This window comes from Platalea leucorodia, assembly GCF_965183815.1.
Source record: "Platalea leucorodia genome assembly, chromosome: 2".
Classification (NCBI taxonomy): Eukaryota; Metazoa; Chordata; class Aves; order Pelecaniformes; family Threskiornithidae; genus Platalea; species Platalea leucorodia.
This window is the reverse complement of record NC_138824.1, coordinates 96,105,245-96,166,192: the sequence shown is the minus strand read 5'-3', so window position 1 is coordinate 96,166,192 and position 60,948 is coordinate 96,105,245. Positions and strand designations below refer to the sequence as shown.

At 42.5% G+C, this 60,948-nt stretch overlaps 1 protein-coding gene across 1 annotated transcript; it reads left to right on the top strand.

Annotated features, from left to right (window-relative positions):
• Positions 1–929: 929 nt before the first annotated feature.
• Positions 930–52,443, top strand: PDXK (pyridoxal kinase). The gene is made up of 11 exons (XM_082337799.1): positions 930–1,037; positions 23,931–23,985; positions 31,926–32,030; positions 34,970–35,053; positions 38,236–38,282; positions 40,533–40,618; positions 41,476–41,521; positions 44,202–44,313; positions 45,675–45,811; positions 46,351–46,417; positions 47,161–52,443. The coding sequence occupies exons 1-11, from the start codon at positions 945–947 to the stop codon at positions 47,271–47,273; spliced, it is 945 nt and encodes a 314-aa protein (XP_082193925.1). The 5' UTR covers positions 930–944; the 3' UTR covers positions 47,274–52,443.
• The last annotated feature ends 8,505 nt before the right edge of the window (positions 52,444–60,948 follow it).

Below are 60,948 nucleotides of genomic sequence, written 5' to 3'. Positions count from 1 at the left end.
CTGTTGGCTTTCCAGTACACGGAGGGGCAGGTGTGGCTAGCACCTGGGGAGCGTGGACAGTAAATGGCCGTGAGCACACAGGATGGGTGGTGCGGGAGGGTTGGGTGGCCAACGCGGTGCGTACTGGCCAGTGCTTGGACGTACCTATGGGCCCTGAAGTGTGCTTGAGGTATTGGGTGCCGTGGGGTTGTGCAGTGAGGGCAGGAGAGAAGTGATGGTGGCAGCCAACGTGACGTGTCAGACCGGGCGAAGGGGGTCCATGTATGTGGGCCGTGGGTACGCAGTGTTTGGAACAGGCGTGGGGCCTGGCGTGTGGGAGCAGCGGTACCGGGCGGCCTGTGCCGGGGAGGGGTGGGCGACCTTGGGGCAGCGCCTCTGTGGGTGTCAGCGGCCGCACCAGCGCCGGGGTGAGGGGCACAGCCTCCCCGCGGCACCGTGCCCGCCGAGGCCCAGGCGGCGGCCCGGCCGGTCGGGGGCAGGAGGGCTCAGCGCCGGGGCCGCTCTCCCCGCGGGACGGCGCCGGGGGCAGCAGCGGCGCCCGCCGCGCCGCCGGGTAAGGGAGGGGCGGCCGTTGAGGCGCGTGACGGCGCGTGCCGCGTGACGGCGGGGGGGGGCGGAAGCCGCGGCGGGAGCTGCAGCGAGAGCGCCGGAGGGGACGGGGACGGCGTTAGGTGCCGCCGGTGGGCGCCCCGCCGCGGCACCCGCCTCCCCGCGGCGGCGAGGCCGGAGGCGGCCTTTAGGCGTCCGCAGCGATCGCCTGACGGCCTGGGCGCGGCGGCGGCGGCGGCGGCGGGCCCGCGCGCTCCCCGCCTCCCGCGCGCCGCGGGGGCGGGTGTGACGCCCTCCGCGCTCCGCCCCCCGCTCGCGCTGCCGGCGCCGCCAGCGCGGCTGGGCTCGGCTCGGCTCGGCACGGCTCGGCACGGCTCGGCTCGGCCGGCGCAGCCATGGAGCCGGAGCGCGAGTGCCGGGTGCTCTCCATCCAGAGCCACGTCGTCCGCGGCTACGTGGGCAACAAGGCGGCCACCTTCCCCCTGCAGGTGAGCGGGCGCGGACGGGCCCGCCGCCGCCGCCGCGGTTCCCCTGCGGGGCGGCGAGGGCAGCCGGGCAGGTGGTGCGACGGCGGGGCTGTCCGGCGGGCTCCGGCGCCCGGGCGGGTGGGCGCCTCCTGCCAGGCGGGGGTAAGGTCAGGAGGCGGCCGAGAGCAGCCCGCCCGGGCGCTCTCCTCGCCCTCTCGGGTGCCGGAGCGCGGGGCTGGGCCGGGGGGAGCCGGCGGCAGTGACCGTCCCGGGTCTCCGCGCACCCCGGCGAGCCGCGGCCGGTGCGGCTGCGCCTCCCGCCGGCTCCGCGCCGCACGGCCCGGCCCGCGGCTCCCGCTAACATAACGCCTTCTCCCCGCGGGCTTGCGGCTGTGGTGGACGGCGGGCGGGCTTGAAAAGGTGGGGGGCGAGGGCAGTGCTTCTGGTGGCCGTGCTCTGCGGGCGCCTGTCGCCGAGGCTTGTGCCCCGGCATGGGCCGGGCGCCGCTGCCTGAGGGTGTCCGCGCCGCGCTGGCAGGCGTACGCAGCGCCGGGGACGGGGAGCTGGGCTCGGTGGGCCGGTGGCCTTGTGCTGGGGCAAAGCGGAGCCCCTCTAGTCCTCCTGGGTGGTGGGGCTGGGTAAGCCCCCACCCCTCGGTCTCTGAGGATCCAGGGAAGCTGTAGTAGCGTGTAAGGACCACAGGACACGTAAGGACTGTGTAAGGCTGGGCCAGAGAAACTAGCTTACATGGCCCGGGGCTTGAGGGTGTAATTGGATCTTGGCCTTCATGGCTGTCATGTGCTGACTTCAGAGTTGCTTGCTAAGGTCTAGCTGACAGCGGGAAAACATCGGTGTGCTTTGGGGCCAGCCTTTGTACGTCTCACTGTTCTCTCTTGCGGAGTGTCTGTGTGGTAAGGGGGCTAATTTGGGGCCTTACCATCAAGAAGTCTTTGTTCCTTGACGCGCGCGTGGCTGCGTGAAGCTTGCTGTCGAAGAATCTCGTTGCCGGAACGCAGTGTGTCGTGACGTTGGCTATCTTGGTACATGCTTAACAAACGGTGGTGTAATCTCACTTGACTAGACACGAGAGATGGTATACTCTGATAACTGATGCACTTGCAACCAGGCCTGCAGCAAGCTAACATCACACCACCTTATCACCATCCAGTTATAATGTAACCAGCTCTCTTGAAATTTAGTATATGGTGAAGGGTGATGTGCATATGAAATCTGTGTATTGTGGAAAAATCTGTGTATGTGGAGACCCATGCCTGAAAGGCTGTCACGATCTGCAGATCAGCCGTCCCTCCTTTCCTAACAGAATGATCTCTAAATTGTGCTCCCCCCCTCACCTCTCCTAGCTATTTTTGTGGTCGCAGAAGGGCACACAGTAGTACTTATTCCAGAAATCTCCAGTCTCGTAAACTGTTATCTTCGTTTTTGTTCTGTGTCAAAGGTTCTCTTTACTCTTACGTCGCTCAACCTTTCTGTGGCATGTGGGCCTCTGTATGGGTGTCTCATATGACTTGGCAAATCGGTTCCTGTAAAGTGTCTTTAGTTCCTTGACTCTGACACTATAAAATACTACTGTAGTTAAGAAGCCGTATTGATGTTGTAGCTGGGTTCTGTTCAGGAGGCTATCACGCTCACACCGTGTCATGTTCCTCGGTGTATGCCATAAGAGGAAGTTGCTGGGGTGAGGTGAAAAAAGGTAGCTGGGGAACAACTGAACTCCTATCACTACAGGCTGTGCTTGAGAATCCTATGTAGGTAACCCTGGGTGAAGCGGTGCTTGCTAGAAAGTTATTTAAACCCTGGTTTTGCTAGAATGTCAAATGTAGCAAGTTGCCACCAAGTGAAACTTTCCTTTTTTGTGTTTTCTTGAAACAAAGAAAGGAATTACAAACCCGAGTCTCTTTTTTTTTTTTTTTTTCTATATATATATATAAATGAAACCTGATGCTAGTCTTGAGGATGGGTGCAAATCTAGCACGCTTATGTTATTTCCCATTCTCTTTTTTACTTCGGTCTTCTGAACCAATAATGGTTAAATGAGCCCTCCTTCTGAGCTCATCAATATTAAGTTTGCAAGGCAAGATGTATGTAGATATGTATGTGTGTGTACATGTGACGTCTGATGGGCTGAAATCCTGACAGAACACTTCAGGAATCTGCATTTGAGCAGCAGCATCCAAATAGAAAACCAGTTGTGGTTTCACCTGCTGCTTGCGGACTTTTTCAATGACTTGATCTTTGGTGGAAGTCTGTTATATTATTATTTATTAGCCATAGCCAGCATAGCACTATGCACAGCAGAGAACTCTTTAGTGTCTCTTTTTAACCAGTTGGTTTTGCTTTGTCAGGCTTCCAGTACACTAAAAGCTAAAGTATTTAAAAAGTATTTTAGAAGTAGGTGTGTGGATGTACTTTCTCTGTGAAGTATGTGGTAAACGCTTTGTATATAGCAAACACAGCAAAAGAGAGACCATATATTAGAGCAGTTGTAAGTAATATAGCTGAGTGAGAAATGCTGGAACCCTTTATACCATTTCAGGATAAAATACGTTTAAGTAGTTTGAGATTATAGATTAACTAATAGGTCTTAGAGGAAACGCGCACCGGCATTTTCCAGGTAATAAAATGCCAGGAAGTAGTGAACTGTCCTCAGCTGTGCTTTGAAATCTGCCTTGTCAAGAGTTTAAATAGTTTTTACTTGCATGGTTTTACTCTCTCTTTACAAGTTCTGAAGGTTCTGAAGGTTATATTTAAAATAGTCATAAGTTATTTCAAAATTGTGTAACCTGAGCAGCTTTTAATATCAGGAAGTGGTAAAAAACTGGCTGGATGACTCAGACAGTTGCGGTGCATGGAGTTCAATCCAGTTGGTGGCCCGTCACAAGTGGTGTTCCCCAGGGCTCAGTATTGGGGCCAGTTCTGTTCAATATCTTTATCAATGATCTGGACGAGGGGATGGAGTGCACCCTCAGTAAGTCTGCAGCCGACACCAAGCTGGCTGGGAGTGTCGATCTGCTGGAGGGTGGGAAGGCCCTACAGAGGGATCTGGCCAACTGTATGAGGTTCAGCAAGGCCAAGTGCCGGGTCCTGGCCTTGGGTCACAACAACCCCATGCAACGCTCCAGGCTTGGGGAGGAGTGGCTGGAGAGCTGCCTGGCAGAAAAGGACCTGGGGGTGTTGGTCGACAGCCAGCTGAGTATGAGCCAGCAGTGTGCCCAGGTGGCCAAGAAGGCCAATGGCATCGTGGCGTGCATCAGGAATAGTGTGGCCAGCAGGACTAGGGAGGTGATTGTCCCTATGTACTTGGCACTGGTGAGGCCACACTGCGAATACTGTGTTCAGTTTTGGGCCCCTCACTACAAGAAGGACATTTAGGTGCTGGAGTGTGTCCAAAGAAGGGCAACGAAGTTGGTGAAGGGTCTGGAGCACAAGTCTTATGAGGAGCGGCTGAGGGGGCTGGGGTTGTTTAGCCTGGAGAAGAGGAGGCTGAGGGGAGACCTTACTGCTCTCTACAACTACCTGAAAGGAGGTGGTAGTGAGGTGGGGGTCAGTCTCTTCTCCCAAGTAACGAGTGATAGGACGAGAGGAAACGGCCTCAAGCTGTGCCAGGGGAACTTTAGGTTGGATATTAGGAAAAACTTCTTCACCAAAAGAGTGGTCAGGCACTGGAACAGGCTGCCCAGGGAAGTGGTTGAGTCTCCATCCCTGAAGCTATTTAAAAGATGGGTAGATGTAGTGCTTAGGGACATGGTTTAGTGGTGGACTTGGCAGTGCTAGGATAACGGTTGGACTTGGTGATCTTAAAGGTCTTTTCCAACCTAAATGATTCTATGATTCTTACACTAGTCCTCAGTGATTCTCTCCTGCAGAAGAAACAGTAAGTATACATTTTTAGCTCCTTCTGAATTGTAAAAAAGATGGGAAAAAATTTTGGTCAGCACAGACAGTAATTTCTTTGATATTTAAGGATAGTCTTGAACTGCATTGTTCAAGGCCAAGGGTATAATTTGCTTTCATATGCTGAGACCAAAAGCATTATCAGCCTATCTTTAATGATTATCTGCTGCCCTAGCAAAAAAGTTTAAGGCTTTGTTTTTTTTTTTTCCTTTCTTTTGTTGAACAGTGTAGTCAAATGGATTAAGTATTGTACAGAAAGAGAGATAGTTAAAGAGCATCTCTTATTTAAGATGACTACTCGTTCTGTTTTTCAAAACCTACTTCTAGTGTGTTAATTATGGGAGTCAGAAGAAGGATGAATCAATCAAAAGTCTTCATAGAGTAACAGTAAGAAACGTTCCTACTGGCTAGCCCTTATTTTTGTTACAGATCAAAGGCTGACAAAGCCTAACCCTTAAACAAAAAATAAATACAAAGATAAAAGAATGCATTTTCTCTTTGTAATACCGAAAGATTGTCCTAAATTACATATCTGAAACAAGAATCGTGCCTCTAGATTTGTACTTCAAATGAAGCTTGTGGAAGCATGGTTTTCTTCTTTGCCCCTGTTTTTGTTCTTGTAAGAAAGGTAAACAAGGGACAGATGAGTTGGAAAAAAACCAACAGCCAAAGAAAACAAACTCTGGACCCCTCTGGGAAGTCTTATTCATGGCTATGTAAATAGCATTTTCTTGTTGTGTGGATGTCAGTATATGTAGTTGCAGAAGTCCGGTGAATACCGTGTGCAAGGTGTGACCACGGAAAAGACTTGTAATCCAAAAGGTCCTAACAAGGTGGTTCCTGGCAGTCTGGATTTCTCGGGAGAGGCTTTGCCAGAGTTTACCAGAAGTGCTTGTCCAGATTAACCCACCTATGAAGAAAGGATGGTTCTGGCCCTCTGGAAGCTCTGATGTACTGCGAGAACTTTGAACTTCTGAGAAGATTGTAGGAGATGGACATTCAACCTGTATGGTAAGCTAGAAGAGGAGTAGGACAGGTCTGAGAGAGGACAAGAAAGCAGAAAACTTCTTGAAACTAAATAAAATAAAATAGGGGTCGTGGTCAGTCTTTCAGCTCTTAACATTGCTTGAAGACAGACTAGACTGAGGCAAAGAACTGGAAAAAGTATCGGAATCTCACTTAACAGTAGTCATTCACATTTGTGTAGCACTGTAAACTAAGAGATCCCATGTTTCTTTACAAACTTTTTACAGGAGTCTTTTCAACTACTAATGCAAAATAATTAATTTGAAAAATTAGAGTAATTTCAGCCTGCCTAAAAGAAGTGCAGCTAGGACTGCTATTGTGCTATGGACTCTAAATTGCAAGACTGAGCAGAGTCTCTAATAAACAGGAGCGAGGCTGACTGAATGGTCATCATCTGAGGTCAAGTCTAAGTGTGTGATAGTAGTATCCATAACCATTCCTACAAATCACTTAATTGGGACAACTTGTTAAATAAGCTTTTGCCCTGAAAATACAGAAATGCTGAGGGATGTTCCCACAGGTTGACTGTATATTACAGCTGGAAAGCTGAAAAAAGCATTTTAAGATGCATTAAAGTTTATTTTGCAGTGTGTGTATGGGGCCAGTTGACCAGTTGCCATTTTATACTTTTTAAAAATGAGATGATAAATATTTGCAGTGATTATTATAATTTGCTAACTTTTTCATGGTACATTGTGGAAATTGGAACTATGCAGATGCATAGACTGATATTGACATAATATTTACACTGGAGTGCCTGCTGTAGTGAAGAAATAGTAGCTTTTTTTGGACATAAATGTAATCTTTTCATCTAACACAACACAGCAAAGTAGGAAGATTAAGGAGGATCCCATTTGGTGTCTAAAAGTACATGCAAATATTTGGCTTCAGAGCAAGCAAAACTGCCTTACCCTGATTCACTCATTTTCTTTGGAAAAAAAAATGGAGTCATCAAGAAATTGCAAATCTTATTAAAGGACTGGAAAACCTTGCCTAAAGGTGGACTTGCACTGTTTGTATGGAGAATATAATGTACTCGGAGACTCAGTAGTAAGTGTTCACTTGCTTAAGGCATTTTTTTAATTAGGAAATGGCCTTATGTTCTATCTTTAAGCCTTAGATTTTTTTTGATTGTTTGAATTCTTAAAGTAGTTATGTCTTATTTCTGCTCCAAATGAAACAGTAGAGAGAATATTTTTTTCCTGTATAAACAAAAAAGGACAGACAACAGAGTCAATATTGATCAGAATTCTGAAAAAAGTAAGCTTCAAGTTAAAGTTAATTTATATATTAAAATGTACTGAAATAAATTTAAAAATAAAAGTATGATTTGAAATAATAAAATGAATCTTTAATTGTATGTATGACAATGGTACAAAGATATGCCTGAGAGAAATAAGTGACACACAAAGCTACTGATACTTCTGTAAAATCTCCCTTTTAGTAAAGTGTTGTCTCTTAATTTTAATTTTTTCTATTTATATCCAAACTGATGGTCACCTTTCCTTGAAGAGCATATTTAGTCATTTTAAATAAGCGATACAGCATTATCCATGGCTGACTGAACACACGCGAGGCAGGTATTTTTAGCCTTTTTAAGCCGAAAAGATGCAAGTGGAAGTTCCACTTCAGTTGCTTGTGTTGTGTGGAAAACAGGCTTGAGTTGGTGAAGCAAGGTTAATGTGAGGAGTCAGGCATTAGTCCTGGTACATAAAATGTCCATTCTTCTGAAATCACTATGTGTCATAGAGCGTGCAGCTGTATAGTAATCTACAGAGGGGAAAAAAAAAGTGAGGAAGATAAAATTTGAAACGTGCCAAGCAGATCCATGTTGATAGATAATATGTGCCCCAACAGAAGCCAGACTAGTTCATCATCTGGTGGCTTGGCAGCAGTGGGGTAACTTGTCATAGCAAAAAAGTATTACTGAACTGAAATTTGGCTATGCTGAGCTACCCCAATTTTTTCAAGCCTTTGGTCAGGACTTGTATCTGTTGATGCTAATTCATCTGTGACACCTCTGAGCTCCAGTTCCCTTAGCATCTGGAACAATTATCCATAGAGCAGGAGAGAGAACTGTGATACCAAAACCTCTTAGGTGGTTCATTTGAAAACAAACAAACAAACCACCAAACCTCACTTCACCTTCTGTCATCCTATTTGAATCTTAAGCACATGGCCTAGTTTGGGCTGAGTAGAAATCCTTCCATGGTGATTCACCTTCGCTCCCTTGGGAATGCAAAGCACCTCCTGCCAGAAGGATGTATGGGATTGAGGAGGTGCTAGAGCACATACTGAAAAATGGTAAGAGTCTCCTCCCTGGCAAAGCAAAAGCTGGAGAGCCACTTTCTAATCTGTAGATGCAGTTGTTTCTGCAGAAACAGAAGTAAATGGTTTTCCTGACCAGCAAAACCTTTCCAGTCTGATTACAACTGCTCCCCTTCTCCCCACTGGACCAGCGCGGTCCAGTTGTGGTTTACCTCTCAGAAGAGGATCTGTGTGGAAATCTCAAGCAAGGATGACACATCTATCAATGACATTAATAAGTTGAAGGGAGGAATCCATGGCAATCTTCAAGAATAGCATTCGTTAGGTCATCATACTTGAAAGTGCCAAAGAAGTGAAGTGCTGGTCTGTCCCACAATATCAGAATAAGGTAACATTTTTTCTCTTACTTAACTAGGCAGATTGCTACTTAATAAAGCCAAGTATCTTTTCTTCCATACTCCCTGTAACAGTTCTCTACTTTATTTATTGTTAACACTAAATTATTTGTTTTCTTCCTGAATTTTACTGTGATTATTCATAGCTCCTGTACACGGTAAGTCTGTCCCCATCTTCTGGAAGAGGAAAGAAAAAGAAAATAACTTATAACAGAAACAAATGTTGGCTAAATTCTCAAAATCTGCTACTGTTTTTGCAGAATTATATGCCAGAGTTTATGGTGATGTATTTAGTAAAGTTTGGCCTAAATCTAATAAATTTAAATATATATATGTATTTTTTATAAATATGCATATCTTCATGTATTTTACAGCATTTGTTTTGGGTGATGAGTACTACTGAACAGGTTTAGGCCAAAAGACGACTCTTTTTCTATCCACCCAGCTCTTCACTGTGGTTACTCTCACTTTTCTGGCAGAATACAGCCCCTGTGTCATAGGGGTGGGCACCACGTTACCTATGGAAACCATCAGACACTCTGAGCAGCTAACAGAAATGGAAAAAAATGTTTAAAAAATGGTTAAAACTGAGACCAGCAGGGATGATATTTCCTGCAGCACATTAATTATTTGTTGTTGCTGTTTGTGGACCGGCACAAGCTACAACCTGTGTCACAGCTCATTCCTTTTGTAGCCAAATATTGCTAGTAGCTCTATATTGGGGATGGTTGTTTTGTTCTCACTGTAGTTAGTGGAAGTAACATTGTGCCTCTGCTCATTCATACAACAACCAACCAAATATATGGCAACTTAGTGTTTAAATTTCAGAGATTTTTATATTGTCACCTATCCTCTAGGGTATAGTTTCATGATCTGCTGGCTTCAGTAGCAAAGCCAGCTTGAGAAACTCTTGCTCTACCTTACCACCACCAGCTGGTTCTTCCACCTGCGCTATTTTGCTGTCCGTTTCAACTCTTCAAGGAAAGTCATTTTGTGAGGCCATGTGGTAAACTGCTCTGAGAAGCCATCCAGGTTAGAAATAACTTGTCAAAGAGGGAAAAGAAGAAAGTGTTCATGTATCTTGTGAGTCAATTTCCTGATCCAGTTCCCTACACAGCCCCACAGACAGCTCTTTTGGCATAACAGAGGTGCCAAAGCAGGAGCAAGCCCCAGGCTCCTGCACCTGGCATCCACTGAAGGGAACGTTCCTCAAAGTATGCTCTTGTCTAAGACATCTGCTTGCTCTGAATGAATGGGTGAGACATTTAACTGTTCTCTAGAAGCTTCGTTCTTTCCCTGCAGTGGCCTTGGTGTGATCTTTACATAACGTGGTGCCTCTTTCAGGGAGTTGGTCCCTGTTCTGTTTTTACAGGCATCTGTTATCTTGCAGTTTAACTCCTAAAGGAGAGTGGTATCCTTTCATAGTCTACATAAGAAAGCCAAATAAAGCATATGTGCTGGATAAAACAAATTTCTTGTTGGATAACTCCACCGTAAATGTACATAATGTTCTTGTCACACCTTGCTTGACTGGCGGTTAGAGAGCTAGCTATCAAAAATACGAACAGCAGGATTAAAAATAAAATAAAAATCAGAGGAAAAGAATGTTGTGGGATTCCCTCCCTCCCATTTCATTCACTAAAATAGACAAGAGATTAAGTCCATGCCTATTGGACCTATTGCCGCTGTGTATGTCTGCCTCTCCTGATCAGTGTTTGTAAACTTCCTTGTGTAGCACTGTGTGTGATTCCAGATGGTGGGAGTTTGCAGTGACAAGTATGGTGTTTTTGTCAAGCTACATCCAAGTGTAGAAGGAAGCAGCATGAAGATGATGAATCTGAAATTTGCAGTGAACCCGCAGATATTATAACTCTTCAAAAGAATATGTGAACTGCAACTTCTCCATCTGAAATTAGTATCTGAAGTCACTCTCACCTAACAGTAAACAGAGTCTCAGGATGGGGAGGAGAAGTGTATTTCTTGAGTGGAAGGCAGTCAGACACCCACGGCATTGTCTCATTCTCCTTTTAATGTTTGCCCTATAGTGGGAAGAATGAAAGGGGAAACAGGAGCTGTTATTTCCTTGTTTTTCATTACCTTAGTCCATAGAAATCAGTGTCTTGCAGATCCATCACTTGATCCCGCCCCAGATGGAAGGAATGACCTCCTGCCCATAGGAAGGTTAATAGAGCAGCTATACCACAAATCTTTTGACTCTGCAGTCGGGTCGATCCTGAACTGAACTGGCATAATGCATGGAGTAATGGTGACGGGCATGGGCGTCTTGCAGGCACAAGAGGCTGTTTGTTTGAGCAGCCTACGAAAAAATGCTGATGATGTAGAAAAGGAATTTCTTAGTGCTGAACAAAACGGCTTAGAGGGAATTTTGATAAAGGCATGTATTTTATGTTGTCTCAGTATCTTGCATTGAATAGTTAGCAATGCGTACCAGTCAGTCTGTCAGGGTGGCAAGTAGAACTGAGTGACCTGGTGGTATTTGCTCTGAAGCATTCCTATGTCTCCAAGGCTTATTTGGAGGAGCATCTTTACGGCACTATTATCCTTATCTTGAATTTGGCCTGATTATGTTTCAGATATGTATTTATGTTGCGAGCCTTTTCAGAAAAAACAAGAACAAATTCACTGCAGTCTCAGGCTGTTGTAGTCTTTTCTGGTCAGATGGTCATGATGTTACAGCTAGATCAGCCCATCTGCGAATTCTCAGTAAGTACCAATTTTGCCAGAGCACTTTGACAAAAATTGCAGTCTGCTGTGGCAGAATCATAGAATCATAGAATCATTAAGGTTGGAAAAGACCCTTAAGATCATCGAGTCCAACCGTTAATGTAGCACTGCCAAGTCCACCACTAAACCAGGTCCTCGAGCACCACCTCGACCCATCTTTTAAATACCTTCAGGGATGGAGACTCAACTACTTCCCTGGGCAGCCTGTTCCAGTGCCTCACTACCCTTTCAGTGAAGAAGGTTTTCCCAATATCTAACCTAAACTTCCCCTGGCGCAACTCGAGGCTGTTTCCTCTTGTCCTATTGCTTGTTACTTGGGAGAAGAGACCGACCCCCACCTCGCTACAGCCTCCTTTCAGGTAGTTGTAGAGAGCGATAAGGTCTCCCCTCAGCCTCCTCTTCTCCAGACTAAACAACCCCAGCTCCCTCAGCTGCTCCTCATAAGACTTGTGCTCTAGACCCCTAGAAGAGAGAGGCATTTGTTTTCTGCTCCAGTCTTTAGTATGTCCTCCGTGGTGTCCAGTGCTGAAGTCAGCTCGTAAATCCTGAAAATTGGTATGCAGTTGATCAGAGGTGAAAAGGGCGTGTCACTCAAGAAACAGGCATTAGGCTACCTGAGGTGATCATCTTGCCTTGTTTTTGCTGATGTGGGGCTAGTTGTTGTTGGACCTGAGAACTTGTGGCCATAGAGCAGCAATGAAGCATCAAATAAACGTGGCTGCAGCGTATATAAAATATCCCAGACTCTTCCACACCTAGCTTCCTCTCTTGTATGTTCTTTTGTAACTGGAAAGCTGAGTTGGGAAGGAAAGAAAACAGTTCAAGACATGCATGGAGTTTGACTTGAGAGTACAAGAAGTTGAGGTGAAAGGTAGGTTCAGGTAGGGAAAGGCACGGTGGTTTGTTGTTTTTTAGTTGTTTCTTTGTTTTTTTTTTAATGTGAGGGTGAACAGTTCTAACCAGGTAGGTTGTTCATATATTCTTGATTTTTTTTTTTGATGTATATTGTTTGTATAGTCTTTGTATAATGTATTTTGTAGTTTTTTTAAAGAGTATAAAGTTCTGTCATTTTTAGCAAGTATCAGATACTATCCAAATACTAATCTTTTGTATCTGTTATAGCCTTTCCTGTGTTTCCTGTGTCTGTCACTGGTGAAGGAACTTTTTTTTTTTCTCAAGGTCGTCTGCTGTATTTTTTTATTGTCTGTTTTGTAATTGTCTATTTCTAACCTCAGAATTTGAAGTGGCCTGTTTGGTACCTGACTCCGGATTAGTGAATCACCAGTGATATCTCCAGCATCCCTATTCCTAACCTAGTTTATTTGCTCTTGTATCACTATCCTGGCACAATATCTCCGAGATCTTAATGATTTTTCTTTGCAGTTCTTTGTCAAATGCTGCACTAAAATACAGCTATATTATATGTACAGAGTTGTTATTATCTACTTGGTATGGTTTATTAAAAGCTCAGAAAGAGAAGAAAGAGATTGGGTTAGTCAATAGCAGTTTCAGTTCGGTTTATCAACCCACGCCAGCAATTATGCCTCCTTCTCTAATTGCCAGGACATGCCTTTTCTTTTTCCCAAGTTCCTTTTCTCAAACTGAATCTGTGTTCTCATTTTCTACACCCAGTACAACGTACGTTTTTTGATTCGGTGTCAAATGGAAGGAGATGCAGGAGCTGGCACACAGTGACTGAGGTGCAAGCTGCGCCTGGGAAATCCTTTCTCTTTCTCCCCCTCCAAATTAGTTCGATTACAGAAATTCAGCCTTTTAAAATATGTTACTGTTCCATATCCAGAGGAATACAGTGGAACAATGATGTTCACTGGAACTACAGTGATGGCTGGGTAAGGTGAAGTTCCAAACTGTAGTACGTAAACATCACCACATACATGCAAACCACTTGTAATACAATGGATATATAGAGTGTTTCATATACAGAGACTTTCTTATTGGAAAGTATTGTTGCCATTGCCTAGTAAAAAAAAAAAAAAAAAAAAAAAAAACCAAACCAAAAAACTCCCCCCAAAAAACCTCAATTACCTTGTTTGATAGGGTAATTTTAGTTGTGGCGTGGAAGTTAATTCTGTTGATGACTTTCAATTAAGCTCATTTTTAATACATCTAAAAAAAAAATGGAAAGGATGGAATGGTTTTGGTTTATGTGATATGGTGATTTTTGTAGACAAATACAGGTATTACTCGCAGATTCAGTTTGTGTATTGTACACATGGTCTGCTGAAAGTCAGCAGTTTGGGGACTTACCACAAGATTTCTTGAAAATTCTTCATAAATTGTGTTTGTTTAAGTCTGTGTAACCCCCTTTGTTTATGTGTGTCTTTATGCTATAAAACTTTGTCCTTTGGCTGATGCATCTGTCAGTGTTACATTGCTGTAAGAGTAATTTTCCTGTTCATGTAGGGCCTACCATATGTGTCCCCTGTTAATAGCAATAAAGCCAGCTGTGATCTAAATGTGGATGTGGAGGGAAGTCCCCTGGAAGAAAATACGATCGTACAGTGGGGCTCTTCAAGCCTTTGATTGATTTTGTGTTGCTGTCGTGTACCCTCAGGTACAGGCCCTCTGAAGTTAATCAGTGTGCCTTGTGCAGTCCTGAGCAGGGCAGCCGTTGTACTTTCAGTACCTACATCGTGGTTCTGGTGGGCTACTGGTTAATACTTTCGAGATGCTTTTCCCTTGCGTGGGGCACTGGATACGCTCTGTTAATACACCTGTCTGCTTTCAGCTTCTTTTTTTGGCCCAGATCCATTTATTCAAGTGCCTTATGCCAGCTCACCTTGTTGTTGAATTTCCTTATGTTAACGGTGTTTGTGGAGGCAGAGAAGACTGTAATTAGGCAATTATTAAGTATGTTAATTAAAATTCATAGTCACAGTTAAGATGTTTGTGTTGGGATAAACTTCACATGTTCTTAAGCTTAATAAAAAATTGTGTGTGTGTGTTTGTGTTTTATGTGTGTTTATTAGAGATGTAGGATTTGCTCTTAAATATATTCATTTCTGGTTTTTAAAATGCTACTGTGTGCTTTAAAGGATATAAATCAAAGCACTTCCCCATTATGTGGAAAGCTTGACTGGCTCTTGAAACTGAGGACTTTTTTTTCCTTTCTGTAGAGCCCCTAGGCTTGTCATGTGCTGCCATTAACTTTTGAAAATTAAACACTGCATTTTGTTTTGAGTACGTTGTAAGGCTTCCATAAAAAGCCATTAATTTGTGGAGAAAAATAGAGGGGTTTTGAGTCTGTTGTAGTTGTTGCAGCACCAGGTGGCATGGTCTGTGTTCTGAAAAACAAAGTACAAGACCACATGTATTACACAGTACTGTACAGATCATGGCAGCACACAGATAGAGTACATACAATGCAGTGTAATTGATTTTGCACAGCATAAATTCCCTGAGCTGTTCTTCGGCAGCTGGGGAAGGACCAGTGTCTTGTTCCTAGCTGTATTCTTACGGCACGTGTGAGGAACAGGACATTGGCTTTTACATCTGAGTTCAAGTGGTGCTAGTTTAAGCACAGTACTTTGCAGAGTGATGGTGTCCTGTCTTTGTCACTGATTACTGGCAGTATGGTTTCACATGAGCATAACACTTGTCCAGTTCACAGGGCTCTATGAAGACTTATACTTTTAATGCTTTAAGGAGGCAAATATGCAGTATTCAAAACAGCATTTATTTTTTACGACTCCTGTGGCTGAAATCTGTAGTAGTGCTATGTTTAAGATAGCAGGATGATAGACCATGTTCTCCAGATGCTTGTCTTCTACTTCTTTAAATGACAGCACAATGGTTAGAAAGGGTTTGGAAATACAAAATGATCTGGAGGTCAGACTGTGATGATCTTCTTGTGCTTTAGAACTTAGATATCTTGATCAAGAGCGCAGCTGGCCGAGAAATCCTTCAGTAGCATTAACTGCTTATTTTTACCAGGAGTTTGAGGGTGTACACTAAAAGGTATGAGGGTGTTACACGCTTTTAGAGCTGGCTTAAAACAACATCCTGATACCTGTCATGGTTCCTTGCTTCTCAGGCTCCCCGCAAAGACCTGTTTTCTCTGCAGAGAGAATCGCTCTAAACTCAGGCAAGAGATTTTAGCGGAGCGTAGGTCAGAGTCTGAGCCAGCCTGCAATGAAGACGAGCCTGACCATCGCTTCTCTTCTCCCTAGTAATGAGTGATAGGACGAGAGGAAACGGCCTCAAGCTGCGCCAGGGGAGGTTTAGGTTAGACATTAGGAAAAACTTCTTCATTGAAAGGGTGGTCAAGCATTGGAACAGGCTGCCCAGGGAAGTGGTTGAGTCTCCATCCCTGGAGGTATTTAAAGAACGGATAGATACGGTGCTCGAAGACATGGTATAGATGGACTTGGCAGTGCTAGGTTAACGGTTGGACTCGATGATCTTAAGGGTCTTTTCCAACGTTGACGATTCTATGATTCTATGAAATGTATACAGTTTACAAAGTCTGTTTTTATACAATCTTTTTTTTTTTCTTTTCTTCCTCACCCTGCTTTCCCCCCTCCCCCCGCTTTACTCTGCCTTTCACTCATTGTTCCAGATTTTTCCTCTAACTTGAGTTGCAGCACTGCTTTGTTGGTTTTAGTTTCAAACCTTAAAATGAAATGCCACCGGAGGCATAAACCCAGTGCCCAAAGAGGGAAATATGTACCAACCGATGTTGCAGAGAGGTATTTTTAATTGAATTTCATTCTTGTAGAACTACGTCTTTGTTCTCTAAGGTTGTCTAAATTAAGTACAAACTCAAACATTCTAGTTAAATTGGCCCACTGATTGTTTAAGAGCACAGGACATAGTATCTTTACTGACAAAGCTGGTATAGTTAATAGTGTAAACATACCATACCACTAGTTTTCATCCTTATAACCAACACTTTAGGATGGGTAGCAGGTGATGATATTTTGTGTCATTTTACACATGGAGTTCTACAACGGGTAAAGCCGAGCTTTTTGTATGTAGCAGTGTCACTGAATGATGGAGTGACCCAGGCTGGAAGGGAGCACAGGAGGTCCCCAGTCCGGCCTCCGGCTCAAAGCTGGGTCAGCACGAAGTTCGGCCCAGGTTGCTCACGGCTTTGTCCTCTTGGGTCTTGAAAGCCTCCAAGGACAGTGATTCCACAGCATCTCTCTCAGCCCCCTCTAAACCTCTCTTTCTCTAAATATGTACATATAATGCATTGGAAATTATTTGTTTTGTTTCTAATGTTTAGTACCCAGGAAAGCAATAAAATGTGGTTCAGTTCGGAAGTTCATGTAATTCAAGTGACAGTTTTTCTTGCACACGTAGGAGATTTAAGATATTTATGTTTGTTTTTTTTTTTAACTTTTCCCCCCCCCCAAACTGAATACAAGCAAGGAAACAGGAGAACTTCTTGAGTACTATGAAGTGTGTGATACTTTTGAAAATTTATTTTTTTCCTTGCAGAAGCATGGTAAAGCTGCAGTACAAATTTTAAACAGAAGCAGTTCAGTAACAGCTTTTCACATTTCTCTAAGCATTTCTCAGAGTAAATAAAATTATTAAATGAGAATTTGTATTAATATTTAGTCTGAGGCAGAGCTAATCTTTGAAGTTAACAGTTTTCAGTCTCAGGTGGTGTTAACAATCCACTAACAGATAGGATTAGGAAGCAAAAATTAGTACTTGTATGAATGGTCTGGAGACAAATACGTAATGTAGAATACACAAATATAAACATAAAGCTTAGCAATCATTAAAACTGAATTTGACATGGTGCCTTTCCTTCAAAATCTTTCTGTTAATTTATCTGTTGCTACACTGACGCTTTTCCATAATGTGGAATAGTTTATTGTTGTTTTACAATCCCCTCCCTTTACGTAACGGGCACAATTTAGGCTGTCCTCTTGAAGGAAATGTATGTTTGTAATCTTTCGTTTCTAACAATCTTAGGTACTAGTTCTTTGCAGTGAAGAAATAGCATGTTTCACTATACGTATGATTGAAATGTTTTCTAGAAGGGAGAGGAAGAGAGACTGTAAATTTTAAACAAAGCTCTAATTCATGCCTTAACATGGTGGCAAAGTCCATAAGGTTGCATTTTTAGAGGTGAACCAGAACTGAGATCTAGCCATCTATCTAGCCCATCTACAAGAAGGGCCGAAAGGAGGATCCGGGCAACATAAGATAACATATCCGGTGCTGCATAACCTTGGGGAAGGTTATGGAGCAGATCACCCTGAGTGCCATCACGTGGCACATACAGGACAACCAGGGGATCAAGCCCAGTCAGCAGGGGTTTATGAAAGGGAGGTCCTGCTTGACCAACCTGATCTCCTTCTATGACAAGGTGAACCACTCAGTAGACAAGGAGAGGCCATGGATGTTGTCTACCTGGACTTTAGTAAAGCCTTTGACGCCATTTTCCACAGTGTTCTCCTGGAGAAGCTGGCTGCTCATGGCTTGGACGGGCATACTCTTTGCTGGATAAAAAACTGGCTGGACGGCTGGGCCCAAAGAGTTGGGGTGAATGGAGTTAAATCCAGTTGGCGCCTGGTCACAAGTGGTGTTACATAGGGCTCAGTGTTGGGGCTGGTTCTGTTTAGTATCTTTATCAATGATCTGGATGAAGGGATGAAGTGCACCCTCAGTAAGTTTGCAGCCGACACCAAGTTGGCTGGGAGTGTTGATCTGCTGGAGGGTAGGAAGGCTCTACAGAGGGATCTGGACAGGCTGGATCGATGGGCTGAGGCCAAATGTATGAGGTTCAACAAGGCCAAGTGCCGGGTCCTGCCCTTGGGTCACAACAACCCCATGCAATGCTACAGGCTTGGGGAGGAGTGGCTGGAGAGCTGCCTGGCAGAGAAGGACCTGGGGGTGTTGGTTGACAGCCGGCTGAATGTGACATGGAACATGGTTTAGTGGTGGACTTGGCAGTGCTAGGTTAACGGTTGGACTTGATGATCTGAAAGGTCTTTCCCAACCTAAATGGTTCTATGAGTCTATATAACCTATATAACCCAAGACATTTTCCATCTGTTTAGGTCTTTAGGTTGGTCTGCTAGTAAAACAATTGGTATCATTTGTAAAATTTGAATCCTGAAGGAGATCCATTTTTTGGCTTCTAATTTGTGGCTTGGTGGCTGAACATAAGTTTATATTACTTCTGTGCTTTTAGAAAACCTAGGCTGTTGGTCCAGTTTTCCAAAAAGAGCTGACACCTTTAGAGGGTGTCCATGTATTTTGAAATATCTTCCTTTCTTGTGTGTTGATTTTTTTTCCCTTGAGTACTTGCTAGTTCAAAGATGCGCATTTTAATAGTTCTGTAGACTGGGTGCCTGCACGGGTGATGCACCTTCTCTTTGCAAGGCTGGGATAGCACTTTCTGCACCGTGGGAAGAACTGGATGACGTTTGTCCCTTTCCTTCAGTTATTTGTGAGGAAGAACTAAGCCCAGTTTGATGTCATGCATGATGTTGGAGTATGTGTTTCATGCTAGCTGTTTCTTCAAAGGCATTCTGTTCCAGTGTGCGTATTTTGATTTAATCTTTCAAATATTTTTCTGAAATGTGTCATTCAGACCTGCCAGCCATGCCTTCCAAGTACAAAACTCCTCCGGTTTTGATGTTTTGTGACTTATTTTTAGAAATGTAACAGTTCTGCCTCCTTTGCTTGAAGATACTTAAAAAATATGTAGGAATCGCCCATTTTCCTCTGAGACTTCAGTCACAGGAAATGTCACTATATGATGTGATATAGGCAACCTTAGTTTGGGTCTTAGGAAGAACACTGTTTGACGTGTGTTTACACTGGAGGCTGAGAGATTTAGGATGAACTCAGTTATCTTTTTCCTTTGAAGAGCGCTTATCGTCCTTACCCAAACTGGCTGTGGGTTTAGATTTGCCCAGGATTTGCAGTTCTGTGAGCAAATTATATTTATACAGAATGACAGCAGAGGGAGAGTGTGGGAACCGGGAATTGTTTTCTACTGGAGGGCCTGTAAGAGATCATCCAAAACAGGGGATAATGGTAGCGTAAATGATGGGGAAGTAACAGAGGTATAGACTATTTACAAGCTGGTATACAGAAGCAATAAATTAAGCATTATTGTGCATTTCCTAGTAAGGTCAGTCCTCACACTAATCAAATAGGATCTGAAGGTGTTAGTTCTGACATAGGCAAAATCCAAGTGGAGTGAGTTCCTTCAGTTGATTTACACAGAGGTGCCAGGAACACATGCATGCATACACATGCAGGAGAATGACACTTTTAACACAGACAGTTGGGTCATTTTGCAAGCTTAGCAGACTGATATGCAAAGAAATTCAGGAAGCAAAGGGAAAGTGGTGCATCAGTGGGTATAAGGTGAAACTGTCAATATCTCAGTAAAGGCATTTGTCCCACGGGTGGACCTGGCTACTTGTGGCTTCTGCTGTATTTTTTGAGCAAAGCGTACAGACAACTCTGGACTTCAGTGAACCGTGTTAAACCATTACCAGCTTGAATTTGTCCTCTGTTGACTGAATGCCACAAATCTATCGTATAGATCTCAATTTATATTTATTTACCATTTCATGTGCAGTCTTTAATGAATTACAGCATTTTGATTGCTCACAAAATAAGGAAGGGTGTTGAGGTGGCAATTTAACTGGCATATATCTATGTAGTTACTTCAGAAACACGGAGAGGTTTGTTTCTGTATGTAGAAAAAATGTCAGTAACCAGAGTGGATTGATTTTAAACCCATGAATTAAAATAAGTTATTTAAATATGTTTCATATCAACAAGCAAGAAACTTGATATAAAGAATTGAGTTTAGTCCTGTTTTGAATTTGTACTTTCTGGTCATCTTCCAAAGGAAAGGCTAATTCTTACTGGTTTATGACATTGAGAAAATTGTTGATATCCAACTAAATTCATAATTTCGGGTGATATTTGGTACTTCTGTGTGCAAATATGAGGGATAGACTTTCTTTTTTTGTGTTATTTGTCTGATTCAATGTTTGCTCTGATCTCAATTTTCTAGGTCTGTACATAGGAAAATTATGTATTTCTAATTAGGTAGTTAACTTTCACGTAAGATTTATTTAACCTCTGGTTTGGGTAGAATTAACTAAATTAAAAAATCCTCAAAATCAGTGCTTTTAGTTAGCTCTGCCCAAGACATTAAAAATACGAGTATATATTAAAAAGATTTAACAGGACATCTTTTGAATACAGCTCCCTTTGTAAACAGGGAAAGTATTCATCATTCAGTGAATCAGAAATGTATGGTCCTTTAGATATGCAAGGATGATAGTTACTAGTACTGGGTTTTAATTGTTGGTTGAAGGAGGAAGCTTATCCACTTTAAATAATCAGGTTATTAAAATGAACTACACAAACCACAATTAAGGCACAGTTTTCTCTGTAGCCATAGAAGAGATGATTGCTGTCAAAAACTGCTTTTAGCACTTCAATATACCCTGTTTTCAGGTTGTCTTCTGATGATTAAATTCCATGAGACTTTTCAATGCAGTTTGCCTTGGTAGCAAACACGTACTGGCTTAACATGATTTCAGCATTCTTTTTAATTATTTTAATGCTTTATACTAAGGCTGAGACCTCAACACCTGTGGCTCTCATTCCAAAGGTAGTACTAATTAGGGGGTTTAGTTGTACTGTGTTTTTTAAATGACACTTTGTGACCTTTAATTACTCTCTCTGTTTTGATAAGAATCTTTGTAAAAGGAAATTCCTTGAAGTAGAGCAACCGTGGCTTATTTTGAGGGTTGAGTCAGAACTAGAGAATTTTTAATTACGTGTGTTAGATTACAGTCCTGTACGTTTATTCAAAACAAGACTTTAGGGCAAATTTGAAACTGTGACAGAGTAGACTAACTTTTACCAAGTGTACAGCTAAGGTCTTGGAGACAGCTAGGTTTCAGGTTAGAGGTGGCCTCCTTTGTATTTTCCCTTCTGCTGGTTGAAGCAGATAAACTGCCCAAAACAAACCAAAAATCCCTAATCCTATAGTAAAGCTTGCCGAGAAATCCAATGATAGCTAGTGCTGGTATAGACAGTAAAGAAGGACTGCTCTTTCTGGTGACCATCAGCTGGTACAGTGCTTATCCGTATTATAAAACAGCCCTCCCTAGAAGCAGTTGTGCAGGCTCTTCGTCCCTAAAGCACTAGGTGTAAACCTGACTAGCTAGTAAATCATAGTAAGTGTGTTCCATAGTGTCAGGTGGTTAATAGTTGGAGAGATGTGATCTAAATATTGCACAGAAATGGATTAATTCACAGTTGTTGCCAAGATGTTTGAAGAAAATCAGAACTTCTTAGGTCTGTTCATTGCAGGGAGGGGAACTGAGTATGAGATGACAGTCTCATTAGAAGCAGTATTCTCATTTATTTCTTTGAAGAGCATGTGCAGACATCAAGGTTAAGGTTATGACAGTATTGCCATGTTCTCACCCCTTTCATTCATGGGTCTTCAAAATAAAATCCACCAAGGTGAAACAAGAAACTGGGGTGAGAGTAGAAGCTGAGGTTAATGTTAACTTGATCAGGCTGAGACAACCCACCATTCTGTCTGTCATTAATGTAAGATTACTTTGCTTTCTGGTTAGGAATGAACAGAAACCTTTATTATATATTAAATTATAGAATCATAGAATACTTTGAGTTGGAAGGGACCTTTAAAGGTCATCTAGTCCAACCCCCCTGCAATGAGCAGGGACATTTTCAACTCGATCAGGTTGCTCAGAGCCCCATCCAGCCTGACCTTAAATGTTTCCAGGTATGGGGCATCTGCCACCTCTCTGGGCAACCTGATCCAGTGTTTCACCACCCTCATCGTGAAAAATTTCTTCCTTATATCCAGTCTGAATCTACTCTCTTTTAGTTTAAAACCATTACCCCTTGTCTTATCACTACTGGCTCTGCTAAGAAGTCTGTCCCCATCTTTCTTATAAGCCCCCTTTAAGTACTGGAAGGCTGCTATAAGGTCTCCCTGCAGCCTTCTCTTCTCCAGGCTGAACGACCCCATCTCTCTCAGCCTTTCCTCATAGCAGAGGTGCTCCACCCCTCTGATCATTTTTGTGGCCCTCCTCTGGACCCGCTCCAACAGGTCCATGTCCTTCCTGTGCTGAGGACCCCAGAGCTGGATGCAGCACTGCAGGTGGGGTCTCACCAGAGCAGAGTAGAGGGGCAGAATCACCTCCCTCGACCTGCTGGCCACGCTTCTTTTGATGCACATTGAAAGAGGTGACTTGTTCTGCGAAAACCTGTGTGGACTCTGAGCTGTAAAATGACAGAAATGCAGTGCCTGCAGGCAGAAGGAACTACCTCCATCTTGTAACAGCCCAGGGTTTGAAATAAGGGGCTTATCACCGAATGGCTTTCATGTGCGAGAGGAAGTAGATGCACAGGGAAAACCTAATGTCTGACACCATACACCCAGAAATTTTTAATATGTGTGAACGTCTTGCCTTCGTGATGAAAAGGGAGAGGCGTGTGTCTCAGTGAAAAACGTGACTGGCAAAAGCTTCGTTTGTTCACTCCCCCCTCCCCAGCAAATTGTCTGAAAGTGGATCATAAACAGCCATGCATCATTACTATTATCTCCCAGTATGACTCACTGAGCCATATATAGCAGCTCGTCTTTTGAGGAGAATTCTTACTCAGAGCAAGTAGGCTGTGGAAACAAATACTGAATGTCAGCCTGTTATGTCACTGTAGCATTAGAATTTCTTTCGTGGCAGATAAAAATGTCTAAAAATGGCTTGAACAGCAATGCCTGTCTGGATTAAGCAGGTATTGTCAGGTTAAAAATCCTCGTTAGTTTTCTCCTGATTTGATGCTCTTATTTTCATAATATTTATCTCTTTTGGGGCAACAAGAATGTGTAGATTACACTAGCAAATTCTTGGATATTTCAATATTTGGATTGCTGGTAATGCAAGGTAGCAGGTGGCTTTTGGAGCATGCTTTAGGCTTTTTTTACTTTTGTGTTTTTAAGAGTTCTCTCCCTTTGATTGCCTAATCATGCCCCAAATTAATTCTCTGTGATTTCTTTCTATTGTCTTTTAGTTGTAAAGAAACTGCTTGTGAAATACAAGTATGGCTCATAATGTTGTTCCCTTTTAAGATTCATCTGTCCTCCTTTTAGAAAGATTGCCTTTCTGGAATACATCCTCCGTCCGTATTTTGCAGTAATTTAGTACCTTGAAATTTAGACTGCTTTTCTTGCCAAGAAAGACTAGCCAAGGCTTTCTTCAGGGCTTCAGTGATTGCTGCTGGACCAGCCTCTCCATCCTTATCCCCAGGTGAACTCTAGCCTGAGGATCCAGAACTCTGTTTTTCTGGTGCTGTTGCCAGTGTCAGTTTTGTTCCATGTCTACTGCTGTAGTGAAGTACTGCGTTGTTTGTTTATGTTGCATGTATGTTGACTCAGCTTTCGCTTTAAAACAGTGCTCAAGATTTTTAAATATGCACTGGGAAATAAGAATCCTTTCTTGTGCTCTGTGATATTGATAACATATTGACAATGCTGTATTAGTAAAAGAAATATTCCTGTGTTCTTTTACAGGTTTTGGGATTTGAAGTTGATACGGTGAACTCTGTCCAGTTTTCAAACCACACAGGTAAAATTTTACATATGTCTTCAGATACCACTCTACAGTCACTCAGCTCTACTCAACATGTGGCTCACCTCATCACATGACAGCGGAAAGGAGATTGGTCTTATGTTTTCACTCACATTTTCAGGATATAGGACAGAAATGTAATTTTCATGTTTTGATTCAAGTCTCACAGAAGTCTGGATTTGGGATTAGGACATGATATGACATGGTGATGTCCTGTTCTGCTACTTCAGAGTGTGAATTTCTTTTGTTAGGCAGTAATCTAATTAACTCAGACAGTGAAATAACACAAATACGACTGGCCTGGTTTCGACTGGGATTAATTAATTTTCTTCCTAGTAGCTGCTGTAGTGCTGTGTTTTGGATTTAGGATGAGAATAATATTGATAACACAGAGATGGTTTAGTTACTGCTGAGCAGCACTTACACAGAGTCAAGGCCTTTTCTGCTTCTCACACCACCCCACCAGCACATAGGCTGGGGGTGCAGAAGAATTTGGGAGGGGACACGGCTGGGACAGCTGACCCCAACTGACCAAAGAGATATTCCATACCATGTGATGTCATGCTCAGTATATAAGCTAGGGGAAAAGCTGGCCAGGGGTCCGCTGCTCAGGAACTTGCTGGACATCGGTCAGCGAGTGGTGAGCAATTGCATCGTACATCACTTGTTTTGTATATTCTTTTATCATATTATTATTTTTGCTTTCTTTTCTGTCCTATTAAATTGTCTTTATCTCAACCCATGAGTTTTACCTTTTTTCCGAATCTCTCCCCCATCCCACTGGGGGGGAGTGACCCAACGGCTGTGTGGTGTTTAGCTGCCTGATGGGTTAACCCACAACAACATCCATCCACAGGCAGGCCTGTGCACAGGAGAGTCTTCAGTACTGTTTTCTGTGCAGTATGGCCCTATGACACTCATGTTACCAACCGAAACATCAGAAGAACACTGAGCTAGATGCAATGTTTCGTCTCTCTATGTGCCCACCCAGAAGGCTAGCAATTATCCTAAAATTACATGTTGGAGGGAGGGAAGGGGTGGGGTGTTAATACATTAGGGTTCTAAGCTCATTGTGTTTTCAGACTTGCTAACACTCACAGTGCTAGAGGACTTTATTTTTCAAAAGAAAGCTGGAATTTATGTTTATTTTAGCAATACCTTTCACCCATAAAGGAGCTCCAAGTGACTTGCTATTTTTGAATCAATAGAGACACATCTACTGTCATGGTGGTGACAGGTTGTTTGAGGGGAGATCTACTCTAGATAAAAAAATTCTAAGGGTGTCTTAAAAAATAAACAAGGAACAAATTCTGACTTTAACATTTTGTAAAAGAGCAAAAATTGTTTCTGACAACCAAAAAAAAAAAAGACAAAAGTTAAGATACTTTCCTGGTATCTCACTGGTACAGCTCTATTAATAAATTACTAAATTTTTGAAACAGAGAACAGACCAGGAAACCTCTGTCCTCTTTACTATGTTGAGCTCCATGCAGCTTTCAAAAGGTTGTAAGATGTTCCTGTCATGGAAGGAACTTAGCGTCACCCTGGGAAGAAGACATTAATGTTTCAAAAGTAGCTAGAAAGCCATCTTTGCTTGTTGAGGAAAGGCACAAAAGAAGTAATAATTAAACAAGGGGTGGGTGTCTTTCCTGGCTCAGGAAAAAAGCTGCTTATTGTGCTTGTACCCTTTGGCACAGTACAAAGGTTCTCTCCTGTTTAAGAGATGTTTGGATGTGACTTATGTTTCTTTAATGTATTTAGGTTTGGAGTTTGGGCTTTTTTGTTGTTTAGTTTTTGACAGCTGGGTAAAACTGCTGTAGTCTTCCAGAAATGAAGTAATTTTTTCATGTGAAATAACTCGGTGCTCAAAATGGATGAGCACCTGTCGATTGTTGGCTTTCAGTTTCAAGATTAAATCAGCTTTATAGGGTGTTAAAGAGCTTAATAGAGTTTTTATTGGACCATAAACTGAATGTTTCTGAAGGCAGAAAAATTACATTACCAATAGGATGACCAGATTCTTAAAACAGAAAAGAGGGAAGATTTTTTTTTTTTTTTAATGGTATCACAGCTGGGGAAAGGTTACCAGTGCTTCACTCAAGGTTTTGCAGGAACAACAAATTAGTGATTCCCTGCCCCTGCCCCCCCCAGAAGGCCTAAATGAACATCCCCAAACTGAAAACATCTCAACGATCACAGGTCTTTAAAATATTTGGAGCTTTTATTGTGTCTCCTGGTGTTTAGGAGTCACATTATCAAGTTTTTTCTGTAATCTTGATTGTCTTAGTAAATATGTTAAAAAAATCCCAAAGATTGGTGCACAACCTCATGACTTTGGGAAGCAGAGCTTTCAGAAAAAAAATCACAGTACAGTAAGTGTTTGGCACTTGCCAAGCGTGAGTAAAAGGGGAATGTATTTAGAAGTATTGGTCATTTGGCTGAAAGAGGAGGGAATGGAAAAGAAAGGAAGTGGACATATTCCCTTTTATGACAGGTCTGGTTTCCTAGCACTGCAGTTTATCCATGAAATCCTTTCCACCCTTTCTTAAATTGAAGGATAGATTCTAAGCGCAGTGGCTTTGCACCTCTTCTTTGAGAGGCATGTAGGAACATACAGTGTCCTCATACGAAGGCTTTTCCAAGTTTGAACGTTTACGCATGCCTGCACACAAACTTGCAGTAGTACCTGCACATCAGTGTACGTGCAGTCTGTGCCACTGCAGGGATTAACGAACAGGAACAGCCGTGCTGGGCCGTAGCTTGTGTCTGGAGCAGTGCCGCAATACATAGGAATCGTGTGCTGGATGAACTGGCAAAGATAACTTCATTTTCCTGCAAGAACAAGATCTTATGAGAACCCTTTCTGTGATCATCATGAAAGCTGAAGGGCAAATTTTTACTTCAAAATCTGTGAACTTCAGTTTCTAAAAGAACGTGACATACCAGAGGGGGCACAGATAGCAAAGTATGTGAGGTTTTGGACATGGCGTTCTTTCTTTCCCCATCCCTGTCTTTAAACCTGGTCTTGTCAGCAAAAGATACAAGTCAGAGAGAATTTATGACTAACAGGCTTTCTTTGGTGAATCATTATTGCTTTTTTTTTTCCCCCTGTCTTTAAATTAGTAAGATACCATGGACCTATTTCTGCTGACTCCTGCTCAGAAAATTCAGCTTTCTTTAGTCTCTGATAATCCTGAAATTCGGAAAATGTGCTTTAAATCAGCCCCCCGGGAGAACAGTTTGTCATGTTGCTTGGTGAGGAACTTTAATGATTAGAGTGACTCACCCTCGAATGGCATCATGCTTCATGTACAAATAAAAGAAGCTGTCGTGCAACCTTTAAAGATTCTGTGCTTTTTATTCTATTTTACTGTATTGTTTGCAGAAGCATCTCATCATCTGATGTGCAAAAATAAAAATCTAGATTCTTTTTATTGTATCATTGATTTTTTGGGGTTCATTTTTAATTCTTCAGTGATTTGCATTTTTGCTTTTAATTCGTAGGTTAATGGTAGGCATATAACGTGCTTACTTTGCCATCCAAATCCTACCTTCGAAACTGCTCCAGATGAAATAGCCTGTTTTGTTTTGGTTTGGTTTTTTCTGCTCCTTTTTATTTTTAAGCAAAGCGCTTCTGGACTTCCACTTAGTGGGCATGTAGTGGGTGGTTGGGTTGGCTGGTAGGTCTAATATATGGGAAATTATAATTATGTCTCGCTGATGTCTTGTTGATGTGATTCTTCACAGTCTACCGCCCATATGCAGTCATTCACACCTGTGCAGTGCAGGACAAAAGATCTCCACTTGTGCCTAACACTGGTAGTATTTTACTCTTACACTGACCAGCTGTAAAAAATCAAATGGAGAATTTGGTACTGTATTTCTGGTTTTGGTGAAGGCCTTCTGGTAGCTGAAGATCAAGTCGTGTTTAGACCAGGTTGTCTGCCAGACTTTGCATGTGAATTTTGTGCCACAGCTGGGACCAGATTGCTTGCCCATCATGTGCCTTAAACACTAGATCTTTCTTCCTTTTTCCCATGTAAAATACTTGATTATTGAAGCCGCTCAGAATAGTTTTGCAGGGAGCACCACAGGAGGAACTCAAACCTCAGAACAGAACATGCCTTGCTATACTTAAATGGTAGCTTGTTTTTTGTTTTGGGTTGGTTTGTTTGTTTTTGTTTTTTTTTTTCCTTCTGTTATGCCTGGGATTTTTATTCTTTTCTTTTTTCCTTGGTTTTGAAAGCAATTAAGAGGCTTATAAATACATTCCAAAGGAGGTAAAAAATGTACCAGAGGAGGAGGGCAAGAAAGAAGAGTCATCTTGGGTGCAGTATTAGCTGCCTCTCTTGGTTATGGTTTTGTTTTTTTTTTCTTTTTCGTACAGATGAACCAAGACATTTCCTTGGAGACTAATGAATGCGTTTATCATTTTAGAGGGATAAGTGACAAGAGGCATCATATCTTACCTGTTTTTCATTCCCTTATCTGCTTAAAAGCAAATAGATAACATTTAATTGCAATAAAAGGCCATAACACAGATAAGCAGAAGGGGTATAAAGATGTTTAAATGTTTATGTTCATCTATGCATTTAAAATTATTACTAATCTGGGAGACTGATGTAGTCAGTCTGAGCCAAGTGTAGTTTGGAGAGCTGTTATCATGATTTGCAGTGTCTCTCTGCTCTCTCAGTCCAGCACTGAGGGGAATTATTTGGTGGTTTTGTAACCAGAACAAGGAAGGCTCAGATTTCTTCCTCTGTGGAAGATACAAGCCAAGATCTCACTTTAATATCCAAGATAAAAGAGTAGTAGTTTGATCCAGCTGCTATGCCTAACCAGCTCTGTAGTCTCCAAATGGGATGCAGTTGTTTGCCAAGTACAAACTTGAAACTCATTCTTTAGTTTTCTTGGCTGTGGTTCTTGTATAATGTGTGCAAATAGCCAGGTACTGTGAGACTTTGAACTTCTGTATTGCTGAGTACCACAGTGGAATATTACTGCAGAGCAGAAGTTACAGCAAGTGGACAGTTAGAAGATTTTAAATTTTCTCTTGCTGTTTTTCAGATACTCACATTTAGTGGTGTAGGCATAGGGATAACAGTTCTAGGAAGCTGGCTTTTAGGTCTTGCAAGGCATCTCTGCGCGTTCAAATGTTCTCATTGCTAGCCGAGGTCTTATGTCTAGCCGAGGAAGACGGCGATTCCTCGTTATCATCCTCAACTCCAGCCACTCATGCTTTTCCCCAAAGCCAATTGGACGTCACATGTTTAAGCTTGCTGTTGGCATTCTTTGCTAACTCACTTTGGGTTCAGGGCTGTGCAGTGTTTTTTTGATCACACAGTATCTATCTGGATATTTTGCCTTTCCCCTTTCAAGATAGTCCCTCTTCCTGGGGCCCGAGGTATCCATCCTTCGGTTAGTGAAACCCTTTTTGAACATGAGTAACTGGCTTTTTCTTCTGTCCCTCTATAGAAGCTGCTTTTTGGTTGTACATTCCGCCAGGAGAGTAGGATAAATGCAGGGTCATGGGATTTGCCCCTTGTTCATCATGTCACATGAAATTACCCTGGGGAAAGGGCTTAGGGTGGTTTCCATCTTGCTGCCAATTTTGATTTTGTTTGTTTCCTCTTACTTGAACATAATTCAGCTCCTAGTGAAATCAGAGTTCTCTGCAGATCCAGTGAAGGCATTGCCCTTTTTCTTCTGTCGGACTAGCTGGGGCTTCCCTCAGAGCTTCCCTCGGGCTTTTTTTTCCTCCAGCTATCGTGTGATTAGACTGTACGTTACATTACACGTGTTACCAGGTGGTAAAAAGATCCTCTAGATACCCTTGGAAGTCATTGCTACAGAGTTTGGACAATGTCCCTGCTCCACGTGGGTAACTTATCAATTCCTGAGCTAAGCTGGGCTGCTACCTAATATTTTGGTTCTGTATTTATTTCCCTCCCTCGGTGGAGAATCAGTGTGACACGGACCCTGTGCATTGACTGTTTAAGACAGCTTGACATAGGAAGATGAACTTTTAGTTAAGTACTGAATGTGCAGGGTCCCTCTGTAGGAATGGCTCCTGAGAGTATCTAGATTGTCTGGACGGTCTATCATAGTTATTTTTATGGCCATGTGTAAGACGAATGACTGCTCTTTTGCCAGCTGGCCTTGATTCTGGGTGAAAACTGCACTCAGTTTCATTGATGGGCACAATGGAATAAAAAGGACTGTGTTGTGTCCCTGTATGGACTGGCTTTGCAGTGCTAATGGAAGTAGAGATTCAGGGAAGAGGAGAGGGCAGATTATTTCTCTCTGAAGCTGCAGATGTTACAGAACAAACATCTCCATATGTGTTAAATAAGCCGAATACTTGACTTAGTTGTAGTCAAGGATTCCTCATATACTTGGGACTAGACATGTGCCTACGTGTTAGGCTTTGCTGTTTTGAGTATCACTGTGTTCTGCGATGGAACTACAGCCCTAACATATGGGAATCCCTCACTTTGTCCCGTTCTTCACAGAGACTTTTTGAAAAGCGTTTGCTAGGGAGAGAATTGTAGTGGCTGGTGTGAGTCAGTCCCCCAGCCAGCTGGCAGCGAGTTGTGTTTTAGAGGCTGGGCCTTTGTGAGCTGAGGAGAACAAAATGATCCATCTGCTCACCCTACTGTGGGTGTATTTGCATGCATGAGAAGGAAAACTGAAAAATGTGCTTATCCTAGGCTCTAGGCACCTTTTGGCAGTTACTCTAATAACACAGTTTAGAGTGATAATCAAAGCCAACAGTTTTTATCACAGAATTTTCTAACTCCAAGAGCAGAAGTTAAAACAAACAAAATGCCATTGTCTTCACACGGGGGTGGTGTGGAAGAAGATACCTCATTTAACATTTCACTTTTCCTAATTCCAGTTAATAAATAGATAAGCTTTTTAGCAAACTCTGAATTTATGGAGGTTGGAAGAGTTTGATTGTGGGTGCTTCATCTAATATCCCGGAGGAAGCCCCATTCTTATATACAAGGGAGAGATGGCTGCCATCTAGATGGGCAGGCTTTGATGGCAAGGTGCATTTACATTTTTCAGCTGATCTTTAGAGTCTGCTGAGGAAGATTTTTTGTTTTCCTTGAAATTGGCTGCCCTGAAGCTTGGTCCATTGTTTGCTGAAATCAGTTCAGCTTCTCCCAAGTAACTTTACCTTCCATCCACTTCTCAGCCAAGAATATTGGCTTGTAATTCTTAGAGATCATTCAAGGATAAGAGTGTATGGATATTATTTGTCCGTTTATAGTGTCTGCTACTCATTTGCCTCCTCTAGGATCTTCAGCATTAAAACAGTGCTATTTTTGGAAGAAAATCTGTCAGATGACATTGTATGTTTAAAGAGCATCCGTGACAATGTTCTGCTGTGGTCACTCTATTCATTACACGCAGGTCCCAGTAAATGCCGTATCGGATGGGTGCAGCAGTGCTGCATGCCTGTGTCCAGACAGATCCACAAGCCTGTTTAAGCTTGTCATCTAGCTGTCAATCATCTTCTTTTTTTTTAATGGTATAAAATAACAAAAATAGATAATACTAACACCCTCCTCCAGTGAAGTCTAAAACATACGTTTGTCCCCCTCCACACAGGAAAGGGATAGTTGTGTAAGCTCCATGGGAAAACTTGCAGGAGCTTGTGTGTGCTCTGCTCGATTTGCTGATAAATGGACAGTCTCAAACTCCAGTGTAGTCACTCTAGTTCCTTTGGGAAACAGAGGTGCTAAGAAGAAGATGAGCATGTTAACTGTTCTGCTGACAGCAGCTTTCATTTGGCAGCAGCGTTTTACAGAAGAGGAGGTGGAAATGCTTTCTGGTGCTAATATCTGATATGGTCCCTCCAAGTGTATAATCTGTGTGATCCTAAACAGAAAATCTAGCTCTTGAAAAATTATCTGACATTTACTTTGCAGGTTATGCCCACTGGAAGGGTCAGGTGTTAAATTCAGATGAACTTCATGAACTGTACGAAGGACTTAAGCTCAACAAGGTCAACCAGTATGATTATGTACTCACAGGTAAGAAGAGCTTGTTCCTTGGAGTTCCCATGAGATGTAAGCAAAAGTAAAGAAAGATAAACTATATCCCTCCTTTCTCCAAACCAAGCGATTACATTTTCCCTCCTTTGATTATTCCTCCTGCATATTACAGTCTCAACTGCTCGTGCTGTTTAGTGTGAAACAGCCAGCGTTCTCCAGCCTGAAGGTTATAATTGGGTAGGTAAATTGATGCTCTTGCATAGTTGACAGACTTGTACAGGCTTAATTAATGTTTGGGAGTGCCTCTACTGAAAAAAGGATGAGGAATGTCAGAGTATTATTTTTAAATTTATTATGAAGACATGAGTTTAACCCTTTCTCCTAAATTTGCAGTACTGGCACTCTGTAGTACTATAGCATGATTTATACACAGTTGTCTGTCCTTGTTTTTTCTACTTGATCTTTAAGGGATGGTGCTTTGGATACAGAGCAAAGTATAAGCAGGGTTGGATTTTGGTTTTGACTCTGTCATATCTCCTGATCTTTTGCCTTTGTTACTATGTAGGTCCTCTGAGTGGATACAGTTCTGCAAGACATAATGACTGCAGTGTTTTCCTTTGCTTGCCACTAGGTGCGAAGTATTTATAAATACAGGCAAAGGAACCTTTTGTAGAATGCTTTATAGAAAGGAGAGATTCTATGTGCAGTTTTTATTAAAAACTGCTTCTCATCCAATTCCTGCTTCTCAAATGTAGATTACTGATCAGGTTTTACCTCAGTAAGACCTATGCATCTGGTTTAGATTACAGTATCAATTTTTTATAGCAGTAAACAGTCACTTTTTAAAGGTAAACGGAAATATATCACCAGATTTGATTGATTTCATGGCTTCCACGTGTAGGAAAGTGCTTTATACACAACGAAAACTGGAGACTTGAAGATTATAACCCCAAAGCAGTCATTCTGGCTTGAAGGGTGTGGCATATCTGAAGAGTTATTGTCTGTTCTTTTTCAGGGAATATCTCCAAAGTAAAGGAGACTAAATAGAAAATAGACTGAGCTAGGGTTAAGAAATTAATTTCAGCATAAATGAGTTCTTTGTGATTGAGAAATAGACAAACATCCTTCCTTTCTTTGAAAGAACTCACACAGAGGACATTTCCAGGAAGAGCACTCTGTATTGTAAGAGTTTTCAGGAGATGTTAGTATGCAAGCTTTGTAAATAATGTTTGACCATTCTTTTAGCTGAAATGCTCCTTTTTTATTTGACTTTCAACTCTTGGAAGATACCCCAACTCCTTTCTTATCACTGTCTTGTACTGGCAAAATGGATGTAAGAGATTAAAAATAGTAGACGGAAGAATAGAAATCTTCAGCAAAAAGAAATTTTGGAGGGAAAAAAAAGAATATTAATATGCCTTTTAAAATAGGATTTGTGGGTAGATGGGTCAGTGTGTTGCTCATATTGCTGAAAAATCTCGTTTGGTGTGGGTATTTTCGGTATGGACAAAAAGAAGACATGGGTAGAAATGGCACTAATTTCTGAAGATCTAATAACGCTCTCGGTGTTTTAGCGTTCGGTTGTGCTGTGGCTGAACTTAAAATTCAGTTTTTTTCATTCAGGGCCAAAAGATTTTTTTTTTTTCTCTTCAAATGGGAACAGCCATTCACTATAGTGCACAACGGTACTTTGTACCTCCAACAACTTGGATATGATTATTCAAACACTGAAAGCAAATTAATTTGTCAGCAGATGGGATTTGACTGTAATTGTATATCTGATGACTGTAGATATCTTGGCTGAGATGGAGATGATTACCTTTAGGCTGATTATACAAAATAACACTTTGTTAACTTTTGTGACTGTTAGTTACTTGTAGATCTTCATATATTTGTTTCATTTACAGTAAAACACTCAAGACAAACTCCAATTCAGTGTAATTTTTTGGAAACACCTCTGTCAATAATGTTAATCATACTCTGTATTTTTTTTTTCAGCCAGTCTACCATCACAGGTCATTTTAAACAAAAGTCTTTGCTTGGCTTTTTTGTCTGATTATCAGCATTTCATAGACATAAGACAAAGCATTTTGGCCAAAGATCTTGGAAGCTTTTTCCATTTCTCTGCAACATCTAAGAATGGATCAATTTTGCGAGTAAAAAAAAAAAAAAAATTCTCCAAAATGTATTTTTAAATATTTTAGTAGAGTGGACATTTCTAAGCTGAAGGTTTGAAGAAACTACCTTGCTTAAAATAATACTATTAAATGAACTAAAATCAATGAAAATAAAATTATTAATTAATAAATGTATATAAAGCTAACATCTAAAATAAATATATAAATAAACATCTATAAAATAAAGAAATTAATGATTAAATAAGAATATTGTGATGCTAGCATTGTGATCAGGCCCTTGAGATATAATAAAACTTCTTTCTAGCTTATTTCACTGCTAAGCCTAGAAATAGGAATTTTATTGGTATATTGATCATTGCTCTAAAATATTCAAGATTAGTTCTCCATTGCAGTAATGTGTTGGAATGTATCATCACCAACATTAATAATAATAAAAAACCTGCTTTAAACCAGAATACGAGAAAAGCATATGAAATTTAAAATATTTCTCATTTACTACATAATGAATAGTACTGATTCGGACTGCTGTTTTGAAGAGAAGGAATGTGTTTTCCTTTCAGCCTGACCTTTTTCTATATATGTTAAAGCATTTTGAAGTTGTATGAGCCCTTCATATACAACATACTTAGTAAATGGAATTTTAGGGTTGTATTTGTAGTTGTGCAAGCACTGTCTGAATTTGTCTTCCACCTATTATTCCTGAATGAAATACTAAAATGCCTTTGTTCTAAAAATACATTGTTCCAAAGAATGAGAAGTATTCAGGATTCCTATCCAAAATCAAAAAAAAAAAAAAGCGTTCATGAAAATAGACTTCAAAAGTATTTTTTTTTCCGAAAGGGTATACAAGAGACACTTCGTTTCTTGAAATGGTGGTGGATATCGTCCAGGAGTTGAAGCAACAGAATTCTAACCTAGTATATGGTAAGGATGTGTATTACAGTCCTTTCTGCTTCATCATTATGTATGCCCATCATTTTCATGTTTTAGGATGAAACACCATTCTGATGCTACGCAGCATTTCACAACCACCTTGTGCTCTAATCTGGCTGGGACCAGCTGAGGCTTCAGTGAAGTTTTGTTTCAGCATTGCTTAAGTGTTGAGGGAGTTGGTTTTTTATCTTTCTGATTTTATGACTTTCATTATGTTTCTTGCATTATGCCGTCCAAAGGAGAATGTGCCTTGAGGACTGATTGTCTGTATCAAAGAAAGGCTTGTAAAATCCCAGCCAGCTGCTGCTGTTCATAGTTCAGAGGCATAGGTTGTAAGTACTGATAACTGAAGCCTCTCCTTGATTTCCAAGTCAGTCAAAAGCAGGATAGACTCTCCGGTATTGCCCTGCCATGGTTTCATGTTACATCCCAGAAAAAGTGTCCTACTGTGCCATATGAGCTTCATAACTTAGCTTAAACTCCAAGGCTTCTTTTAACTGTAGTGCCCTCTGCTAAGATTACCTAGGAGCACTCAAAGAGCAGCAGACTCTAGCGACTGCTGTCATTGACGTGTCATGTCAGGCTTAAACCTGTGAGAAAAGATTCTCCTCTTTCTTTCCTGACTCCCTGAGTGTTTCAGGACTTCTGAACATAACCGGCATAGGCTTGAATTGAGCAAAACGTTTAGAGTACCAGGGCAAAGTCAGTGGGGATTTAGTGGGGTAAAAAGCTGTGAATGATGGTTCAAGCCTGTCATCTTCAGTTTCAGTAAACTGTGTGGTCAGGAAACACCTAGAATGGTTTGTAGCATTTGCAAGGTGTAATACTGCAGAGTGTGATATCTGACTTAAAATTAACAAAGCACAGTTCTCATTTAGAAAAATGTAGCAGTTATCTGCATGAGCTCGGATTTTGTTGCTTTTTAGCCTTTATTAACACTGTTGCATTGACTAACTGCTTGACTAACCTGATCTCCTATGAGAAGGTGACCTGCTTAGTGGGTGAGGGAAAGGCTGTGGATGTTGTCTACCTGGACTTTAGTAAAGCCTTTGACAACATTTCCCACAGCATTCTCTTGGAGAAGCTGGCTGCTCATGGCTTGGATGGGCGTACTCTTTGCTGAATAAAAAACTGGCTGGATGGCTGGGCCCAAAGAGTTGCGCATGGAGTTATATACAGTTGGTGGCCGGTCAGAAGCGGTATTCCTCAGGGCTCGGTATTGGGGCTGGTTCTGTTTAGTATCTTTATCAATGATCTGGACAAGGGGATGAAGTGCACCCTCAGTTAAGTTTGCAGCCGACACCAAGTTGGCTGGGAGTGTTGATCTGCTGGAGGGTAGGAAGGCCCTACAGAGGGATCTGGACAGGCTGGATCGATGGGCCGAGGCCAAATGTATGAGATTCAACAAGGCCGAGTGCCGGGTCCTGCCCTTGGGTCACAACAACCCCATGCAACGCTACAGGCTTGGGGAGGAGTGGCTGGAGAGCTGCCTGGCAGAAAAGGACCTGGGGGTGTTGGTCGACAGCCAGCTGAGTATGAGCCAGCAGTGTGCCCAGGTGGCCAAGAAGGCCAATGGCATTGTGGCTTGCATCAGAAATAGTGTGGCCAGCAAGACCAGGGAGGTGATTGTCCCTATGTACTTGGCACTGGTGAGGCCGCACTGCGAATACTGTGTTCAGTTTTGGGCCCCTCACTACAAGAAGGACATCGAGGTGCTGGTGCGTGTCCAGAGGAGGGCAACGAAGCTGGTGAAGGGTCTAGAGCACAAGGCTTATGAGGAGCGGCTGAGGGAGCTGGGGTTGTTTAGCCTGGAGAAGAGGAGGCTGAGGGGAGACCTTATTGCTCTCTACAGCTACCTGAAAAGAGGTTGTAGCGAGATGGGGGTCGGTCTCTTCTCCCAAGTAGTAAATGGTAGGACAAGAGGACATGGCCTCAAGTTGTGCCAGAGAAGGTTTAGATTGGACATTAGGAAAAACTTCTTCACCGAAAGGGTGGTCAGGCGCTGGAACGGGCTGCCCAGGGAAGTGGTTGAGTGCCCATCCCTGGAGGTATTTAAAAGATGTGTAGATGTGGTGCTTAGGGACATGGTTTAGTGGTGGACTTGGCAGTGCTAGGTTAGCAGTTGGACTTGATGATCATGAAGGTCTTTTCCAACCTAAATGATTCTATGATTCTGTGATTGTCAGGTCCTCCAGAGCCTTGTACTAGTAAGTGAAAGCTTAAAACTCCAATTGGAGTATGAGCAGAAAGAAACATGTAGCTGTATAGTACAGGAAGGAAGTAGTCAGATGGTGAGAACACAGCTAAGCTAAGATCCTTTATTCTTAAATAAATAGATTATAATGTAAGGAAAATACTTTTAAAATGTAAAACAAATTACCCTATTTTTACTCATAGAAACTTCCTTAAATACTGATTGGACATGGATTTCATATCTTTGGATTTGTATTTCTTTTTTATCTTGCTAAAAGCTCTTTTAATACAATGAACAATGTTCCTTTTTAAAGTACAAGGCTAGGCTGGTTCCATCCTCACTTTGAAATGGAGGGCACTTGGATTATGTTGTAAATATTGTTGATGATTCAGAACCTGTGCCAAATGTGTGTTAATATTATTACAGCGAGTATGAGTTTATGTACTTTGGCATGAATTTTCTTCTTGTTTCACTATAACACATAATTTTTTTATGTGTACACACAGCAGTTTGGTGTGTATGTTCGGCATGTTTCTTTTTACACTAAAGTAAAAGTAGCACTCTTTTCACATCTATTAGTTTCTCCCACGTTTCTTCCTCACCATACTACTATTCCAGACTTCTGGGTTGCGGAGTGAAGGGGAGGGCTCTCTGCGTTTTCCATAACAAAAGCCCCTTTACTCCCAGCAGTCAGACCCTCTCATCCTCATCACCCTCAGACATAACATGGAAGCAGGTAGGAGAGGGTGACTACAGCCCTCTGACAGTTAAGACACATGGCCTACTCTTTCAAAATTGGCAGCCACCAGTTATAAATTTCAGGTTGAGCGTGCTCCAAGAGCTGTGGGAGTACCTAAGCTACCAGGTGCTCAGTGCTGTTACATAGCCACTGTTACCTAAATGATATTTTATGTTTTCCCTCCCACCAGGGTCTCTATAACTGTGCCTGATCTCTAAAGCAAAATTTATTCTGTTACAGTATGTGATCCAGTGATGGGTGACAAATGGAATGGAGAAGGCTCTATGGTTAGTACTTACCTGTTTGGATTCTCTGTATAGTGAATATCTGCTATATAACGATGTATAAAGATTTATTAATTTTTAAACGCCAAAACTAAGCTACTTTACCTAAGCATGGCTTTGGATCCCAGCATCTAGTAAGTTTGTACTTTAATTCCCTGTATTTGAATGAATGTAGTATCTGGGAAGAATGATGGCTGCATAGCCCTGGGATTATTTCTCACTCTCTGCTGAGACAACAGGTGGAATACAGACCCTGTCTGCAGGAAAATATCCCCCTGCTCCCCCTCCTTGTCTCACTGGAGTTCCCTCATCTTCTGTCAAGAGCTCTGTTTTGGCTGGTAGCCTGGCTGGCATTGTCCATGGTCGTGTGAACTGACATACCACTTGAACCTAAATGAAGATGACTTATTTCGCTTGAGATCCAACAGCTGCTAGGCAGTGACAGTGATCAGTGACAGAAAGGTTCTGTGTGCCAATACCAGACTGCATACTGGCAAAGAAACATGCCTTTTTGATCAAAACTGGCAAATAATTTCAGTAAAAATGCAATGTGGGAACACATCAGCAATAATGATATTTTATGTTTTCTTCGGCCTTAGCTAGTCATGCACTATGAATTCCTCTTTGTCCTTGTACCTTTGTACAGTTTACCTGCTCATAAAACATCACATGAAGTAGCACCTAGTAATAAATCTGCCATTGCTTTTGTGTTCTATTCTTTCATTTTACATCTATTGCAATATTTATTGTCCTTGGCTTTTTCTAACAAGGCAGAGATCTAGCAGCTGTAGAGTCACCTTGCAAAGTTTTAGCTCTTGGGAGAAGTCAACCATAGGCCTACCTATGTCTTTTGGGTGGAAGATAAGGTAGATGGAAGAAGAGGAGAATATTTAACAGGCAACCCACCAACTCATTCCTGCCATAAAAAGTAATAAAATCATTATTTAAAATGCCATGGTTTAGACGTGACCTAGTGTTGTATTTCCGTCTAAAGGCAGAGTCCCTGTGACGTCATTGCTTCACCATGGCTGCATGTGTGAGCTCAGTATCAGCATGAGGGGTGTTCTGGTAGCACCTAGTGGTCAACACGGTGGTGGGGTTGTATCTGTTGCTGATGCAATAGGAATGGGAGACAGTAACACATGGGCACACGTACACACGCACCCTGCCCTGCGTAGCTTATGAGACTAACAGAGAAGATAAAACATGGACAAAAGGGGGTATTAATCCTGATTTAGCAAATGGGGTTCTGCCAGAGAATATCAGCTACTAGTAAACAATGAACTTTTATTAAAGGTTTTGTTAAATTGAGTTACAGCAGGACTCAGGAAGGTGAGGTGAGCCCTGCACCCATCTAACCCAAACTCCTAGCTGAGCTCCAGTGTGTGCCAAAACAGCTGATGCTTTTCAGCTTTGAGTCTGAAGAGCATACAGGCTGGTGGGCTCCTGTTACATCTTAGCGTGTGGCACCTGCTTAGGCAACCAATCTCCCTTTGCTGATGGGCTGTATTTAGCTAACAAAGATGGGATAGAGATGGAAGAGACAGGTGGAAAGGGGAGCGTTGGCCCTCATTACTTGAAGAGCTGATTCCACAGGCAGCGAAGTATGCTAGCGTTTTGTTACACTTGGGTGCAACACAAGCAAACTATTTTTAATGTCCTTATCGGAACTGCTTTATAGATTAAGTTGTACCGAACAAATTACAAATCTGATTCCCGTTTTCACGTATTGATGTACAGCACACCCTAGAAATACTGCACTGAAAGAAGGAGGCAAAATAACACGTAGCATGGATGTTACTTGTTCCTAAGCCTCACAATGCAACACAGTCAGTGTGGGCACACACTGCCGCAGCAAAGGGCCTCTGTACTGTCGGTACAACAACAAAGCAGGTTCTTTTGGAGGTAAGGACATGAGAAAAGGTTGGGACACTATATTTCCTCATGCTGCTGTGTCACCTTGGTGAGAGGGAACCCGAAAGTTCTTCATCCAGGCACTGCTTCCTTTTAACGCTGCCAGCTTAGGTCTGTCTCCTTAGCGGTGCTTCCCATCGCCGCCGGTGAAAGAAGGGCTGTTGGTTGTGCTGTCACCAGCTGGAGGACGCACTGCCATGTTAGTTACTGCTGCATAACAGTACGCTGGGAGCTGTCAGGTTACTCGTGACAGCATCAATGGTAGTGGAGGGAAGGAGAGTTGCAGTCCCATGTCTCAGATGCTGCTGACAACATTTGATGCTGTTTCTTCTCCCCTAGTATGTGCCCAAGGATCTCCTCCCAGTCTACAGGGACAAAGTTGTTCCTGTTGCTGATATAATTACTCCTAACCAGTTTGAAGCTGAGTAAGTACTTATTTCCTTTTATAGCCAAATAAACTTGGGGATAAAAGCAGGGGAGACTGATACCCATGCTTTTATTTTCCAACCTAATCAATTCTATGGTTCTGTGATGTGTCTCAATACCGTGACACATGTATGTATGTGTCAGGTTTTGGTTTTTAGCTGCTACTTCCAAGTGTTGCTTTTCAGCAAACCTCCAACTGTTCCATATTGAAACCAATAAAAAGTCTGGGAGTTATGCGAGGAAAAGATTTCTCTTGTTTTCTCTGGTCTCTCATTTTCATGATTACTTCTTGTTGTCTCCAGAGGCCTGTATCTGGGGCAGGTTGAAAAAATACCTCTCTTCCCTTCCCCATCCTTCTCCATTCCTAGGAAAATTTTTGTTAAATGTCAGAATATTAAAACTGACATAGTTTGACTCAACCCCCCAAAATTAGATTCAGAAATACCACCATGGCAACATCTCATAGGAGTTAAGAATTTAATGCCTCCTGCCCGTCCTGTCTACATAGCTGTGATTCTTTGGTGGGGAGATTATCTGTCCTGATACATCACAGGCTGTCCTCCTAAGGGGAGGGAGCAGCTACATGGGGGATGGAGAGAAGACACTTGTGAGGGAATTTTATGATACAGGGATCTCTACAGGAGGCAGGTTAGGACTGGTGTGAGTCCGCTTCAGAAGCACTGTGTATCTGTGCACAGAACTTTCAGAGACAGCAGTCTGGTACAGCAGACCATGTAGCTACAAACCGTTCAGGCCTGTACGGTGCAGTCCAAGCTTTCCTCCTTTCAAAGAGTTAAACAACGCAGTCATTGCCTGGAGAACTTGTGCTCTTTTAAGATTTCTGTTTCATTCTCAGGTTACTCACGGGCAGGAAGATTCACACGGAAAAAGAAGCTTTAGAGGTAAGTAGGCAAGGGGTGGGATGTGTAAGATCTCTTTCTGTATTCCTGCCTGCAGTGCTGTAGTTTGCCATTTGCCTTTAACCTTGAATCACTTTGGCCTCTATCCTTTCTCTCCATTTATCATTAAAGCTTGCGCACTCCAGGTGCAAAACACTTTCTGTTCTAGTGCCAGACTTGTGAAGAAACTTCCCGAAAGAACTACAGATAAAGGCATTACAGCGGTAACGAGTAGATCTCTGTGAGCTTGTTTTGCTGCAGTGTAAGAAGGGTAGCAGCAGCACACGTGGGGAGTAACCCCACGCTCCCCTGGCTGGGGAGAAAAGCCCCGGGTGACCGTGGGCATTAGAAACCTGCGTGAGCCGCTCCCTCTGCTGTCCACATGCGAGTCGTGCAACAGCAATGCCCAGCGTTAGGGCACCCGCTCCTCATTCTCCCATACAGGCTGTTTGCGCGGAGGAGAGCTCACTAGCAAACTCTTACAAGGATTGATTGAACACGCTCTGAATCGCTTCCTGACAGTGTTTGCCGGTGCTCTGTTTCACTTAAATTGACTCAAAGGGAATGAGACTTGGATTGCAAAAGGATAGATTGCATAGGTGAGAAACCAGACTGGGAGTCAGGGCCTTCGGGTGCTTCCTGGTGAAAGACGGACAAATCCACAGCATTGATAGGTGCTGCCATCGCCATACAGAGATGATAGATGGTCTGCAGATACACTGCATTGAGGTGTAAGGATTTACCCTTTTACACAAACCGAAGAAAATAAAAAGCTGCAGGGCGTGGTGATGAAGGACAAAATAGGAATATGGTTTTATTGGTGTCCTGAGAAGGGCTGAGCTCTTTGTTTTGTTGACTGGTCAAGTGCTTTCATAGTGGTCTGATGTTATTTCTTCCAGTTTGGTTTTGAACTTCAAAGGAACACAGAATCTTTAAACAGCAGCTGCAGTGGCGCCCTGGGGTCTGTCAGCCCAAATGTTTGTTGGTTTTTTTTTTTTTTTTTTTTCCTTCCAGCAACGTCATGCAACATGGGTTGATTACCATCTCTTCTCGCCAGGAAGCAGCTCCAAAGATCTCAGCTCTTTTAATTTTTTTTTCCTCTCCCCAGTTTTACATTACCCCACTGTGCTGGGCGAGGGTGATGAACTGTGCTCCATGCCACTAGCTGCTCACTACAACTCAGTTCTTCTATTTTCATCCTCCCCAGTGGAACCACAGTCTTGAGAACAGCACTGTTGGCTGAGCAGCCATTAGTTTTAGGTTTGCATATTTCAGCTGCAAACACGAGTTGCATGTGCTAAGCAATTTAACAAGTTAGTTTTCTGACAGTCTGTCTGGTTCATGTGATAGCTCTTATTTGTGATGGGTTTTAAAAAAATCTCTTCTAAAGAGACGGAATTATACTTAGGAATGGAAACATTTTTAAAATAGTTGCTTGCAGGATATTATATTTTAGTCTTGTCTGTTTCCCCAGTTGCATGTCATATATAGGTCTATCCTTCTGACTAATAATCCATGCTGGAATTTGTCCCCTTTGGAAGTCATAGGAATTCTGGCATCGATTTCCATGGTGACAAGCTTTCATTCATTTCTTTAGCCAGACTAGTGATGACAGTATAGTCTTCTAATATAAAATTAAATATGATGTAATATTAATGTAGAAGGGGCTGAGTCCTACAACTAGAAATACTGGTGATTAGGTTCTTGGTGAACTGTGACTGAGAAATGAAATTGAGTTTAATGTTACTTCACAGGTTGATTATGTCAGCATATGCTGGTGGATTTACTACTTCTTTAAAACCCAACCGATGTCTGTGCAAAGAGGTCTGACAGTTGAAGAAACTTGGAGGCTTAGACAAGAAAGAAAAGCAATGGACAATTAAAAAATAGCAGAAATAAATCCTTATCATTCAGCTGCTCATGAGTCATAGCTAGCCTGAGAGGATTTTTAGTTAAGCTCTTCTGGGAAAATTAATATTTTATCTGTATTTTATGCCAAACTCATTATTGAAGTAATTCTTTCTTCTGTGAAATCAAAGTCACTTCTGTAGCAACCAATTGTGATGTCAGAAGTAGAGTATTAATGAATTTAAGTGAGGAACACACAGAGTGGAAATACCCCTGCAAAGGTACATAATTTACAGGTGTAATTTGGGGGTTGAAATGGAATGAGAAAAGAAAATTGAGACAGACTTGTGCCTCTGATTTAGCTCTTTAACTCTTCATTTTTGCTAACTCTTAAAATAGTAGCTAAATAAGACTTCATGACCTGGAGTTACTGGCTTTCTAGCAAGTGCTTCAAGATGCCAGCTCAGTTGTGTGGGTCTCTATATTTGTTCTCTTATTCTTTTGATAATATGTTCTGAAAACATGATGCAGACAAAAATTCTGATCACAGCTGAAACGGAGTATTCTTTTCAGAGGAGCATCCAAAGATAATACAAACAGAGATGCTTGTATATTTTAACAAGTATGTACGTTTAAATGCGGATGTTTTCATTCCCCTGTTTCAAATTAATTCCCCTAATTCAAGTGAATTCTTTGAGTAGAAACTGTTTTTTCCTCTTTACAAAACATGACAAAAAGTGAGGTGCTTGTCAGAAATGCTCAGTACTATGAATGATGCAAGGTTTAATCAACACACATTGCAGTCACTGATTCCTGCCTTTTTGCACATGGCAAGGTAATGGATATGCTCCATGCCATGGGACCAGAGACTGTGGTGATCACAAGCTCAGACCTACAGGCGCCTCTAGGAAACGACTACCTAATTGCTCTGGGAAGCCACAGAAAAAGTAAGTCATGAACTCCTTCATTGAACTGTGCTTTCTTTTAACCTGTTCTGTGCTTTCAGTTACTTTTCTAAGAAGTAGTTTCATCAGACCCGTCTGTAGTACATGGAAGGAGCTTAGATCCCTAAGTGAATTTTTTCTCCTACAGTAATATCAGAGAGTGGTAAGAATGGGGCTGCTCCGTGAGGGGAGACAAGCTGGGAGCGGAGCATGATCATAGCAGAGGCAGAGCACTGCCCTCACCAGCAGGGCACAGGCCCACAGGTGATGGCGGACAGGTCCCATTGGCAGTCCTGTGATCACTGGAGAAAGGTGAGACAAGCCAGGTCCAAGATTAATCTGGAAAAATCCAATCAGTAAGTCAGGACAGCAGGGCTGTACACAGGTGCACCTACAACATAGCTCAGGCAAGGACGCTTGTACCTGGGATGAGCTTCCGTGCAGCTCCTGGGCAGGTGGGCAGAGGGTGCATGGGTGGAGGATGTCCTAGGTGGGGTTGATCAGGGCTGTTAAAGCCTCTAGTAGTGGTCCTGACAAGTAGTAGTAGTATAAAACAGGAACTTTGAATATTTTGAATGCTTTTATGAAAAGTTATACTGTCCTGTTAGCAGATTGTTCCTCCCCTGGGAGGTTGTAAAATGTCCTTCTGCTTCTTCTCTATATCCCCTTCTATACCGTCACCAAGATTCACTGTATGTTTGGACTGTCGCAGGATGCTTTTACCTGAGAAGGGCATAGCTATGTGGGATGGTATATGATCTTATTTTCTTGTTCACCTAAGGGATCTAAATGTGGGCATCACATTCTGGACTGCTGAGAGATTGAAAAAGTCTTGATATTTGAAACAGATTCCACTAAGAATCAGTCAGTGGGTCTTAGCACTCGGTACATGCTAGGTCTGGAATAAGTCTGGTTATTCCACTGGTGTATGGCACATGGATCAGCTATTCTCTGTTGATGTCTACAGCTGCTCTTGTGCCTCCATACAACCCAGAGAGACTCTAGGTTAGGGTTTGGGATGCCCCATCTAGGATTCAGCAGTCTCCATAAATAGGTGGTTTCCTGAGCAAGCTGCTGCTGCTGTCTGAATGAAAATAGGTAGCTCTCAATCCTTCATGAAAGTGAAGGTACTCCCTCTTAAGTGAAGTATGTACAGTATATAAGTTGCAAATGCTATCCCCACTTGGCAAAGTTTTGAAAGGTTGCACCTTTTAAAAGAGCTGGTACAAAGTTTACAATACTCCTTAGCATCTTTACGTTCCAAACAACAAAGGAATTCAAATCTGGTGATCACTTTTAAATTATAGTAAATGCTATTGTATTAATTGCTGGGTCTGTTACTTAACTGTTTATTTGTGTTGTAGCTAAAGCAGATGGTACGAAGATAACACAAAGAATTCGAGTGGAGTCTCCTAAAGTGGATGCTGTCTTTGTTGGAACAGGAGACTTGTTCGCTGCTATGCTTTTGGCATGGACACATAAGCATCCAAACAATTTGAAGGTGTGGGAGAAGTTATTCGTCTCTTTGCAAGTTCAGACTATGTTTCTTTTTTTTTTCCCATTACTTTTAATCTATGACATTATTTTAAAACTCTCTTCTGTTTTCTGAGCAGAATTTCCATTTTGCCAAAGCATTTTAGCTTGTACAACTTTGGATGGTCACATTCAGTTACATGGATTTTGTGATTTTGCCAAATAAGATGTTCGAGAGAGAGAGAGAGAGGCTGCATACATGTTTGTAATTACACTTTTTACCCTCACTTCATAATAAGCACTGAAAATAATTTATCAGATCTATTTTTATGTTTCTTTCCCCTAAGCACCTAGAGTCCTTGATATGGGTGTATGGTTTCTAATACCTGTTTTGGGAGAATTAAGAGAGTATAAATTTTTTTTTCCCAAACTCTACATTATATAGGTATCATTCTGTTTGAGTCTTGTCAGTCATGTTTGTCTTTTAATAGCAGTGTTTTTGAAATAATAATATTAAACTAGGCAGCTGAAATTTTACTAAAACCTGAATGTATTATGTTAATGCAGGTGGCATGTGAAAAGACTGTGTCAGCCATGCAACATGTTCTGCAAAGGACCATTAAGAGTGCAAAAGGTAACTCATTCAAACCTTGTTCCCTTGTTCTGTCTGGATTTGCATCAGAAGAAACATTCTAAGAGCTTTCTGGGTTTCCTGACTAAAGGCAGCCCTCGGTGCAGAAGCAGCCAGGGAATTTACAGAATGAGAGCTTGGTAGTCTTGTCAGTGCATGTTCCTTACTGTGTCCTCCAAGCCTATTTTTGACAACACCCGACTGAAGATGTCACTGTTCGGCTTGTAGTGGGACTACAGTCATGCTGACTGCGCTTGACTGCATTGCAAAACCCTAGCAGAAGAACTTGAAGAAATGCTGAGTTTGACGTGCCAGAGAGCTGCTGTTTTAAGTGTAGCTCGCTCACTTTCCCTTTGAGTGCGTGTGTTTAGTATTGAGAAGGGTTTATCAACTAACAAACCGTCTGTTTGCTGTGTTGGCCATGTGAGGAGCGATTTTTTTTCAGCTTCTCTTCCCTTGGAGTTCCCATGTCTTTCAGTTCCTAAGGAGATCCAGATGGGATCTGTGGGTTCTCGGAGCATGCCTGTGTCACTTTCACACAGCAGAGCCATGTGTGTTTCCTGGAGAGAGGTGCAGAACAGGGATGATAGGAAATCGCAGTGCTGACTTGGATCTTCCACCTTGGAAGCCTTTAGCAGGGGGTAGTAAAGGGAGGAGGGTAGAAAAAATAGGGGGGTAACAGAACAATGTATCTTGTTTCTTGTTATACTGCTGTTTTTAATGACATTCTGATGTCATCTTTTTAGCACAAGCCGGAGAAGGAAACAAACCAAACTCAGCCCAGCTGGAACTGAGAATGGTCCAAAGCAGAAAGGACATAGAAAACCCAGAGATCATAGTGAAAGCCACCGTGTTATAAAGGCTGTATGTCTCCAATAACGCACAATGTATTGATGTCCTCATTTCTTTCCTGTAAATTGTAATATTTGCCTTAGATCTGTGACAGAAACCTGACTTTCATGAAATAGTGCCCAGCATAGGCAGATATCCACTCTCAAACATATGTGCTGGCCTTGCTCAGTTTTAAAAACAAAACAGTTAGTGTGCATTGAAGCATATTACCAGGTATCAAAATGGCTGTCAAATTCACTTAGTCTGTGTAATTACCCAGGGCAAGAGAGTACAATGTTCCTGCCTTGCCAAAAACTTTAGATGTGAATTTGCTAATGGAATGCTTGACTGACTGGAAAATATATTTCAAGATGGCATCTAGTGCCAATGAAGCTGGCTCCATGCTCCCTTTTCCTGGAGATGTCTGGTTACCCACTCGGGTATTCAGCATCTCAGCTGCTATGAAACTAAGCAGGGTTAAAACTACACACAAAGTTCTGGTTGTGTGTAGGAGTACTTTTAAGATGTTTGGCATTTAAGTACTCTGAAGCGACCTTGAGGTGTCGTTCATGTTACTGATAACTGCTCCTGTTTCTTGTCTGTGAACAGCTGTACAGTTTCAGTTTTTGCAGGTACTGGCTGCTTATTTCTAATGTCTGTGGGTGCCCACATGATTTTCTTCCAAAAGCTGCTCCAGAAACATCTTCATTAATAAGATAATATCTTTATTCAGTAGCACTGGTTAGAAGTTTGTAGTTCTACCTCTGAGGCCAGGTTTGATTCTTTCTTTAGTTTTTAGCTAAGGACAAACATTCTGTAAGGACAGAAGAGAAAGCAGATCTTATCCTGAAAGCTGGCTACCCTAGTTTCTTCTTCATGCGTGGATGTATTTACAAACTACATAGGGCACTTCCACTTAACAATAGTAAGCACTACTGGCAGGCTTACCAACGAAGCAATATTTTTAGTTTAGTAAGGTTTAGTAAGTTACATATGTTTACCAAATGCAGTGAAACATATCAAATTAACGTGTTCATAATGTAAGTTTCTGCAGCCTACAATGATTAGAGATTACAGAAATGCGTTATTATTAATGCATCTTTATTTCAAAATTATGCTTCATAAGGCTTCAAAATGGGATTCTTAATAATTTCAGCATCCTATACATCACAGCCCCATATTATACCAGTAGGGCAGATATACCGACAGGTGCTGACAGCTTATACTTCCATATGATTTCTGTATGGGACTGAAGTTCTTGCTTCTCCCAACATGAGGTCTAGTGTGTTGTTAAATCCAAATTCAGTTGATGAGCTTTATTTGTCTCAGATGGCATAGGGAGATTAAAATTGTATTTCTACTTGCAGTGACATGAAGCAAATTTGCATTTGAGGAAGGGGCTGAGTTTTTCTTGATCACCCGAGTATGCTCAGGAAACTCACTCTTGGGTATCTCCCAGATACCGTTCCTGCATCTTCCTCATCGCACTTGCCTAACTGATAGTGTCACTTGCATAGCTTGGGAGTCCCCAGAAGAGCTACTTTGGAGATTGCTGTGGCGACTGAAGTCTTCACTTATCCCACCATTTTTGTGGATTTTCTGCCATTGTAAAAGTTAATTGGTTTCACCTAGTAGAAGAGTATTTTATCCTTAAAGTGACTTTTTAGCTGAATAGATTTTTTTTTTTTCGTAGAGTAAGATTTCATAATTAATACATTTCTGAAATCCCTCATTTTCAGTATCGCTGAAGCAAATTAAGAGATGAACAGGTTTTGCAGTAACTGTAAGAGGCAAACTTCATGCTTTCACTCTCAACAACTAATAATAATATTATTTCCTCTCATGCATTTGGCATTAAAAATGAAAAAAAAAAAAAAACAAACCTCAGATGACTTGAGAATTTTAAGGAGGGGGGAAAAAAAACACAAATTACCTACAAAACGTGACTCTACTGCCACAGTTTTTAGTAACCACTGCCATGAAATAACTTTCTAGCAATAAATAATTTTGGTGATATGAACAGTTGCTAAAATTAGCAGTCAGTAACAGAGACAAGCTCATGGTTGATATCCAACATGTAAAAAGATATGAACTATCTTAACAGTGTGTGTAAATATCTGATGGGAAGCACTGAAGAAGAAGGAGCCAGGCTCTTCTCAGTGGTGCCCAGCAAAGGGGTAACAGGCAATGGGCACAAATTGAAATACAGGAAATTCCATTTAAACATTAAAAAAATATAATTCACTGTGAGGGTGATCAAACGTTGGCACAGGTTGCCCAGAGAGGTTGTGGAGTCTCCATCCTTGGAGATATTCAAAACCTGACTGAACATGGCCCTGAGCAACTCGCTATACTTGACCCTGCTTGCACAGTGGGGCTGGACTAGATGATCTCCAGAGGTCCCTTCCAACCTCAACCATTCTGTGATTCTGTGAAGTACAATGAATTGCCTTTATTTGCAGTGCTGTATTTTTAAATTGATGCAAATATTTTTTTTCTTCCCGAGACAAACTTCCAGATAGGCTAGGAAATAGCTCAGTATTAATAATTTGCCCCCTTTTTAGATCAGCTGCTTTTTGCTTGGGCAGTTGTGCCAGTAATGCAATTGCCTTTTTTGAGATAGTTGCTTTCAGCAAAGGTAGTTAAATACTGTATCTGACGATGCATTTCAACAGTTGAACACAAAAGGATTTTAACTGTTTCTAGAACTGATTAAAGAAGTGTTGCATGCCATATTCCAAACATAACTATAAGTTTATTTATCTTTTGCAATTATACTATTTCACGTGGAAGTGTATAATCGCTACCATCCTCTTGGGAGGAAGAGGTCAACATACTGAACTCCCCTGCCTGTACATATCATGGTCGACTTTGTGGCATTATGCTTGACACCCTCACCCAGCTGTATCCAGTTTTGCAGCTCCTATGGGTCACATATAAAAATCTTCAGATGGCCAAGCTTTGAGACCTCTACTGTGGCCCTCAGATTGCCAAGAATTAGGTGTATCCCAGGAGCGGTTCACATGCAGTAAATGACATTTAATTTCTGCGGTCCCATGGCTCCAGCACAGATCTTAGCTGGCTCTGGAAGTGGCCCCGGCACACTGTCTCCTATAGCCAGGGCTGTGGATTGCCCGGCACCCCCTGCACCAGCATGAGCTTCATTGCCAGTGCCGGAACACGGCCTGGCTCGGGAGCGGCATGGGGCCTAATTGCGAGCCATATGGTGGCCATCCCTGCACTAGTGCAGTGCAAAATTGAAGTTCTTCAGTTCTTCACATCAGGGGATCAACAGGAGAGAGAAGCTCAAAATTGGCCTTTTAATTTTTATTTAAGCAGCAATAAGTATGCACAGTCAAAATTTGCTGTCAAAGAAACCCTACCTGTTGTAAACATGTACGACAGAAAAGCCCTTCTAGTAAGCGTGAGACAGCACAATTTGTTTTGCCACTAAAAAAATGGGCTTTCACAAGGGAATTGAGAGTAAGGCAAGGGCTGTTTTTTTCTGAAATAAAGCAGCTTGGAATTTAGGAAACTTAAAGCTACCTTGCAAACAAGATTTTTTTCTGTAAACCATAATGAACTGTGATCTTGCCGTAAAAGAGTAAGTGATATGTTTGTTGGAGCAGCTTATACCTGTCAGGTGTGATCTTTACCCACTGCTTCAAAGAATGGATCCGTTCAGTAATTCACCCCTTCCTTAGAATCTGTGACATGCCCATGTTAAAAAAAAAAAAAAAAAAGTATAATGATACTAATGTGCTCGATTTGCAGAAGTTCATATTGCGCAGTAGCTGCATTCTATAGCAATGGGCTGCTAGCTTCTGCTTAAGTCCCTGGGAGTTGCTCATGTGATATCTGTTTTAAACTCGCACTGACCTGATCTACATTAGGTCAGGTTTATGTCTTCAGTGAATAATTGGGCCTAACATCTCTTGCCAGGAACAAACATCAGAAATTATCTGTAAATATGTTCTGTAGCTAATGTTTTGTAGTCACAACAGGCTAACAGGTATTTTTAAATGTCAAGGTATACATACTTAATACTTGGATGCATTTTCATTTGTTCAGAATTATACAGTGCTTTTTCATAATGCTTGCAGAACAAAATTCAAAGACTCGGCACAGTCCTGTCCAATCTTTTGTTCCCTCCTCTCCTCCTGCATATAATACCTGCATCTATTTCTGTGTTCCTACTGTCTTTCTGGTGCAGCTGGAAAGTGTCTCAGTATTAGACAGCTGTCGACTATTTATTGAAGGGTTTGGAGAAGACTTATCAGGGTTGTCTGATCCACTTGCAGATCCTTAGGTAAAGAAAAATGGTTAGCCTAAACTAGTTTAGGTCCCAACTGATTACAGAAGCACTTTAGCCCAGAGAGTGGAGTCAATAACTAATGGATAATCTTCCGTCACCGTCCTAACAGCATGAAAGGTGTCTGTAACCCACCAGTCCAGCATTCACCAGTTCGGGACTGCTAACTTCACTGCCATGTGTACGTGTGAAGTTAGCAGCGAAGGATGCTTCTAATGCTGAAGTACACGTACACATGGGAGCGGTGGATGCTTTGTGTTCGTGTCCGGTCGACTTCCCCACTATTCTTTCTTTTTGCTTACTGGAAGTAATTTATGTTGGATCCCCTTTTTTCTGGAATGAACTTTGCAGTGTATGTGGTCAGCCATTTTGATTACTGCAAGGGCACTCATTTGCGGAGCCATCGTGCAGGAGAGACCAAAAGTTGTTTACAAGCGATCTTTTCTGTTCTGGGCCCGGATTAGTCTCTACATGCTTAAAATTCCCATGTACCTCTTTGGGAGATGTGCGTAAAGACATTGTGCTAAAATCAATGCTATTCACACTCGACATAAACATTTAAGAAATCTGCAGTATGAATTGTTAACATTAATGTTTGTTTGCTGATTTTTATCATAATCGGGAGAAGTCTATAATCAATGTGTTATACAAAAGAATCGGAGGACGAAGGTTTCCAGCTACTCATACTGCCTTTTTGAGTATCTTAACTGTGTCTTGATTGGATTGTGTTAATTTGTTGTCTGAGACTGTTATGGTGATTGTATTGATTTATTTTATTTTAAAATATATGGCAAGGAAGATTGTAATAAAAGCATCTACATTTAATATACTGTGGACACACAAATTGTTAGATCCTATTTTTGAATGTTAGTCATTTCAGAGTTAAACAGAACAAGAACAGTTTGATAGTCTCGCTGAATAAAGTGGATGTAATTACAGGTTTCCTTAGTTATATGCTAGTATAGAGAAAGGGTAGTTAATGGAAGACCGCATGTTGTGTGCTGTAATCATCTCATTGTAAGATAGTAGGTATGTGGAAGTGAGTAACATCCTTGTTGTCCTAGGTTTTGGGGTTTTTTTTGAAAGAAGTTTCATGGGAAGACAACTACTGGCATACTGCACCACCGCTCTTGTATGCCTCTTACTTGTATGTGTACGATCTCTCGGTGTTGTGCTTTTCATTCCTGCGTACAAGGTGAGAAGAGGGGCTTGGAATAAGAACCACAACTCATTTTGAGGTCTGTTTCTTGCGCAGCATTTAGCTGCACTCCACAGAGTCATTTTTATCTTACTGCGTGGGTTAGAGCGTACAAGACCATAGAGTAGGAAACAATTGTTCCTGCATGTCAGAACGAGTGCTTCTGTCAGCACTCTGCAGCGTCTCTTTTGCAAGAGGAAGAGAGGAGGTATCCAGTTTAACGAGAGCACCGGTTGATGGAGAGGGTGCTACGTCATTATGCTTATGCCCGCTGGAGAAGTTTGGCTTATATTTATACTAAAGAAAAGCACCTCTCCTGAGTAAAGGTCCTTGCCCATTTAAAGAGCACTTTCAGAAGCTGAGACGTATGTGTTAGAAATTTTGGTCACCCTGAAACCAAAATATTTCTTCATAAATGGAAACACAATCCCTTCCTTTACATCCCATTGCAGCCTTACTGACTCATTGACGAGTCATTGAACTCCTCTTAGAACCACAGGAGGAGATTATTCAGAGAGCTGTTCTTCATGAAAGACATTTGCTTCTGGTAAGTGAGAGCCTACTGCTGAACAGTTTTGTAGCTTTCTAAAACATGTCCATTAAAGACACATACCAGCCATGGAAACTAAGCTTTGAGATGTTCAGTCACAGCCCCCAAAATAGCTCTTCCCTTTTAAATAAATGAGTAAAAGAGTGAGTTTATACATGCATGCAGGAGCAGATTTAAGGTAAATCCATGAGGTTCAATCAGAAGCTGGAAGAGTGTGCCCTAATCAGCCGGCGAAGGGTGTTGAATGCAGAATGCAATGGAGCTGCTATTGTCAGCACGCTTTTTCGGGAGAGTCCAAGCTAGTTCTCACATTTTCCAGGAGAGAAGGATGCAGTTTGGCTTTCAACAGCCTAGGAAAGCTCCCATCTGCTTCACCGGGAAACCAGTGCCAGGTGACAGCCCCAGCGCCACCAGCCACCAGTTTGGTGCTTTTACTGCTCCGGCAGCAATGGACGTCGAGGCAAATGGGATGCTCCCAAGTAAGCACGCATCCCTGACTTAGTGCCTCCACAGCGCAAATAATAGTAATAAATCCACAATTTGCAGAGCAGTGAATAAGGCAGCACATTATTCAGAGAGAGAAAACCAGCAATATGAGAAGGCTGCGCCGTATGTTACCACTGAAATCACATGTACTCCTTACCTATTGCCCTTGTGGTTGCATCGCTATTTAGAAAAATCCGTGTGTAGAAGAGTGTAATATATGTACTCTGTGTGCGTGTGTGTGTATGTTGAAGCTTTGTTTGCAATGTGGTGGGGGTGGGAAACAGAATTTGGGGGCTGGCTGTGTAGGCCTTCAGGATGTGAGCAGAAGGTCTTAAAGAATTATATTTTTGTAGATTGTGCTGAAGCTTTGGGTCCCAGCCACACGTAGTCTTTTCTTCCAGAAAAGTAAAATGGTTTGGAAAAAGAGTCAAGTGGCTGTAATGCAGTAGGGATAGTACAACCCCACCAGCCCTGGACAAACTGAATAACTTCATAAAAGATGCCTTTTGAAGTAATATTTTTTTAGTGCTGAATTGTTAAACAAAGAAATATTTATGAGCCAACTTTCTATGTACTTAAAGTTTGTGTGGTGCTTTGTACTGACTAGGTGGACCTGTTAAACGTTTACACATCTTAATGATTGTCCTCGAGGCGTATGTAGTAATCCAATGGCTTTTATGCCAGAAAAACAATGAAGTTCTGTGTAATAGCAAATGATTTAATTTCCAATGAAATTGTAGGCTTTTGTAGCATTTGTGTATTTTTCTGGTTGGCGATTACGAGTCGTATTCTTTCTGCAGTAAGGCTTGTACGCTTGATTGTAGAGAGAGGCAATAGGATGGTAGATACCATTGTTTAAAAAGAAAACCCTAAATATTGCTACCTTGTCCATTATAAAATCAGGTAAGTTGTGGCATAAGCCTGAAATCTAGATTTTGCATTGGAATAAAATATCAAATACATCTAGGGCAGGTTAAAAATAGGTGAGGGATTTGTTTATTTCATTAAATAAGACTGGGGGATCTTACAAGTGCTTAGTAGAAGCATCTAAAGGGACAAGCCCAGAGACTGGAACGAAAGTAGCTCGTTCACATTTTATGAACCTGGCCGAGCTAACTTCATAGCTTGTGCTGAACGCGTGCAGCAGATAGCTGAGTAGCCTAAATGGGAAAAAGTCAAGATTTTTTTCCCTGTAGTTTGTCAGTTGTAATGATGCGAAGAATTTTAGTAGGGTGATCTGAATTTAAACTCAGAAATATATTATCTTTCGTAAGAGTTGAGTTACCAACAAAATCCCATTCAGTCAAAAGGCAAGCCGTCAGCATGTTTGAAAATCAGAGCATGATTTCTTCATCTTACTATACTTCCTCGAGTCTTTGTTTCTTATGGTTGGGAGACCAGGGCTAAAGCACAACCGTCCATACGTATTTACTTTTTAGGTTGTTATTTGGGGGCTCTCTAGAAAGTGCAAGGCTCTGCAACGTAAATCAGTTCGCGGAGCGTGGCCCACTGCTGAATGTTGTGCTCCTACCGCAACAGTTGGTGATCTGGAAAAACCGAGCATCATTTATTATGCCTCTTTTAAGAAACATGGCAGCATCCTCACCACACTTCCTGCAAAAAGTAGAGGAGAATTTATCAGAAGTTTTTCTCTCGAGAGTTCCCAAGTCCTGCCTATGTTAAAAGAGAAGTACTTCTGCTTTGCTGAGTTAGCACCGAGATTAATAATGCATTGTCGGGGAGAGAGGCTACGGAAGGGAGCAGCTATGTTTTGCGTGCTTCGCTGTGCCTGGCTTTTCCTCCCCTGGCACCTGTGGGTGCAGTACACCCGTGGTGGTGGCGGAGTGGCTGTTTGGCCCGCGCCCTCCCTTGGGGAGAATGCGGAGGAGTTACTCTGAGCAAGCGGGAGACGAGGCCTGCGTGGAGCTGCAGGGCTGCTCATTTCCAAGTGCTCTGCCAAAGCTCTGGTTTAGCACAGCTCTGTATGCACTTTAAAGCGGGCGATGGACAGCACGCTGCTCTCCTGGCTGCGGTGTAAGGCGGCAGGGTATTCATTCTCCTCCCTGTTTTAGGAACCCAGTTTAGCCATGTAATTTCCCTAGACTTCATCTACAGGCCCCGGAGAATGAGAGACTCTAAAAATGAATTATTCAGATGATTTAGGCTAGGCTCTTGTTCTTTGGGGGGAAAAAAGGTAGAGAATTACCAGCTGCTGTGGTAGATCTAACTTATCCAGCCCAGCTACACCATAAAACTGTGCTCCAGCCTTCCTCTCCCATCACTTGTGCCGGCCCTGCTCCTTGCCTGTCCCCAAAAGGAGTGAAGTGAAGGAGCTAAAACCAATGGGGAATTTATCCAGCCAAAACCCCTGAAGTTTTCATCTCTTTTAGTTCCCTTAACCTTCTCATCCTGGGAGCAGGTGAGCCCTTGTGCTGCTGCTAGGGAGGGGCTGGGAAGATGCAGCCGGACAAAATGGGGGAGAATGGGGTTGCCTCTTTTCCTGGCAGTGAGATGCTGGGTAAGCAGAGCCTAACTGCAAAGCCTCACTGTTGGTGGCAAAGAAAAGAAGTCTTTGTCAGCTAAGTACTTGAAAGAAGAGCTGCAGATTTAGTAATCGGAGTTTGGTGTTCTCAACCCAGCCCATCCCCTGTTTCACAAAAACACAGTACTAAAAGATTTTGTGTGACCGTTCTTAATGATCTATGTGATGCTTGTGCCTAGCAGAGTAGAAAATAGCATAGAGTAAAGCAGTTATCTTTCTTACTGGGGAACATAGTAGGAAGATCCAGGTGGAGAAAGTTTCAAGTCCGCTCTCGCAGCACTTGCACGGTGTCAGAATTGTCCAGGTCTGGCTCTTTTCCTTCCAGTCCCCTTTAAGTAAGGAAAAAATCACACAAATAAGTAAGTAAATAAATAAGGGAAGTTACCTGGGAATTTAGGTGGCATTAGTATTTATTTTTGCCTGCAGACTTTTTAAATCTTGCCACGCCAAAGGTCTCTAGTTCGTAAGGGATTTTCAGAAGATGCCTTGCCAAGCGGTGTGATACAGCCTGCCACAGCTGGCCTGGAGCAGAGCGCGCTTCTTGCGGTATGCCTGTGACAAATGGCCTTGGGATGCCACCTGCAGACAGGTACTCCTGTCCTGTGGCCTGCATTTAGTCGAGCACAGGTATTCACGTGCCTACTACGTGCTATACGTGAATTCATGCCTCGCTAGGGAAGAAGACTGTAGGGCTTCTTGCTGGAGATGTGACGATGGAAGGAAACGCTGGAGAATTTAGCACCATCCAGTGATCTTCTCATTTGCTGTTAGCAATTGTGAGTGCAGTGTATCCCCTTCGGTATCGTCTCCTTTCTGGAAGATGGGAAGGTGAGAGCCTGTATGTCATTTTAGCTGGCTGAATGGGAAATACAAATCAAAACTGTTAAAAATGGAGGGGAGGGATAGCCATGAATTTGCCTAAGATCTAAGTGAGTAGACAAAATCTGAGATTTGCTTCTAATTCAGAAATAATTCAATATTGACCAAATGAGTGCCATGTCTTCAACAGGGAGTGGCATCTGGAAGAGGCCAATATTTAGGGTTTTTGCCCAAAGCACATTTAGTCCTGCTCTACTGTTTAGTGAAAATGCCCAGTGCAGATGCCACCAGAGCCTCATCTCGTGGAGTAACGCTGTAATAAAGAATGTGGTTTTCTTGTGAACTCTTAACCTCTTCGTATGAAAATAACACACAACTCGGTATTTTCATGGTGTATAAGTGAAATGTAATTTTTTTTTTTTTCAATAAAATACATTTCCTTTCCTAAATCTTGGGTTTTTTCTCCCCTTGGTGATGTTTTTCTTTCCCCAGTTAAGTGGGAGTGCCCAGCTTTACTGGAAATGATAACTGTGGGATTCGCCTGCTGGCATTTGCCCCCGTCTCGCAAATGCCTGCTGTGAGTTACCTGGAGCTGAGCCCTGTGCCCGTCCTGCTGTGTGTCACCTCTCTGCTTGCCTTCCACCGCCGGGAGCTGCAGCACGGGGCAGTGGCCTCTGCAGCCGGCCGCCCGGAGCTTTCCTCCCAGGAATGCTACACAAGGAAATCTCCCTCCCTGATGCAGTGCCTTGCTCTTAACTGCCAATTGCCCCCCCAGTTCCTGCAGCTCTGGGTAATTTCAAATAATTATTGTGAAAAATGCCTAAAATCCAGAAGGAGGGTATTTAATCCTGCTTGTGCCGGGACATTTCAAAACCTCGTGGTGAGGAATAAGGTTAGATAAAACACGCTGGATTCCACTGGGGATTTGAGGTATTTAAATAGCTTCTGTTTGCAGTTATTGAGGTTTCGCTGGTTCTAAATTATGTGGTAAGAATGGGCAGTAAATCTCAGGCCAGCGGCAGAAGGGGAACTAGCCTGACGGCTGCTGCTGGGTTAGGTCTCCTGAACAGCAGGCCAAGAGGAGAGGTATGATGACAGCTACATGCTTTCTTGATCCTGTCTTGTGAGCCTTCATTTACTCAATTTTACTTACATGGCTAATCCAGACGCTTTGTGAATGGTAATCCCAGGTGTGGGTGCACTCCTGAATGATCAAGGTGTCTCCCTGCCAATGATCTGACTACATCCATCATCACGGGAGAGAACAAAGTATTAGAATAGAACAGAACAGAATAGACTATTTCAGTTGCAAGGGACCTACAATGACCACCTAGTCCAATGGCCTGACCACTTCAGGGCTCACCAAAAACTAAAGCCTGTTGTTAAGGGCATTGTCCAAATGCCTCTTAAACACTGACAGGCTTGGGGCATGGAGCACCTCTCTAGGAAGCCTGTGCCTGTGTCCGACCACCTTCTCAGTAAAGAAATGCTTCCTAATGTCCAGTCTGAACCTCCCCTGGCACAGCTTTGAACCATTCCCACACGTCCTATCACTGGATAACGGGGAGAAGAGCTCAGCACCTCCCTCTCCACGTCCCCTCCTCAGGAAGCCATAGAGAGCAACGAGGTCACCCCTCTGCCTCCTTTTGTCCAAACTAAACAAGCCCAAAGTCCCTCGCGGCTCCTCACAGGACATTCCCTCCAGCCCTTTCACCAGCTTTGCTGCCCTCCTCTGGATGCATTCAAGGACCTTCACATCCTTCTTAAATTGTGGGGCCCAGAACTGCACACAGTGCTCCAGGTGAGGCCGCGCCAACACTGAATACAGCAGGATAATCACCTCTTTTGACCAACTGGTTGTGCTGTGCTCAATGCACCCCAGGATGCGGTTTGCCCTCTTGGCTGCCAGGGCACGCTGCTGACTCCTACGGAGCCTGCTGTCGACCAGCACCCCCAGATCCCTGTCTGCAGGGCTGCCCTACAGCCCGTTACCCCACCCTAGGTACAGGATCTGGCATTTGGACTTGTTATATTTCATCTCATTAATCATTGCCCAGTGCTCCGATCTATCTAGATCCCTCTGCAAGGCCCCTTGTCCCTCAAGAGAGTCAACAGCACCTCCCAGTTTGGTATCATCAGCAAACTTGCTAACGGTGCATTCAACTCCTGCATCCTCATCGATGATAAATATATTGAACAGAACTGGCCCTAGAATTGAACCCTGAGGAATGCCACTGATGACTGGTTGCCAGCCAGATGTAGTCCCATTCACTACAACCCTTTGAGCATTGCCCTTCAGCCAGTTCTTCACCCAGCGCACTGTGAGCCCGCTCATCCCACAGCTGGACAACTTGTCCAGAATGATGCTGCGAGGGACAGTATCAAAAGCCTTACAAAAATCCAGAAAAACTCCATTCACTGCCTTCCCTTCATCCACTAGGTGGGTGACTTCATCACAGAAGGATATCAAACTAGTTAAACAGGACTTTCCCTTTGTGATCCCATGTTGACTGTGCCCGATGACTGCATTATTCTTTAAATGCCTTTCAGTAGTACCCAGTATAACCTTCTCCATGATTTTTCCAGGAACTGAGGTTAGACTAACAGGTCTGTAGTTCCCTGGGTCTTCCCTCATGCACTTTTTGTAGATTGGAGTAACATTGGCTCGCTTCCACTCAGTAGGGACCTCCCCAGACTCCCAAGACCTTTGGTAGATGATCGAGAGGGGTCCTGCCACAACATCCGCTAGCTCCTTCAGTACTCTGGGATGAATCCCATCAGGCCCCATGGACTTGTGAACATTCAGCTGATACAGCTGGTCCCTTACAATTTCAGTGTCCACAAATGGAAAGTCACTGTTCCCACACTCGTGGTCCTCTGACTCAGGGGACTGGGAAGCCCAAGGTCTATCAATATTATTAAAGACTGAGGCAAAAAACACATTGAATGCCTCTGCTTTTTTTTCATCCCTATTAGTCAGATGACCACCTTCTACAAGTATCAGTCCAATGTTTTCTTTAGACCTCCTCTTGCTATCAACATAATTAAAAAGCCCTTCTTGCTACCTGAAACAACAGTGGCCAGTTTCAACTCTGGCCTTTTGTGTCTTCTACCTGCATATATGAACCACGGCTCTGTAATCTTCCTGCAAAGCCTGACCTTGCTTCCCGAGGTCATACAATTTCTTTTTCCTCCTGAGCTCCATGAGGAGTTCCCTGTTCAGCCAAGCTGCTCTTCTGCCCCGCTTGCTGGATTTATGACACAGTGGAATTGCCTGCTCCTGTGCTTCTGAAAGGTGGATCTTAAAGACTGACCAGCACTCGTGGACTCCTAAGCCCTCAAAAGCAGATTCTGAGGCTACTCTGCTGAATAGCTCCCTGAATAGCTTGAAGTTTGCACTCCTGAAGTCCAGGGTAGCAACTCTGCTGTCCTTTTTTCTCATTACACTGAAAATTTTAAACTCAACCATTTCACGATCACGGTGTCCAAGACAGCCACCTACCATCACATCCCCCACGAGTCCTTCTCTATCCACAAATAGCAACTCTAGGAAGGCACCTTTCCTAGTTGGCTCACTGAGTACCTGTGACAAGAAGTAATCTATCTATATCTCCCACAAACTTCAAGAATTTCCAAGACCTGCTTATCTCAGCAGGAAGATATTCCCGGTTGATGTCTGGGAAGTTGAAATCTCCCATAAGGACAAGGGCTACTGATCCAAAAATTTCTCCTAATTACCTCTAGAAAAACCCATCAGTGCTTACATCCTGGCTGGGCAAGCGATAGTAGGCACCCA

Bases quoted from the DNA above. Each gene is read 5' to 3' on its own strand.
- PDXK (XM_082337799.1), top strand. From the start codon at position 945: ATGGAGCCGGAGCGCGAGTGCCGGGTGCTCTCCATCCAGAGCCACGTC. The intron at 35,054-38,235 runs GTAAGGATGTGT...ATTCTGTTACAG, and splicing joins GAATTCTAACCTAGTATATG to TATGTGATCCAGTGATGGGT. The intron at 38,283-40,532 runs GTTAGTACTTAC...CTTCTCCCCTAG, and splicing joins GGAATGGAGAAGGCTCTATG to TATGTGCCCAAGGATCTCCT.